The 60,948-nt window shown below is 45.7% G+C and overlaps 2 protein-coding genes across 3 annotated transcripts in view; one reads left to right on the plus strand and one right to left on the minus strand.

Annotated features, from left to right (window-relative positions):
• The window catches only part of hmgcra (3-hydroxy-3-methylglutaryl-CoA reductase a), a 34,749-nt gene extending 28,931 nt beyond the window's left edge, over positions 1 to 5,818 (minus strand). Inside the window, exon 1 of the mRNA XM_067982704.1 lies at positions 5,694 to 5,818. The gene's annotated coding sequence lies outside the window, so the exon portion shown is untranslated. The remainder of the gene's footprint in view (positions 1 to 5,693) is intronic.
• Positions 5,819 to 24,033: 18,215 nt separating this feature from the next.
• LOC137320458 (ankyrin repeat domain-containing protein 31-like) lies at positions 24,034 to 58,564 on the plus strand. 2 transcript variants are annotated; one of them, XM_067982159.1, is made up of 4 exons: positions 24,034 to 24,168; positions 29,786 to 29,868; positions 37,337 to 37,425; positions 57,542 to 58,564. In XM_067982159.1, the coding sequence occupies exons 1-4, from the start codon at positions 24,068 to 24,070 to the stop codon at positions 57,554 to 57,556; spliced, it is 288 nt and encodes a 95-aa protein (XP_067838260.1). In that variant the 5' UTR covers positions 24,034 to 24,067; the 3' UTR covers positions 57,557 to 58,564. The 2 variants fall into 2 exon arrangements, with proteins under 2 accessions (XP_067838260.1, XP_067838259.1); XM_067982158.1 differs by lacking the exon at positions 57,542 to 58,564 and adding an exon at positions 40,092 to 40,316.
• The last annotated feature ends 2,384 nt before the right edge of the window (positions 58,565 to 60,948 follow it).

Genomic DNA, 60,948 nt, shown 5'->3' on the forward strand with positions numbered 1-60,948 from the left:
AAACTGTATGCAGTATTCCAGGTGCGGTCTCATCAATACCTTATATAACTGCAGCAATACCTCCCTGTTTTTATATTCTATCCCCCTAGCAATAAAAGCCAACATTCCGTTGGCCTTCTTGATCACCTGCAAACTAACTTTTTGATTTTCTTGCACTAGGACCCCTAGATCCCTTTGTACTGCAGTACTTTCCAGTTTCTCGCCATTAAGATAATGGTAAATCAATACATGCCAGAACCAGCCCTTTATTGGCACATCACAGTAAGTCTGAGTGACAACCTAAGATTTAAAGACTATTTCTTCATCAGAAAGCACTTCATGTTCCAGACTAAATGCTGCATAAAGAACTCTGGCGTTACTTGTTTACATGCAACATAACTCACATTTATGCTCAAATATGGGCAGTGTACATTAAAAGCAAGATGTCAGGCTTGCTTAGTGGCTCCAGGAAATTCTCAACATTGCACCACAATAGCACTGTCATACAATAATGAAATGTTAAAATGTATTATAATTAGCAAATCTCTGTGGCATTACTCAGTGGCTTTGAGGTTATGCTGTTTGGGGGGTGGGGAAAGAGGATGGACAACTGCAATGAAAGATGATAGAAAGAAGTTTGTAAGAGGGCGCCTTAGAGACAAAAGTTTTATCATTGTCTTTGGTCCCCACCACAAACTCCGTTCCCTAGCCACTGACTCCATCCCTCTCCCTGGCCACAGTCTGAGGCTGAATCAGACCGTTCACAACCTTGGCATCCTATTTGACCGAGATGGGCTTCCGACTACATATCCACTCCATCACCAAGACCGCCTACTTCCACCCCCGTAACATTGCCTGTCTCCACCCCTGCCTCAGCTCATCTACTGCTGAAACCCTCATCCATATCTTTGTTACCTCTAGACTTGACTATTCCAATGCTCTCCTGGCCAGCCTCCAATCTTCCACCCTTCAAAACTTGAGCTCATCCAAAACTCTGCTGCCCGTATCCTAACTTACACAAAGTCCCGTGTAAAATGTATCAATACCATAACCAAAAATAATGTTCTTCTGTGATAGGAAACGAGTTAGGATATTATCTAACTCACACCAAGTTCCGTTCTCCCATCACCCTTCTGTTCACTGACCCACATTGGCTCCTGGTCCGGCAACACCTCAATTTTAAAATTCTCATCCTTGTTTTCAAATCCCTCCATGGCCTCACTCCTCCCTATCTCTGTAACCTCCTCCAGCCCTCCAAGATCTCTGGGCTTCTCCAATTCATGCCTCTTGCACGCCCCAATTTTAATCGCTCCATCATTGGGGGCTGTGTCTTCAGCTGCGTAGGCTCTAGAATTCCCTCCTTAAACCTCTCCACCTCTCTCCTCCTTTAAGACGTTCCTAAAACCTAACTCTTTGACCAAGTTTTTGGTCATCTGTCCTAATATCTCCTTATGTGGCTCGGTGTCAAATTTTGTTTGATAACGCTAAGAAGGGCTTGGGACGTTTTACTACGTTAAAGGCACTATATAAATGCATGTTGTTGTTGTCGATCATTTCTTCGACACGAGTGTTTTGCTTATGCATTGCAGCTCTACAAACAAATGTTTGTATTCTGTCCTTCGTGGTTGGTTTAATAAATATAACTACAAACTGCATAAACAAACAACCCTAGTAGAAACAGCAGCCATGGGAGGAAGAGAAAAAAAGCTGATGTTAAACTCGTGTACAGTGTATTAAAAGCTTAAAATATTGAAAAAAAATTTGGCTGCTTATGCCGTTGGTTATTTATAAAGTTTGTGGCTGGGTAACACTACATGCTGGGTATAGGTAACATCTGCATAATTAAATCTTTTTGTAAACAATAATTGTTTTTGAATTCTCAATATAAACAAAAATAAGCTGCTATAATCATCTGCCTTTGTGTTTCTCGCTCTGAGCTACACTCAATGAAGCAAAAATAATATGTAGTTCATAATACTTTTAATGTGAAACTTGTACTCAAAGATTATTTAGTTCTTGTTTTAGCTTGTTTCTGTTCATTTGGAAAAACATATGGAAGAAAGACGATTTGACTTCCATGCAGAAAAATTATTTTATGTAAACCAATTATTTTGTTTATATTGAGAAGTCAAAATTGAAGTACGTGTTCAGATTGTCATTAAGCAGGTAATATATTAAATGTGAAACTTTGCTTTATAAAAGCTTAAGTTTCACCAGCATGTTTTGAAATTTGGTAAAATCTCAGAAATCTTGTTACAGCATAAGTAAAAGCACACTTCCACTTGCAGAAAGAGAAATCATACTGATGCATGCTGGAAAATTGTCCACACTGCAGCTTCCTGGAAATTGCAGGCACAGGTGTACTTTGTAACTCCCGATAGACCTGGGTAAAATATCAATGGCAACCCAAGGCTTGAGAGTCTGAGGCTTCCAAGTAAAAATATTAAGACAAAGAATAATTTTTATGCAAATTCAATCAGGTTATTGTGAAGTGTATTATTAATATTTTTGCTGGAAACCTTATTGAGTTTACAGTTGGCAAGCTTAGGGGGAAAGTGCAGATTTTCTTTGTCGAGCAATTTGAGTCAGAAGAATCTACCGAAAGGGGAACCATTCAGGATTAGTTACTTTCTTAAATCCTTAGTTTCTTGTTCATTGTTTCCTAGCCACTTCCCTCACTTTTGATTCACATGCTCCCCTTCTCCTCCATTCTAGACCATTACAGAAAGGATATTAGGGTATGGAAAAGGTGCAGCACAGATTCATCAGGATATTATCACAGATAACAAGGCTACAGTTATGAAGTCAGAGCTTTTTCCACTGAAGCAAGGTTGAAGTTTTCAAAATTATAAACAAAGAGTGATAGGTTGTTTTCACTGGTTCATGAGACAGTATCTGAAATTTGTGCCCTTGCTAATCACTAAAGAATTAGGGAGGTTGGAAAAAAACCTCTTTACACAAAGGGTGATTGAAATGTGAAATTCTCTGCCATGACCGTTGCTGAACCAGAATTCTTACATTCTTTTAAAAAGGAAAATAGATAATTAGTTGAAAAAGAGGAATACCAAAGGGTATAGGAATCAGAGGATAATGGAAGCTCATGGAGAAATCCATCAGCAGACCTCATGTACCAAATGCCCTGCTTCTATGGATAAACCACCGCCACAGTAATTTGAAATTTGTTAAAAGAAAATAAGCAACCAATTCACTATGAATTTAACAGTAAATTATATAGAGTATTTTTGAAAGGAATGGAAGAGGTTACAAAATCCATTTTGACACAAAGCTTGGCCATGGTACTATAGAGATATAATAGACACACTTCAGGCAGTATTTCCTATCACCCAAGAATACAATCCGGTTACAGCTAGTTATTATACCAACAGCACAGAGAAATATGGAATTTCATTTACTCTTAGGAGACACCAAGATTTATCACGTACTTGAGCTGTAGTTCAGGAACTGAAACGGAAATAAATTTGACAAACTTTTTGTATAAAATGAATGACTTAATTCAGTCCATGTAGTGACTGTACAGAAACAGCACATTTTAAGGATAAATCATCACTATTTGTTTACCTTAGCTGTAGGCAGCTACAAAGATATTTTGCTAGATTCATAATCAGGACCCATTTTAAAAGACTAAATGTACATGACAAATTAGTTTATCTCCTTTGGGTTTTTAAAAACCCAAACTCCTCACCTAAAACCACCAGTTTGATTTACTTCTTTCCTACTCTTTTCAAACTTGCACTATGAGCTAGGCCCCTCACCTACGTTTAATTTAAAAGATTACTGAAAATTGCAAATAAGGAATGTCTAGTGTTAAAATTTATTTTAAATTATGCACATTGTACAAAATACACTACATCTTTCATCCACTTTTTTATTGGCAGTATTGCAGGGAAACACACAACCACACCTTTTTGCACCAGCCAACAGAAGTAGAAATTCCAAACTTCCTTTTTGGCAATCCCCAAGAGATATGTTTGATACCCTACTAACATGCATGAGGTCACTTAAATAATTGGAGAAAGGAGTCTGAATGCAAATGAAAAAAAACAAGAATTTTATTTACAACTGCAATAATGAAACAGTATAGTACTAGTTCTTTGATTGGGCAGTTTATCCATATGCATGTGGCAATAATGAGACAGGGACAGATAAAGCAAGCAAAAAAAAGAGAAAAGCAAAAAATAAGAAAGAGAAAAGCAAAAGGGAACCAAAGCAAGTTTTCTTGATATTCTGGATAGTATTCTGCTGAAATCTTAGTACCAATCATATACTTGATGCAGTATCACTTAGAAATCAGTGGGAAGGAGGCTGCCAAGAGACAACTGCATTGAAGGAAATTACACAGAAATCTTTTTGCTAATCACAGGCCAGTATTAATACAAGGCATGAGAATTTAATGAAGTCATGCAAGTTATTCCAATTACTAATGGGGTCAATATTTTTTTCATAGCCTATATTGATCATCAAAGCTTATATAGATCAAGCCCATTATTCTTTACACAGCAAACTCCCAGTTATAATGCAAATATAGATACAGATTAACAGTTCTTTTCTCATGGTGTAGCAAAGGAACGACATGATCAATTACAGAATGGTGTTGAAAGAGGACTGAAGAGGTCTCAACTGCCTACTCATTTTGGTTGGGGGGGGGGGGGGGGGGGGGAGTTGTCAAGAAAGAAAGATGATTTAGTCACAGCAGATATATCCTTAGGTTATATCTTTGAACCAGTTTCAAGAACAGCTTTGTTCAAATCATGTTAAAAAGCAGACTCATTTATAGTGCCATTTTATTGAAAGCTACAATATCCAGAATTTGGTTTTGTTTGGCAGTAATTTAGTTTTACCCACCCGATAGAATTATTCTTTTAAAAAAAATTTAAGAACGTAAAACAAATCAAGAAAACAAATAGACATCTTGACACCCATGAGATAATATCTAGCTTGGATGGTAGATTCACACCAGGTTTAAAATCATTAAAAACAAATGTTTTTTTAAAAAGTAATTGCATTTTGCCTCTGGGTGACTCACATTAAATACGCAATCACCATACGTGTTAAAAATAACACTGGTCGCCGTTCAGAGCAGCAGCCAACATATATTTCTGCATCGTAGCTGCGGTGAAAAAGATGCAGCACAGTCACCAATACAGGCTTTCAAAGCACTTAATATTTATTACAAACAAGGGGAATAAACTCGCTTTAAAATTAAATACAAAGCCGATACACAAATTAAAAACAGGACGACGACTAGCAAAAAACATCAGCATCAAAGCTGCAGGCGTATATCGGAAAGAAGCCGCCCCGCGGCCACTCCTTCCTGACCGGGAAGCGAATCGTGCAGGCGATTCACCTGCACGGTTGCTACGGGCGATGGGTGACCTTCAAGAGAGATTGGGTCCACGCTTGTGTGTGTGTGTGTGTGTGTGTGTGTGTGAGAGAGAGAGAGAGAGAGAGAACAACTGGAGCTTCAACCGGGACCATCATACTGAAGAGATGAATGTTTCCCCCCCCGGGCGGGGAACCAGTAAATTCACCGAAAAAGTGGGACCAATTATACCACAGTCATCGGCTCAACACTCTTCCATTCGGGCCCGGCCCCGGCCCCGGCCCCCGGGCCTGGCTACAGCGGCGCCTTAAAACAAAAACTGATCCATCAAAATATATATTTTCTTTAAAAAAAAATCAAACACTTTACTCACCTGGGCTTAAAATAAACCACCGAAAACGATTTAAAACAATCAAATTAAAAACGTTTGGAGCCTTCCGCCGACCAGCTCCACCCGTCCCTGACTGACAGCCACACTCTCCCCACCGACACACAACCCGATCGGCTAAAATGGCGAGCGCCCATCGGCCGATCTTTCCTTCCGTCTAATTGGCTGAGGGAGCCGAACGGCGACGTCACGCTCGTCCCAATTGGAAGTCCATCCCATATTCGGGATCTTGCGAGCCCCAGCGAACCAATAGGACCGGAGGTTTAGGTCTGCGCTTGCCCTGATTGGCCTACGCAGGCAGACGCAAGGGAACTGGCCACCCCGTCTGAATATATTATCATAAGCAGCAGCGTCTCTGAATAATTAAGTGATGTCACACAGTCTTGCAAGGTCTGACTGCTCAAGTGATACCGCTCCCGCTGTTGATCCCTCCTCCTCACGCTTTGTATTTATTAATACAATGTATTAAATGTATAATACTTGCATGTCGAATCTAGATACCACCTGTAAAAGTTCTTGTGGATGGTTTGCACTTCCTGTCCACAGGCAGGTGATTGGAGACTTGCAAATGAACAGGCTCTGAGTGCTTCCTTTATTAGATAAAAACCCTAAAAAAAGAGTTTTAAACACGCAATAATAGGGAAAAATAACCCAACATTGGATTTTAAAAACCGGAATACTGAGCGGACCAGGGCAACGCTTGCCATATCATCACCACTTATGGGAGGTTCTTATTCAAAAGCAAAATATTGCGGATGCTGGGAATCTGAATTAAAAACAGAAAATGCTGGAAACTCTCAGCAGGTCAGGCAGCAGGTGTGGAGAGAGAAATAGAGTTAACCTTTCTCCACAGATGCTGCCCAACCCGCTGAGTGTTTCCAGCATTTTCTGTTTTTATTGCCTGAGTTCTTATTGTCGGGATTGTCTCTCACTCATTTTATAATGAAAAACCCTTATTTCCACACGTCAACATTTTACAATGGTAAAAAGGTATCTCAAGCCTGTCTACCCGTCACACTGTAGCTGTGGGCCTCCCATAAGTGGTGGTGATATGGCAAGAGTTGCCCTGGTCCGCTCACTATTCTGGTTTTTAAAATCCAATTTTGAGGCATTTTTCCCGTTTGTCGGGTGTTTAAAATCCATTTTTTAGGGTTTTCATCCAAAAAGGAAGCACTCAAAGCCTGCTCATTTGCAAGCCTCCATCCACCTGCTTGAACCATTTGTAGTCTCTGAATTTTCCTACCTTAGCATAGCTGTCCCGACCTGCATGGGAAAAGTCAGTTACTGCGTGTGCAGGAGGCAGCAATGGGAAAGGGGGGGTTAATTTACTGATGCCTCCCAGGCTATTAATTTAATAATTTATTGGTGTGCCTACTCTCTATGAATTTATTAATTTACATGCTCACATGTCCATTACTTTATCATTTCATTGGTGGCCTCATTTCACTCATTTATTAATTTGCTGGTACCTGCTGATTCATTAATTTATTGACTTGTTGGTGTACTTGCTACTCTACAAATTTATTAATTAATTGGTGCTCACTTCCCATTAATTAGGGTTTTGGCCATGGCTCTCACCCATGAGTCAGAGGTTGTGGGTTCAAGTACCACTCCAGAGACTTGAGCACAAAATCTAGGCTAACACTCCAGTGCAATACTGAGGGAGCATTGCACTGTCGGAGGTGCCATCTTTTGGATGAGACTTTAAACCGAGGCCCTGTCTGCCCTCTCGGGTGGATGTAAAAGATCCTATGGCACTATTTCGAAGAAGAGCAGAGGAGTTCTCCAGGTCAATATGTATCCCTCAACCAACATCACTAAAACAGATTATCTGGCCATTAGCACATTGCTGTTGCTGTTTGTGGGACCTTGCTGTGTGCAAATTGGCTGCTGCGTTACCTAATTACAACAGTGACTACACTTCAAAAGTACTTCATTGGCTATAAAGCATTTGGGATATCCTGAGGTCGTGAAAGGCGCTATATAAATGCAAGTCTTTTTCTTTTTATTTATTAACTTGCTGGTGCCCACTGCTCCATTAATTTATTGATTAGCTGGTGTGCCCGTTGCTCCATTTATATATCAGTAATTTCCTGTTGCCCGCTGCTGTCAATTTATTAATTTGTTAGTGTGTCTGCTGCTCTATGAATTTATTAATGCACTGGCATGACTACTCCATGAATTCACTGCTCTACTAATTTATTTGTTTGCCCACTGCCCCAATCATTTATTAACTCACTGCTGTCTGTTGCTCCATTAATTTATTGCTTTATTAGTGCGCCTGGTGCTCTATGAATTTATTAATTACATTAATTCACTGGTGCCTGCTGTAACAACACTGGAATCAGTACCCTAACAAGAATATTATCAAATGCACCAGACAAATCCTTAATCCTTCACCATAATACAATATGAAGTAACCATCACAATTTATCCCCCCCACCCCAGTTTATGCTTACAAGTTAATGATGCCTAAATTTGTCTCAACTGACTTGTCTTATATCAGCCAATTCAGGTTATACAAGCTAGTGGGTGAATGAAGTAATCTTTTCTTGCCAATTATCAAAGAAGAAGTCAGACATTAAAGTCACGAATTAACAATTGTTTATTAACCTTAAAATCATAGATAGCAGCACTTAAACTTAAGTGTTGAATATGCAAATAATTAGTAGATAGGGTTAATTGACAAAATAAATAACAGGTAGAAAGGCAATTCCATAATTCAGCATTAACTGCTTACTGATTGAAAATTTACAGTTGTGATCAGTGTCTGAGATTGATATAAATTGGTGAGATTAATTTAGGATTAGACTTATAAAACGGATGACAAGTTAACAACATTAGATAGCCACTCTCTTGAACAGGTTAAAGTCTATGTGCTGAAAATTCCGCCCCCTTCCACCCCGCGTAGAGTAACTACCTTGAGGTAATCCAAGACATCCTACTTCCACCTCCATAACATCGCCCATTTCCCCCGCTGCCTCAGCTCATCTGATGCTGAAACCCTCATCCATGCCTTTATCTCTGGGGTTGACAATTGTAAACAATTTTACAACACCAAGTTATAGTCCAGCAATTTTATTTTAAATTCACAAGCTTTCGGAGGCTTCCTCCTTCGTCAGGTGAACGATGTGAAAATGAAATCCTCGAAATGAAATCGCATTTATAATTCACAGAACAATGCTTGGTGAGTACAGACAGTTTTTTCAACTGCCCGTTGCCAAGGCAATCAGTGTGCAGACAGACAGGTGTTACCTGCCAGGTCTCACAGAATATACAAATCACCAAAAAAAAAACAAACAAAAAAAAACAGAGATAGAGAGGTAGAAACATAGAAAAGACAGCAACTGACCCGTTATATTAAAAACAGATAACATTTGTTCGCTGGTGGGGTAACGTGTAGCGTGACATGAACCCAAGATCCCGGTTGAGGCCGTCCTCATGGGTGCGGAACTTGGCTATCAATTTCTGCTCGACGATTTTGCGTTGTCGTGTGTCTCGAAGGCCGCCTTGGAGAACGCTTACCCGAAGGTCGGTGGATGAATGTCCATGACTGCTGAAGTGTTCCCCGACTGGGAGGGAACCCTCCTGTTTGGCGATTGTTGCGCGGTGTCCGTTCATCCGTTGTCGCAGCGTCTGCATGGTCTCGCCAATGTACCATGCTCTGGGGCATCCTTTCCTGCAACGTATGAGGTAGACAACGTTGGCCGAGTCACAGGAGTATGAACCATGCACCTGGTGGGTGGTGTCCTCTCGTGTGATGGTGGTATCTGTGTTGATGATCTGGCATGTCTTGCAGAGGTTACCGTGGCAGGGTTGTGTGGTGCCGTGGACGCTGTTCTCTTGAAAGCTAGGTAATTTGCTGCGAACGATGGTCTGTTTGAGGTTGGGTGGCTGTTTAAAGGCGAGTAGTGGAGGTGTGGGGATGGCCATAGTGAGGTGTTTGTCATCAATGATGACATGTTGAAGGCTGCGGAGAACATGGCGTAGTTTCTCCGCTCCGGGGAAGTACTGGACGACAAAGGGTACTCTGTTGGTTGTGTCCCGTGTTAGTCTCCTGAGGAGGTCTATGCGATTTTTTGCTGTGGCCCGTCGGAACTGTCGATCGATGAGTCGAGCGTCATATCCCGTTCTTACTAGGGCGTCTTTCAGCGTCTGTAGGTGTCCATCGCGTTCCTCCTCGTCTGAGCAGACCCTGTGTATTCGCAGGGCCTGTCCATAGGGGATGGCCTCTTTGACGTGGTTAGGGTGGAAGCTGGAAAAGTGGAGCATCGTGAGGTTGTCCGTGGGCTTGCGGTAGAGTGAGGTGCTGAGGTGCCCGTCTTTGATGGAGATTCGAATCTCCATCAAAGACGGGCACCTCAGCACCTCACTCTACCGCAAGCCCACGGACAACCTCACGATGCTCCACTTTTCCAGCTTCCACCCTAACCACGTCAAAGAGGCCATCCCCTATGGACAGGCCCTGCGAATACACAGGGTCTGCTCGAACGAGGAGGAACGCGATGGACACCTACAGACGCTGAAAGACGCCCTAGTAAGAACGGGATATGATGCTCGACTCATCGATCGACAGTTCCGACGGGCCACAGCAAAAAATCGCATAGACCTCCTCAGGAGACTAACACGGGACGCAACCAACAGAGTACCCTTTGTCGTCCAGTACTTCCCCGGAGCGGAGAAACTACGCCATGTTCTCCGCAGCCTTCAACATGTCATCAATGAGGACAAACACCTCGCTATGGCCATCCCCACACCTCCACTACTCGCCTTTAAACAGCCACCCAACCTCAAACAGACCATCGTTCGCAGCAAATTACCTAGCTTTCAAGAGAACAGCGTCCACGACACCACACAACCCTGCCACGGTAACCTCTGCAAGACATGCCAGATCATCAACACAGATACCACCATCACACGAGAGGACACCACCCACCAGGTGCATGGTTCATACTCCTGTGACTCGGCCAACGTTGTCTACCTCATACGTTGCAGGAAAGGATGCCCCAGAGCATGGTACATTGGCGAGACCATGCAGACGCTGCGACAACGGATGAACGGACACCGCGCAACAATCGCCAAACAGGAGGGTTCCCTCCCAGTCGGGGAACACTTCAGCAGTCATGGACATTCATCCACCGACCTTCGGGTAAGCGTTCTCCAAGGCGGCCTTCGAGACACACGACAACGCAAAATCGTCGAGCAGAAATTGATAGCCAAGTTCCGCACCCATGAGGACGGCCTCAACCGGGATCTTGGGTTCATGTCACGCTACACGTTACCCCACCAGCGAACAAATGTTATCTGTTTTTAATATAACGGGTCAGTTGCTGTCTTTTCTATGTTTCTATCTCTCTATCTCTGTTTTTTTTTTGTTTGTTGTTTTTTTTTTGGTGATTTGTATATTCTGTGAGACCTGGCAGGTAACACCTGTCTGTCTGCACACTGATTGCCTTGGCAACGGGCAGTTGAAAAAACTGTCTGTACTCACCAAGCATTGTTCTGTGAATTATAAATGCGATTTCATTTCGAGGATTTCATTTTCACATCGTTCACCTGACGAAGGAGGAAGCCTCCGAAAGCTTGTGAATTTAAAATAAAATTGCTGGACTATAACTTGGTGTTGTAAAATTGTTTACAATTGTTATCTCTAGACTGGACTGTTCCAATGCTTTCCGGGCTGGCCTCCCATCTACCACCCTCCATAAACTTGAGCTCATCCAAAACTCTGCTGCCCGTATCCTAACTTGCGCCAAGTCCTGTTCTCCCATCGCCCCTCTGCTTGCTGATCTACATTGGCTCCCGGTCCGGGAATGCCTCGATTTAAAAATTCTCATCCTTGTTTTCAAATCCCTCCATGGCCTTGTTCCCCCCCATCTCTGTAACCCCCTCCAGCCCTACAACCCTTCGCGATCTCTGCGCTCCTCCAATTCTTGCCTCTTGTGCACCCCGATTTTAATCGCTCCACCATTGGCGGCTGTGCCTTCAGCTGCCTAGGCCCTAAGTTCTGGAATTCCCTCCCTAAACCTCTCCGCCTCTCTCTCTCCTCCTTTCAGACCAAGCTTTTGGTAACCTGTTCTAATACCTTCTTATGTGGCTCGGTATCAAATTTTGCTTGATAACGCTCCTGTGAAGCGCCTTGGGACGTTTTGGGGGAGGGAGATCAGGGGCCAGATGAAGGGAGCTCAGGGGTTTGAGGCCTGGAGATCGGGGATCTCGGGCTGGCAGCGTTTGAGATGATGGCTGTGGTAAGTAACTTCCCTATTTTTTATGTAGGCGATCTTTAGGGTTGGTTTCCGTGAGTGAAGCCAGCGCTGGCGGGTGGCGCACTTCTGCTCGGAAGTGTGTAAGTGCTTCTCGCCTGCTGTTTTGGGGCCTTGAGAGGGGGCCTCAGAAGGCCATATAGTGCCTGAAAAAACGGCGTTACATGGCCCAATTTAATCTCCTAAATGCTTGTAAGTAGCAATGTTTCCAGAATTTGCACAACATTGCCCTTATGAGTTGGCGTGGGTAAACTGGCTGCCTCGGCTTCCTCTGGGAAGATGATTTTAGTCTTTTGAGATGTAAAAGTGATGAACCTCCGTATATGGAGGTGTTATCCATTTCCCTGGATCTTCTGCTCCTGGATAAATTCTTCTTCTGTGCTGGTAGCTTTATCTGGACTAACAGTCTTAAATCTCACCTTTTATCTCAGGGAAACATACATCTAAATGGCACACATATCTGCCTCTATCTGGCTACTACAGCTGTACAATTTTAACTTAAGTACCATTTCTCTCTCCCTGTCAGAGATGCACTTCTTCATTTTACAGAGATACCCTTCTATATATATCAGACAAAAACTACTATGCCTTCTAAGACTACTACTAGAACTAAACTAAAGACTGAGGATGGCAGACTGAGAACTGAAGACTTAAGTTTAGTGTCAAAAACACAATCTTTTATATCATTAATTTCCAAAGAAACAGCCTCAATTTTATTGAGCAATCTAAGTGACACGTGTTAGAAGAGTTCAGCCCTTCCGATGTAAATCGCCCCACACAGTCCTGCTGCTACCCTTGGACGTGGTGACTCCAAATCAATGAAGCACCAGCACCTAGTCTTGCCAGGACATTCATTTACTCCCTAGCTTCTCAGGACTTCACTAACAAAGGGGTCATACACATGTCCAGATAAGGTAGGACATCTTTGTGTCCCCCTTAATGAGCCTTATGTCGGCTTGTGGTGTTGGTGGCTTGTTTTCTATCCCTGATAAGGAATGTTTTGTTTGTATAAGCCTTCATGGTTTAATTAGCATTAGCCTTTTCCTTTCCTAGCATTCAGTCTGACTACTGACTACATTTTGAGGACATATTTAAGGCAATTGTTAGGGCACTCCTTCAACATTGCTACTCCATTAATTTATTGATTTGTTAGCTGATCTATGAATTTATTAATTGACGGCTGATTATTTCTCCTTTAATTCGCTGGTGCCCCTTACTGTATTAAGTTCTCTAAGTTACTCTATTAATTTGTAATTTCCATTTTATTATTGTGGCAACTTTTGTTGTACATTTTTTTAGGTGTACTCTCATCACGGGCTTTGGCAACATCGAGATAAAATTTTCCAACACTGTACAAGTGCAACACCACAACTAATAATATATTAAAATTCCCGCATATGTGCACACTTCCTATCAGTATTTACTGTAATATTTCATGCATCCTGATTGTTCTGTCATTTTGTTATCGTCACCTTATTGTTGTCACGGTTGAATTGGCCTATTTATTTCAATGGTGCTAAAAGAGTGCTCATTTAGTCGTCTTCGCTAGATGGCACTGTAGCATTATTTTTCGCTGAGTCAGGTCATGAGTTCAAGCCCCACTTCAGGACCGGAGCACATAATCTATTGCTGACACTTCAGTGCAGTACTGATGAAATGTTGTTTTGTCAGAGGTGCTGTCTTTCGGATAAGCAGAGGCTCTACCTGCTCAAGTGGACATAAATCCCATGGCACTATTTGAAGAAGGGTAAGGGAGATCATCCCAGTATCCTGGCCAACACTTACCTCATTGCTGTTTGTGGGACCTTGCCGAGCGTAAATTGGCTGCTGCGTTTATCTACATACCAACAGTGACTACACTTCAAAAATAATTGATTGGCTGTAAAGCACTTTGGGAATCCTGAGGACTTGAAAGATGCTATATAAATGCAAGTTCTTCTTTCTTTTACTTACCTCAAATTGGTTGCAAAGGATCACACAACATGGTGCTCCTAGTGGGAATTCCCAGGTGTGCAAGGGCTGTAGTTTCTACTGGAAACATGGGTATCCTCACTCCTCCTCCCCACCCCTATTTCATTCATAGAATGCTACAGGACAGAAGGAGGCCATTTGGGTCATCGTGCCTGTGCCGGCTCTTTGAAAGAGCGATCCATTTAGTCCCAATCCCCTGCTCTTCCCCCATAACCCTGCAATTTTTTCTGCTTCAAGTATTTATCCAATTCACTTTTGAAAGTTATTATTGAATCTGCTTCCACCACCCCTTCAGGCAGTGCATTCCAGATCATAACAACCATGCCCTGATAAGTTCCCTGGTCTTCAGCCTGTCTCCTCGGGCCACCCACCCCGTTTCCCAGAAAAACCTGTGAACCCGCCCATGAATAAATAGCAACCTCGGGCCTTCTGCCTTGAGATGCCCCTGACATAGTGACTTTCTCCCGCCCCTCACCTCCCACCAACCTTGGCCATCGGACTTCTTGGTGGAAGTATCCTCTTTTTGTGTTGGTTTTCCAGCAATGAGGTGAGAAATGGCATTACCTTTTTTCATTCTTAAAGTGATTATGCTGTAGGGCAATGAGTACAAAGGGGTTAGTCTTGGAATTTGGTAGCACTGGGATGTGGTTCTGGGATTTTGCAGGGAGTCTTGGAATTTGGGAGTCCTAGTGTTTAGTAGCACGGGAGGGATTCCTGAGGGTTGGCAGCAGTAATTGGATTTGTCCTGGGGCTTGGCAGTGTAATTTAAAAAAATAGCAAAACTTAGAGAACCCTATCCTCTGCAGCCATGGCTGATGACATCTGTGTGGTTTCCCAGGACACAAGCTGAGCATTGGTATAATGAGGTCCATTCATACACTGGAGTAATAACTGAGCTTACCATTGACATGATGAAGCTGTGCTTCAGATATATGGATTAAGCTGGGGCAATCTTGCAATATAGTCCTGCTATGATATCAAGGATCACGATTCTGTACATGTTGCACAACTTCGCCTTATCAAGAGGCTTCAGCATGGAGGCCCTAGGCGAGATAGCCCCCATGGGCAGCAATGGCATCAGCAAGAGAACCAGTAGCAATCCGATGAGGATGCCAGGGACAACCTGTTGCCAGCTGCAATATTTGTGACACTCTTCTCATAACAGATGTCTTCTTCTGACTGCCTTCTTTGTCTAAATATGCCTCTGTGAAGCACCATGGGACATTTTCTATACTAAAAGTCCTATATAAGTATGAGTTATTGTGGAGTGCTTGGCCAATATATTAACAATCCTGTGTACATCTTCCCCCTTCCCTCCTTAAAGATGCCATCATCTACAGACCTTTCTCTACGCACAAGTCACAAAGTTCCCATTCATGCCAGCACTTGCACTTTCCAAGAACGAGTCTGCACGCACAACTTTAATACGAAACCATATTTTTTGTATGTATCCACGGTGTCTTTCCCTTGGTTACAGTATGTGATGTATGTATTCTTAAGATTAGTCTTGTGCTTCTCCTAGCAGAGAGGTAAGGGAATTTGCAGATTGGGCGGTAGTTTGCAAGGTCAAAGGGGTCCAGAGTTAGTTTTTATGGATGGGAATGAGGACAGCAGTTTTGGAAGGGAGAGGGACAGTACCTGAGAAGTGGGAACCATTTACGACATCTGCTAGCATAGGGGGCAGGAAGGGAAGTGGGTAGTCAGCAGTTTAGTGGGAATGGGGTCAAGGGAGCAGGAAGCAGATCTCAGATGAGATGAGCTCAGAGAGGGTTTGGGGGGAAATGTGAGAGAGACACAGGTCCAGGGCTAGGACAGGGGAGAGTCTGGGGGGGTGGACTAGCTTGGTGATCATGGACAAGGGGGAGAAGCAGCAGAGGGAGCTGAACAGATGGTCTAAATCTTAGTGACAAAAATGTTCATGAGCTTCTCGCACTTGTTGTTGGAGGTGAGAGTGAAGTGGTCAGGGGAAATGGATTTGAGGAGAAGGTTGGTAGTGAAGAAAAGAAGCCAGCGGTCACCTTTGCTTTCCAGAATGATCCTGGAGTAATGGTGGTTTTGACAGAGGAGAGTGAGGTCCAATAGCGCTTGATGTGGTCCAACCAGATCTGGTGATGGGTGGCTAAACCAGTTGTATGCAAGACACACTCAAGTATGTGGCCCTTGAACTTGAAGGGGCGAAGATGGGCATCATACCAGGAGGAAAGAGTAAAGGTTTTATTGGGGATAAAGGTATCAAATAAAGGACATTTTACATAAAATTACAGGTTGGGAGTCAAAATAAAAGGTCGACTTCCTGAATTGTGTGGTGGCTGAATTAATGAGGCAAATTAGGGATAATTCTTTAACTTTGTGTTACCAATGAGAGCCTCACCTGCCAAAAATGCATATTGGAAAATCAGTTTTCTCTCTTGGTGGGTGGCGCTCCACACCAGTAGCAGAGTCAGAAAATTACCACTAATGTGTGTGTGTAATGTTGATTTAAAAAAGACTTTAAGCATTCGACTTATTGGAGTGGCCATGTAAAAATGATGGTCAACTTGCGAGCGTCTACTGTTCCACAGGACCCAAATTAAAAATTATGAGTAAGAATGGGAGTCAGATGGTTAACAACGGTACTCTTGCCATTACTGTAGCAGTAGAATCTTTTGTGTTGCCCGAGGGGATACTACAAACAGAAACTAACAAGCAATTTTTTATTGCTCTCAATTAGTTGAAAGCCTGCTCATATCATCTTTCTGTCCGCATCCTGCATGATCCTGCCTGCTGACTTCAGTGCAAACTTGCCAGTAATTTCAGCCTCAAAAAATTACCAGTAGAGCTGCCTCTTAGTCTGCTAGCCAGTACATGTTTGACTGATTACATGAGGTTTTATATAATGTCAGGACTTTCCAGTACATAATCACATATACAAACATCGGAGAAGCATATAACAGTATTTAGCCACTTGGAGAAACACCAATCTAACACAAACTACAGATTCCCTCATTGACCTGAACTATTAGATTTCACTCTGTAATTAACCAAATACTAATGGAAATCACTAAGAAGCTTTTACTAAGTCAGGTATTAATATTTACACCAACCACAGTAAACCACACCCTAGAACACATTATTTATTACTGTTTTTTAAGCTTAGCTATAAACATAATGTTTGAAAGTGGCCAAATTTACCAAAATGAGTGCAGTGTAGTTTGGTCAGGGTTCAAAACCAGTTGTATAAAGCTGAGCCTGCAATTTTTAGTAAGTCATGTAAACATATTACAATTACAATTACAAAGCTGCAATGTCTCGTGCTCTTGCAAGTGATAGCAAAGTTTAATTGTCGGGCCTTTTTGGTTAGTTTCTGCTATTTTATACAGGTTTAGCTGATTTTTTTAAGCCATTATGCACTTTGCTGCTAATTTTTCCTTTTTTTAAAAGAAAAACCCAGCACCTACAATTCAGGGGAGTTGTTCTCTGACTGGAAACCACCCCTGCTGCATAGGATGGATATTCCGTTGGAAATTCCTCTTGCCCTCAAGGAGCATTCTTGACAGTTAACATTTTAGAATAGTTGTTAGATTTTCTTGTTTGCACTTTTCCAATGTTAACAGTTTTGAATAATTGTTTAAATTTTATCTTTGCACTCTTAATGTTGAATAATTTGAGAATTGTGTACATTTTTGAATAAATCTTCCCACTCTTGATTATAAAATGTTACAAACTTTTAATACAGTATTATGGGGGGAAAAAAAATCAATGTTTGCTGTTGCAAATGGGAACAAGAAACAAATTTAGTTACATTTTTGAATCGCAAAAAAAAAATTATCTTTCTATTCTAACATTAACAGTTAACAGTTGGAGATTTCAATTATTGTACTAAATTTCTTTTGTTTTTGAAATGATCAGTGTCCGAGTCTTCTGCTCTCAGCCCGAGGGAGGGGGGCATGAGGCGGAGGGGGGCTCATTGCACGAAAATCTACTCCACAAACTGTGCTCGGACAGCCCTGCTCGGTCGGACGTTTGCCTCCTGTGCAGGTTCAGCACCCCTCGACTCCAGTTCCCATGGCACAACATTCATCTCTCCCGGGATGTCCAGGTCGAGGCCTTGTTCCAAAAGCAAAATTGTGCAGGCGCAGCATACCACAACAATTCTGGCCACTGTTTCTGGGGAATGCTGCAGTACACCCCCAGATCTGTCCCAACGCCTGAAATGGCTCTTCAGCAGCCCAATAGCTCTCTCCACGACCTGCCAGGTGGAGACATGTGCCTCATTATACCTGACTTCTGCCTCAGTCTGTGGCGCCTGAAATGGTGTCATGAGCCATGGGAGCAGGGGATATGCCTTGTCTCCATATTAGCCAACCATCAGGCCAAACGCCCTTCCCAAGCATGCAGGCTGTGATGGAGTTCTTCACAATGAAGGCATCGTGGGTTGATCCTGCGAGTGTGGCATTAACATGCAGGATTTGCAGACAGGCGTCACGCAGTACCTGAACATTAAGAGAGTGGAAACCTTTCCTGTTCAGGAAGCTCTGCGTGTCTTCACAGGTAACCTTCAGTGCCACCTGAGTTCCATCAATTGCACCTTGGAGAAGCCAGCTAAATGGTAGAAATGAAGTGACCTCTGACTTTGGTCCTCCAGAGTAGGGCATCAGTCACCTGCCAGATGCTGGCCTTCACTGCCCTTATCTGATATGGCACAGGTCCCTTGTCGATGCTTAGAACACGATGCACCCATAAAAATTCAAAGCTGTTGTCACCTTTATCTCCACCGTGATGGTCGTGCTAGTTGTCGATCGAAGCCTCAGATCCTCCCGCGGTAAATCATAGAGCTGCCCAATTGCACACTCGGTGAGGCATAGACTGCACACAACCATCTCCTCTAACATCTTCTCATAGCTCACGTGGGGCCTATACACTCAAGTTGGGTATCTGCGAGTGGGGTGAACTCTCTTTGTGTGTCACCACACTCATTGCACTGAGTCTGTGGGCTTCGAGTCTCCGGAGCTCTCTCTCCTCCTCCTCCTTTTCCTTCTCCTCCAGCATCACAGAGAGAGGTCAAATTCCCAGAAAGTGCACCACTTTGTTTATTGCAGGTCTGAATTTAAACTAGTTTTAAACACAGAAAATGGCCAAAGTGGAAACTCCAGGCACTAAATGCAAGTAGTTGTTATTGTTGCTCCACAGTGAAGTTATAATGGCTTCATTTAACTATTTTCTAAAAGTATTTGCTGCAGGCCTGTAAGTTGCTTGAAATGATGGCTGGTCACTGCAGGAAGGCTGGAATCACACGACTACGGGTGTCTACTGGTGCCTGCGCGCCGAAAAAAACAAGCGCAATTTGACGACCTCTCTTGAACGAGCACAAATGGCGGAAACTCTCCATCCCCGCTATTTCAAATAGGGGGCATGGTCACGTTTGTGGGCGGGGCCTGGTTTGGACGAAGTGGTTTTTGAACCAGCGTAACAGAACGCAGAAAACACGAGCGTAAGTGGTTTTGGGCGTAACTCACTAAATTCAACTATTTTTTGCGCTGATTCGGCCGATTCTGCCCGGATTACGCTGATGAAACTAGCAAAACTCGACCCCCTTGTTTATGACTGAACCACCTCTGTTTGTCGCAGTAAAATCAATACTGCCTTGACTATTGTAAACAATTTTACAACACCAAGTTATAGTCCAACGATTTTATTTGAAATTTACAAGCTTTCGGAGGCTTCCTCCTTCCTCAGGTAAATGTCAGGAACTCCTCGAAGCCTACGCATTTATAAATCACAGAACAATACATGGTGATTACAGATAGTCTTTGCAACTGCCCGTTGCCAAGGCAATCACCGTGTTCAGACAGAGAGGTGTTACCTACAGAGCCCCCGAATATACATTCAACAAAAAAAAACAAACAAACAGGAAAAAAAAACAGAGAGAGAGGCAGAAACATCCGGAAGGCAGAGAAAGCCAGCAAATGACCCGTTATATTAAAAACAGATAGCTTTTGTTCGCTGGTGGGCTTACGTGTAGCGTGACATGAACCCAAGATCCCGGTTGAGGCCGTCCTCATGGGTGCGGAACTTGGCTATCAATTTCTGCTCGACGATTTTGCGTTGTCGTGTGTCTCGAAGGCCGCCTTGGAGTACGCTTACCCGAAGGTCGGTGGCTGAATGTCCCTGACTGCTGAAGTGGTCCCCAACTGGGAGGAACCCTCCACTTCAGCAGTAAATGTAAATTTCAAATAAAATCGTTGGACTATAACTTGGTGTTGTAAAATTGTTTACAATTGTCAACCCCAGTCCATTACCGGCATCTCCACATCTTGAATTTCTATGTAGTTGTTTCTTTTCAAGTTGCTTCAGGTGTTATCTCTCAGATCAGCCAGTCTGCACTTCTGCATATGTCAGGTCACTGATGCATTGTTTGTTAGGATGAAGGACTCCATCACTTTTTCAACCAGCAGCAGCAAGACAGGACTTTTCACTTTTTCCAGAGTGGCTAGATACCCAAAAGTGCAGAACTAATTGATAGAATCTCTATGTCCACATGGGCTCCTTTCAGCAGTGCTTTGATATTTATTAACAGGAAGGGGTTCCATTCCACTAACACACAGGTTGTACGTGATCATCAAAACTACAACATGCAGGTGGATGCTAGATATCCTGGATGCATCAATGTTGCACCGCTCCACGGTCCCACTATTATTTTTGATGAAAAGATTCTGGGCGTCCATGGATACCCTCTCAAGTCATCGTTGATGACACCAATGTAGATACATAAACTGTAGCAGAAAAAATATAATCAGGCACACACACTTCTGGCCAAATTTCCAGGGATGAAGAACTTCATCACTTTTTGATGAAGGACTCCATCACTTTTTCAACCAGCAACAGCAAGACAGGACTTCTCACTTTTTCCAAAGTGGCTGGATACCCAAAAGTGCAGGGCTAATTGATAGAATCTCCATGTCCACATGGGCTCCTTTCAGCAGTGCTTTGATATCCCTGGATGGAGAAGCTGGGGTTGTTCTCCTTAGAGCAGAGAAGGTTGAGAGGAGATTTGATAGAGGCATTCAAAAGCATGAAGGATCTAGACAGAGTAGATAGAGAGAAACTGTTCCCATTGGTGGAAGGGTCAAGAACCAGAGGACATAGATTTAAGTGATTGGCAAAAGAACCAAAGATGACATGAGGAAACACTTTTTTTACACAGCGAGTGGTTATGATCTAGAATGCACTGCCAGAGGGAGTGGCGGAGGCGGATTCAATCGTGACTTTCAAAAGGGAATTGGATAAGTACTTGAAGGGAAAAAATTTGCAGGGCTACGGGGATAGAGCGGGGGATTGGGACAAGCTGGATTGCTCTTGCAGAGAGCTGGCATGGACTCGATGGGCCGAATGGCCTCCTTCCGTGCTATAACCATTCTATATGATTCTCGTTGAAAATTCCAACTAAAGCCCCAGGCTCTGGGAGTAGGAATTTATAATGCAAAAGGTTGACACAGAAAGTACAACAAAAGCATAACAGGAGGTCAAGTTACGAAGACATGAAATGCACACAGACGAAAAAATTTTGAAACTGTTTTAACTGGAGAAATGTGGAAGGTTTAATTATTTTTATATATCATTAAAAACCTTGGAGGTCAATGGAAAAGAAAATCAGGCAGAATGTAAAACCCGCTGCCCATTCACTATCGCCTGTCTTGCGCTACCGCACAAAGACAAATTTCACCCCCTTTGTGTATGGGGCAAACGTCCTGTCTACAAACCTTACTTCCTGCAACATTTTTATGCTAACATTTATAATGGAAACATTTATGTTTATAAAATGTTTACAATGGATAATATAAACCATATGTACATATTTTCATATTACAGCTTACTTAGGAACAGGAGTAGGCCATTCAGCCCTTCGAGCCTGAATTAAATTATGGCTGATTTGTACCTCAACTTCATTTACCCATCTTTGTTCCTTATCTCTCGATACCCATACCTAACAAAATCTATCACTATCAGTCTTCAAAATTTTGATTCAACCAGCATCCACAGCCTTTTGGGTGAGGGAGTTCCAGATTTCAGCTACCTTTTGTGTGAAAAAATGCTTCTCGATTTCATTACTAAATGGCCTAACTCTAATATTAAGATAATGCCCCCTTGTCCTGGGTTCCCCCACCAGAGGAAAGAGTTTCTCTGTATCTACCTTATCGAATCCCTTAATCATTTAAAATACCTAGATTGGATCACTGCTCAACCATCTAAACTTAAGGGAACACAAGCCAAATTTACATAACCTATCCTCATAATTTTAAGTCCTGGTATCATTCTGGTGAATCTGCACTCTATCCCTTCCAAGGCTAATATATCTTTCCTGAGGTTCGGTGCCCAAAATCGAATGCAGTACTCCAGATGGGTCTGACCAAGACTGAAGCATCACTTTTGAATTCCAACCCCTTTGAGATAAGGCCAACATTCCATTAACCTATTTCATTACTCTTTGTACTTGAACACTAGCTTATAGTGATTTCTGTACATGGGCACCTAAATCCATTTGCTCCTCCACATCTCTTAGTCTCTCACCATTAAGAAAATATCCTGATTTGTCTTTCTCAGATCCACTCACTCCGTCTATGTCCCTTTGTAATATCCTGCTCCCATCCACACAACTTACTGTGCCTCCTAACTTAGTGTCATCTGCAAACTTGGATATACAACTCTCTATTCCTTCATCCAACTTATTAATATATATGGTAAAAAGCTGACACCCCAATACAGATCCCAGGGGAACACTTGTCACAGCCCAGCAATCAGAGATCAAACTCTTTATCTGTACTCACTTTTTCCTACCTCCCAACCAATTACCAAACCATGTCACAAGATTACCGTGCACTTTCATTTTTGCTAATAATCTCTTGCGTGGATCCTTATCAAATGCCTCTGGGAGTCCATATGGACAACATCGATAAGCACTCCCTTATTCACCACGTTAGTGACCTCCTCAAAAAATTCAACTAGATTAGTGGATGTTGACTCTCTTTGATCAACTTGTCCAAGTGCTCAGTCACTCTGTCTCTGATGATAGATTCCAGTAATTGATATTAAACTGGCAGAACTGTAGTTACCTGGTTTCTCTCTCCCTCCCTTCTTAAATAATGCAGTTACATTTGCATTTTTCCAATCCAAAGGCACAGTTCCTGTATCTAGAGAGCATTGGCAAATTATGACTAATGCATCTTCAATTTCCTTTTAATACCCTGGGATGCAAACCATCAGATCCTGGCAATTTATCTATCTTTAAGTCCCATTGTTTCCTCCATTACCATTTTTTAACTTATTAAATCCACTGACTTATTTTAGGTTCCTTTGTATCTTGTCCTCTTTCTCCACTGTGAAGACACTGAAATGTACTCGTGCGAGAGTCTGCCATTTTCTTATCCCTTACATGGCATATACACCCCTAATGTTTTAGAACGGCGAATAGCCGGACTCACTGTGAGCAACACCACAGAAGATCTGCTAGTGTAATACAAACATTATTTATTTTATTCAGTCATGATAAATCAATGGTCCTGATAATACATTATAAACAAATTAACAACCTTACTGTTAATAGCATACCGTTGCACGAGCACATTGCACGAGCATGGGAATCTACTAGCGCATTTTTTTAAAAAAAACTGACATCCAAAATAAATTTACAGAAAATCAAAAAAGTAACACTCACAAAAAATATTTTCCCATTGAAGAACCTGGAGTTTGGAAATAGGAGGGCATGGCTTCTTCCAGATTCTGCCAATCCCTGTAATTTTCTCCTCCCCTCTTCTCATCGAGTTAAACCTAAACCCGAACATTCAATGTCCACAGACTCCATGTACAGGTTGTACTATTTACTCGGCCTCCAGCACACACCTCAACCATTTGCCCGGCGCGCGTGCGGTGCGCATGCTGATCCAGTAATTGGACAGTACGCATGCGCGGTTGCTGTGGACTGCTTTGCCGGGATGGGTGGCCGCTGGTTTTATCGGGTACGCAGGCGCATAGGTTGCCGAGTGATTGGCTCGTACGCGGGTCTGGTGGGGCGGCCCATCGGTTGGCTCGGCACGCACGCGCGGGTGGAGGCTGCGCTCTCGCGGAAACAGCAGAGGAAGCGCGAGGGAAATGGAGAGCGAACCGACGTCGGACTGTGAAAGCGAAGAGACCATCGTGGCGGGGTCGGTCCAGGAGAGTGACGTCGAGGAGGACGAGCTGCGCGTGGAGAGGTATCCGAATTATAACGGCTACTGGAGCCCGAGACGGTAACACCCTGTCACTGGCGGCAAAAGAGCGGCGTCCGCGTTACATACAGCGCGAGTCCAGGGCCCCGCCTCTCGCACCGGGGCCGCGGGCCCCGCCTCACCTATCAAAATTTTAATTTGAGGCTTTGGGCGAGTGGCAGCCAGTGTACACAGGGTGAGAGGGACTTGGTACCAGTTAGAATACAGGCAGCAGTGTTTTGGATGCGATGAAGTTTGTGTTGGATGGGAGGCTGGCTGGGGGACTATTGGAACAGTTGAGTTTGAGGTGACAAGAGGCACGGGTGAGGGTTTCAGCAGCAGATGGGCTGAGGGAAGAACGAGGTGGAAGTAAGTGGCCTTTGCGTTGGAGTGGATATGGGACCGGATGATCAGCTCAGGGTCAAACAGGATACCAAGTTTGCGAACAGTACATTTCAACCTATGACAGTGGCTGTAGAGGGGAATGGATTGGTGGCGAGTGTACAGAATTTGTAGTGGGGACCATGTTTAGAATCATAGAATAGTTACAGTCCTTACCCGGTCTGGCCGATATGTGACTCCAGACCCACAGCAATGTGGTTGATTCTTAATTGCCTCTGAAATGGCCTAGCAAGCCACTCAGTTGTACAATCTCGCTTAAAAAAAGTCATAATAAGAATAAAACCGGACAGACCACCCGGCATCGGACCACTAGGCACCGGACACGACAAAGGCAAACCAAGCCCAGTCGACCCTTCAAAGTCCTCCTCACTAACATCTGGGGACTTGTGCCAAAATTGGGAGAGGTGTCCCGCAAACACTTCAAGCAACAGCCTGACCTAGCCATACTCACAGAATCATACCTTTCAGCCAACGTCCTAGACTCTTCCATCACCATCCCTGCGTATGTCCTGTCCCACCGGCAGGACAGACCAACCAGTGGTGGCAGTACAGTGATATACAGTCAGGAGGGAGTGGCCCTGGGAGTCCTCAACATTGACTCTGGACCCCATGAAATCTCTTGGCATCAGGTCAAACATGGGCAAGGCAACCTCCTGCTGATTACCACCTACCACCCTCCCTCAGCTGATGAATCAGTCTTCCTCCATGTTGAACACCACTTGGAGGAAGCACTGAAGGGAGCAAGGGCACAGAATGTACTCTGGGTGGGGGACTTCAATGTCCATCACCAAGAGTGGCTCGGTAGCACCACTACTGACCAAGCTGGCCGAGTCCTGAAGCACATAGCTGCCAGACTGGGCCTGTGGCAAGTGGTGAGCGAACCAACACGAGGGAAAAACCTACTTGACCTCGTCCTCACCAATCTACCTGTCGCAAATGCATCTGTCCATGACAGTATTGGTAGGAGTGACCACCGCACAGTCCTTGTGGAGACGAAGTCCCGTCTTCGCACTGAGGACACCATCCAACGTGTTGTGTGGCTCTATCACCGTGCTAAATGGGATAGATTCAGAACAGATCTAGCAGCTCAAAACTGGGCATCCATGAGGCGCTGTGGGCCATCAGCAGCAGCAGGATTGTATTCCAGCACAATCTGTAACCCCAAGGCCCAGCATATTCCTCACTCTACTGTTACCAACAAGCTAGGGGATCAACCCTGGTTCAATGAGGAGTGTAGAAGAGCATGCCAGGAGCAGCACCAGGCGTACCTAAAAATGAGGTGCCAACCTGGTGAAGCTACAACTCAGGACTACATGCATGCTAAACAGCGGAAGCAATATGCTATAGACAGAGCTAAGCGATTCCACAACCAACGGATCAGATCAAAGCTCTGCAGTCCTGCCACATTCTGTCGTGAATGGTGGTGGACAATTAAACAACTAACAGGAGGAGGAGGAGGCTCTGTAAACATCCCTATCCTCAATGATGGCGGAGTCCAGGATGTGAGTGCAAAAGACAAGGCTGAAGCGTTTGCAACCATATTCAGCCAGAAGTGCCGAGTGGATGATCCATCTCGGCCTCCTCCCGATATCCCCACCATCACAGAAGCCAGTCTTCAGCCAATTCGATTCACTCCACATGGTATCAAGAAACGGCTGAGTGCACTGGATACAGCAAAGGCTATGGGCCCTGACAACATCCTGGCTGTAGTACTGAAGACTTGTGCTCCAGAACTAGCTGCGCCTCTAGCCAAGCTGTTCCAGTACAGCCAAAACACTGGCATCTACCCGACAATGTGGAAAATTGCCCAGGTATGTCCTGTCCACAAGAAGCAGGACAAATCCAATCCGGCCAATTACCGCCCCATCAGTCTACTCTCAATCATCAGCAAAGTGATGGAAGCTGTCATCGACAGTGCTATCAAACGGCACTTACTCACCAATAACCTGCTCACCGATGCTCGGTTTGGGTTCCGCCAGGACCACTTGGCTCCAGACTTCAGTACAGCCTTGGTCCAAACATGGACAGGTGAGGTGAGAGTGACTGCCCTTGACATCAAAGCAGCATTTGACCGAGTGTGGCACCAAGGAGCTCTAGTAAAATTGAAGTCAATGGGAATCGGGGAAAACTCTCCAGTGGCTGGAGTCATACCTAGCACAAAGGAAGATGGTAGTGGTTGTTGGAGGCCAATCATCTCAGCCCCAGGACATTGCTGCAGGAGTTCCTCAGGGCAGTGTCCTAGGCCCAACCATCTTCAGCTGCTTCATCAATGACCTTCCCTCCATCATAAGGTCAGAAATGGGGATATTTGCTGATGATTGCAGTGTTCAGTTCCATTTGCAACCCCTCAAATAATGAAGCAGTCCGAGCCCGCATGCAGCAAGATCTGGACAACATCCAGGCTTGGGCTCGTAAGTGGCAAGTAACATTCGCGCCAGACAAGTGCCAGGCAATGACCATCTCCAACAAGAGAGATTCTAACCACCTCCCCTTGACATTCAACGGCATTACCATCGCCGAATCCCCTACCATCAACATCCTGGGGGTCACCATTGACCAGAAACTTAACTGGACCAGCCATATAAATACTGTGGCTACAAGAGCAGGTCAGAGGCTGGGTATTCTGCAACGAGTGACTCACCTCCTGACTCCCCAAAGCCTTTCCACCATCTACAAGGCACAAGTCAGGAGTGTGATGGAATACTCTCCACTTGCCTGGATGAGTGCAGCTCCAACAACACTCAAGAAGCTCAACACCATCCAGGACAAAGCAGCCCGCTTGATTGGCACCCCATCCACCACCCTAAACATTCACTCTCTTCACCACCAGCGCACAGTGGCTGCAGTGTGTACTATCCACAGGATGCACTGCAGCAACTCGCCACGGCTTCTTCGACAGCACCTCCCAAACCCGCGACATTAACCACCTAGAAGGACAAGAGTAGCAGGCACATGGGAACAACACCACCTGCACATTCCCCCCCCCCCCCAAGTCTCTCACCGTCCCAACTTGGAAATATATCGTCGTTCCTTCATCGTCGCTGGAACTCCCTTCCTAACAGCACTGTGGGAGAACCTTCACCACATGGACTGCAGCGGTTCAAGAAGGCGGCTCACCACCACCATCTCAAGGGCAATTAGGGATGAGCAATGAATGCCGGCCTCGCCAACAACGCCCACATCCCATGAACGAATAAAAAAAAGCATGGAAGGAGGCTATTCAATCCATTGAGTCTGTGCTGGCTCTATGCAAGAACAATCCAGCTAGTCCCACTTCCCCACCCTTTCCCTGTAGCCCTGCAAATTTTTTCCTTTCAAGTACTTACTCAGTTCCCTTTTGAAAGCAAAAATTGAATCTGCCTCTACCACCCCCTCAGGCAGTACACTTCAGATCCTAACCACTTGCTGTGTGAAAAAGTTTTTCCTCACGTCACTTTTGGTTCTTTTGCCAATCACATTAAATCTATGTCCTCTGGTTCTTGACCCTTCTGCCACTGGGAACAGTTTCTCTCTATCCACTCTGTCTTGACCCTTCATGATTTTGAATCCCTCTATCAAATCTCCTCTCAACCTTCTCTATTCCAAGGAGAACAACCTCAGCTTCTCCCGTCTATCCACGCAACTCAATTCCCTCATCCCTGGAATCATTCTAGTAAATCTCTTCTGCACCCTCTCTAAGGCCTTCACACCTTTCCTAAAATGTGGTGCCCAGAACTGGACACAATACTCCAGTTATGGCCAAACCAGTATTTTATAAAGGTGGTTCATGAGTTCCTTGCTTTTGTACTCTATGCCTCCTATTTATAAAGCCCAGGATCCCGTATGCTTTTTTAACTGCTTTCTCAACCTGCCCTACCAGCATCAACGATTTGTGCACATATACCACCAGATCTCTCTGTTCCTGTAGCCCTTTTAGAATTGTGCCCTTTAGTTTATATTGCTTTGCCTCATCCTTTCTACCGAAATGTATCACTTCGCATTTTTCTGCGTTAAATTTCACCTGCCACGTGTCCGCCCTTGCCAACAGCCTGTCTATATCCTCTTGAAGTCTATCACTATCCTCCTCACTGTTCACTATACTTCCAAGTTTTGTGTCATCTGCAAATTTTGAAATTGTGCCTTGGACACCCAAGTTCAAGTCATTAATGTATATCAAGAAAAGCAGTGGTCTTAGTACCGACCCCTGGGGAACAACACTGTACACTAACCTCCAGTCTGAAAAACAGCCGTTCACCACCACTCTCTTTCCTGTTTAACTGGAGGAAATGGTGGCTTATCTAGGACTGGATGTTTAACAATCAGTCTGACAACACAGAGGCATTGGAAAGATTCAGAGAAGTGGTGGAGAGGGGTAGAGTTTCATGTCGTCTGCTCATATGCCTGTTGGGATGGACTTAAAAGATCCCTTGGAGCATGGAAGTTCTCCTGGTATTCTGGCCAACATTTATCCCTTAACCAACACTACAAAATAGATTAATTGGTCATTTATCTCACTGCTACGTACAAATTGGTTGCTACGTTTGGTTACATAATAACAGTGACTACATTTAAAAGTAATTCCTTGGCTCTGAAGTGCTTTGGGATGTTCTGAGGACATGAAAGGTGCTTCATAAATGCAAGTTAGTTCTTTCTTTGCTCCTATCTGGTGCTGGTCTTCTGGAATAATGTTCCATGCATGAAGCTTGAGTAGACAGGCAGGCATCTCCAAGCCAAGTCTTAAGAAATGACTGAGAATAGCCCAGATATTAATGTTGCTTCCCTGTGTAGGGAAATGCTTGGCTCCATCCAGGACCTCACCAAAGCTGCAGGGCAAGATTTGTAACTGGCATTATGGAGTCTGTGGCCTACCCCTCTGTAACATCATGTTTCATTGCTCCCTCAACTGCACGCTTTATGTTTTACACTTGAAAATTTTAAAACATTTAAAAATATTTTCTATACATATATAGGTTTTAGTGATTAAAGAACTAGTGCCTTGTACAGATTTGTTAGGAGTGGAATCTGTTTTCTCCCAACTCCCCATGCCTCCTCAGACAGCCACATTTTCTGTGGTTTTGTGGAAGAGGTAATTGGTTAATGCTATCCATAGCAATGGGGCTGAGATTGGGAATTCAATAGCTTGATGTGTGAATTCTAGACTCACATGGCTATTGTATCTTGCCAAATTAGAGTTTTCAATATTGCTGTTATAAATACATGTTTCTGTGCTTATTTCATATAGGTTGCTGTTTATTCATAAAAATGCTTTTCAACTGTACCATACAATGAGTGATTTTACTTCAGGCAGAGAAGCAACATTAGGAGGTAATATTTATTTGATTTTACACATCCAATTTTATCAAGAAGTGCATATATGCTCATCTTTTCCCCATTAACTTTTTTCTTTTCTTCTGTCCAGTTTCTTCCTTCCGATCTTAAAGGCACTGATTTTTCTTAAAGGTATGATTCACTGGGTATCAGCAGTCTTCTGGTACCTCGCCCATGAGGTAATTTTTTGTGTAAGCCTAGACAGTGTCAGTCAACTGGCTGTTGGCACACCGGTTTACATCCTAGCATATCAGCTAGCTCAGCATAAACCAGGAATTAGACCTGAGACTTTATGGTGTGTGTTGCTTAATATTGTACCTAGTGACACTTTAATGCACTAGGCCATTGGGAGAGCTCTTGCCTCATTTTTGCCACTCATTTAATTTTCTGCTTGCAATTTCCCTCATGTGTGTCCCCAAACAGTTTTCCTATGTCTTGCATCTTCCCAGTCCAGAGAGCTTACCCAGGGTTCCTTTTAAAACTAGTGCTCAGAAGTATACCAGAATACCCAGGTGTGACTGGCATCACATAAGTAAACATGATGTTTGGATTATTGTACATTGTATTTTATATAATTTGCATTGAGTAATATGCTTTGTTAATTTTGTTATTTAAATACTTATCTACTTAACTAGGATCAGTTGTGGTCTCACAGGGTCTCAGTGACTCCTTTGTAAAATGCTTACCTACTCTTTTCTTGGCAGGTTTCAGTGCTCCTGTAATGGGTGGCCCTCCTCTGGGGCCTCCATGACCTGGTACTTAAAAGTGAGTTTTTCCTCGGAAGGTTGACATAATTGAATCTTTCAGACATCCTACCAGGTTCTTTCATTGCATTGAGTAACTCAGCAATTTATTCCTTTTGGCTTGGGAGTTGGAGAGTTCATGGTCATCACAGACTCTTCAACACCTCAGCCTTGATCAAAGAGTTCAGCAAACTCCAGCTCTTGAATGTTTTCAGTAAAGATGCCAATTTTCTTCATTAGCAACATATCGGTATTATTTTGTTGCAAATTACAGGAATCGGGATAATTCCCAGCTCTTTTTTTCTCTGTCACCAGTTTTCCCACTCCTCTCCTCTCCTGATGTCCTTGCTGGGTTGTGATTATCTTGACCAGGTGGCCATTATGTTAGCCTTGAGACTAAGTGTTGATAGTCTGTGCAGGGGAATTACAGCCAAGCTGGATCCTGTCCTTGCTTGACATCCACACTTATGTGGTTCCAACAGGAGTCACTGGATAACAACCAGGAATGGAAGCCACCTCCAATTTACCCCTCCCTAAACCAAGGCCACTGAGGTGAATAATAGTAATCCTACAGCTGCTCTGGCTGAGACTCAATGGGCATGATTTTAGCATGGAAGTGGGAACTCAGCGGATGGGTAAATAATCGTGTGGGAAACCCGGAAGTAACTTGGGCACGTCGGATTGTCTGATCGCAATTCCATTGAAGACACTTAATACTAGTTTTGGGTTTCGCGTCTCCATACTGCACAGCGGGCGTACTGCACACCGCATGATGCAATTTAAAGCCCACTATTTAAGGGGCCAATACAAAAATGGATTTTGAAGGAGAAAGGAGTAAAAAGCAAAATGGAAGGACATAGATAGAAGTCAGCACCCAGGTTCTCAGATACCCCATTTGAGATACTACTGGCTGCTGTGAAGCAAGAGGGAGGTGTTATACAGATAGGAGGAAGAAACCTGCTTCTGCCACCAAGAAGGTGTGGCAGAAGAGGTCAGCAGCAGGAGCATCTGCCCAGGTCTTGGCTGCAGTGCAGGAAGTGTTTTAATGACCTAACCAAGTCAGGAAAAGTGAGTACATTTGCTGATTCACCCACACCCTGTGTTGTGCAACCCCCCCCCCCCAAACTCTGTGAGCCTACACCATCACATAACTCCTCACACCCGGTTAAGTTTCAGCAGCAACCATCCTTCACTTTTTATGTACTTCCTCAACTCCCCATTTATGCACCCACCATTGCTATCAACCCCAATCCTGATGCAATGTCATGAGTCTGACTGATAGTCACCCTCTGACGCATCTGTTTCATTGTCAGCCTCACCTAAAGCAATGCATCCATGGGGTGAAGACCTCATCTTCAGTCACTCACAGGTCTGCTCTTTCTCCTCCTGTAAAAGAGAGCGCAAAACGCAAGGGAAAGGACCAGAACTGGAGGTGGTCCACTGCATATAGTGGAGCTGACAGATGTGGAGGAGGAGGCCATGGAAATAATCAGAAAAGTGGCAATCTTACCAATGACCGCTGAGGTCTGGAACAGTACAGTCATTGATAAAATCAATTCATCATGTCTGTGAAAGATGTTAAAGTTCTGTCATCAGCCATCTGCAGGTTCCCAGTCTCTCAATCTCCAATGGATAGGCATGCATCTTTGCAAGGTAATGGAAAATGTACCACGCACACTTTCCACAATAGCGGAGACCATGGAGGTGTTCAACTCCATCACTAGTTTGATTTGTTGTCGCAGGTAAGTGCGAGAATGTCTGCAACGGAGGGAGTGGCAGCCTTCGTTGAGCTTCATGCATGGCTCTCAAGTGAGTCTACGCAGGCCATGACAACGGCCTTGCAGATTTTGGATGCCAATATGTCTGCTGCCTTAAACAGGTGACAGCTACCTTATCTGTGGCCTTACAACGTGGCACATCTGTTCACCAACCTGCTGTCCAGCAGAGTGGTGGGTGTGATGTTGCGCTCGCTCGGGAGAGGGATGAAGGCAAAAGGAGACAAGGAAGTGGAGACTCCACTCAAAGCGCTCCCATGACTCACCCGTTGCCCCGCCTCCCTCCCCCAACCAGTACCCGCAATGCAGCCTCCTCTCCTGAAGGCCGAGCCTACCCCTGCACAGGTACAGTCATTGGCGGGGCCTCCAGGGACTCCAAAACCCAGAAAGCGCAGCAGTCAGGGCAGATATCTGAGCAACCTTCCACTACCTCCATGGAAGCCACAGGGAATGCACCAAGTAGAAGCTGCAGAAAGTGAAAGGTTAAGCAAGGGTATGCACAAGGGTGTTTGACAAAATGCCATGTTCACTTATATTTTTTTTATTATGCCACATTAAATTTAATCATTATCACCACTACCATGTCTTGGCCATTATTGCGTCCCGTCTGTGAAGTCACCCTTTCATTTGCTTCATCATGAATGCCAAGACATGACTACACCCATTGGGCGGGTGTGCAATGGGTGTATACGTGGTTGAAGGAATGTTTAGTGCAAAGCGAAGCGGGGGGGGGGTTGGCGGTGTTAATTGTATCCATGTGATTTATATCAATTAGTTTTAATTGTATTCCGGTGGTGTGTATCAATTGGGGCTCTTGTATCCATATATGAGAGCTTAACTAGGGTGTGGTGTGTGCAATGTGGAGCTCTGTGTATAAAAACTTGGAAGCAACTGAAGTCTAGGCTCTAGTAGCCTATCCTTCACTGGGCTGTCCAGTTTAGAACAGGCAGTGGTTGTTCCAGATGGCCTGAGTATGCTCAGTTTGGGTTCTGTCAGGACCACTCGGCTCTAGACCTTATTACAGCCTTGGTCCAAACAGGAACAAAAGAGCTGAATTCCAGAGGTGAGGTGAGAGTGACTGCCCTTGACATCAAGGCAGCATTTGACCGAGTGTGGCACCAAGGAGCCCTAGTAAAATTGAAGTCAATGGGAATCAGGGGGAAAACTCTCCAGTGGCTGGAGTCATACCTAGCGCAAAGGAAGATGGTAGTGGTTGTTGGAGGCCAATCATCTCAGCCCCAGGACATTGCTGCTGGAGTTCCTCAGGGCAGTGTCCTCGGCCCAACCATTTTCAGCTGCTTCATCAATAATCTTCCCTCCATCATAAGGTCAGAAATGGGGATGGTCGCTAACGATTGCACAGTGTTCAGTTCCATTCGCAACCCCTCAAATAATGAAGCAGTCCGAGCCCGCATGCAGCACGACCTGGACAACATCCAGGCTTGGACTGATATGTGGCAAGTAGCTTGCGCGAGACAAGTGCCAGGCAATGACCATCTCCAACAAGAGAGAGTCTAACCACCTCCCCTTGACATTCAACGGCATTACCATCGCCAAATCCCCCACCATCAACATCCTGGGTGTCACCATTGACCAGAAACATAACTGGACCAGCCATATAAATACTGTGGTTACAAGAGCAGGTCAGAGGCTGGGTATTCTGCGACGAGTGACTCACCTCCTGACTCCCCAAAGCTTTTCCACCATCTACAAGGCACAAGTCAGGAGTGTGATGGAATACTCTCCACTTGCCTGGATAAGTGCAGCTCCAACAACACTCAAGAAGCTCAACACCATCCAGGACAAAGCAGCCCGCTTGATTAGCACCCCATCCACCACCCTAAACATTCACTCCCTTCACCACCGGCGCACTGTGGCTGCAGTGTGTACCATCCACAGGATGCACTGCAGCAACTCGCCACGGCTTCTTCGACAGCACCTCCCAAACCCGCGACCTCTACCACCTAGAAGGACAAGAGCAGCAGGCACATGGGAACAACACCACCTGCATGTTCCCCTCCAAGTCACGCACCATCCCGACTTGGAAATATATCGCCCTTCATCGTCGCTGGGTCAAAATCCTGGAATTCCCTTCCTAACAGCACTGTGGGAGAACCTTCACCACACGGACTGCAGCGGTTCAAGAAGGCGGCTCACCACCACCTTCTCAAGGGCAATTAGGGATGGGCAATAAACGCTGGCCTCGCCAGCGATGCCCACATCCCATGAACAAATAAAAAAAATGTTAAATTCTTCACATTGCACAGCTCATTGAGCATTTGTTAGAGATTAGGGCCTCATGAGCAGCAATGTGCTTGGCTGCCCTGGTGATGGATACCCCATCTTCATTTTCCTCATCTTCTATGTTGGCGCCCTTGGGAGACACATTCAGGAGTAGTTAAATCCGTTTCTGTTGCAGAATCTACAACAAGCTAAATACCGCAAGTGCTAAGTACCTAAAACGCCCCCGTAGCTATTGGCCCACCGGCTTTAAGTGGGGACGAGAATTCCGGGTTTCTGTTCGCGCGCAACCTGTTGCCCACCCGCCAACCAACCCACCCATTCTTGGGATTTAAAATTACCCCCAATAACTTAAGCAGGGATCAGGGATTTGACCTAGTTGCTTCCTGATCTATTTAATTCATATACCCAGTAAAGTGTTGAGCTTTTGGACAAGCCATTTTCAGGGATTTAAAGTGGTTGTTTTCCATCATTGGTTCATAGTTTGACTTTGTACCTAAAGTTATCACTTGTAAATTACTTCTTAAGAATGCAGTGAGGTTTTTATAGGTTAGTTGCAATTATTCATAATTAGTATATAGTACAGAAAATAGAAATTTCATATCTGTGCACAGGATGATTCAACTCCATGATTATGTAATTTTTAGTGAAAACTATATCGTGGCTTACAGGATGGGAAGATCATGGCCTTGATATTATCCCCCCCACGACGGCCCGGAGAGCGTCGGGGATGGGGTTAAAGAGTTAAATACGGGAAACATGTCCCCAACCTGCTGCGCATGTGTCTGCTGCCTTTTTTTTGGTGGCAGATATCGGGGCATCCGAGTGTACCGCCATGGAGAGGCAGGAAACTTCATTAACATATTTAAATCGGACTCCCACAGTGCAATTAGGAGCCCAATTTAAAATTGACTGTTGCTGCACGAGTTTCCCAGGGGCTGGAAAACCTGGCAGGGAGGATTGATGAGGGTAGTGCTGTGGATGTTGTCTACATGGATTTTAGTAAGGCGTTTCACAAGGTCCCACATGGCAGACTGGTCAGAAAGGTAAAAGCCCGTAGGATGCAGGGAAATGTGGCGAATTGGATCCAAAATTGGCTCAGTAACAGGAAGCAAAGGGTAAAAGTCGATGGATGTCTTTGCGAATGGAAATCCATTTCCAGTGGTGTGCCACAGGGCTCAGTGTTGGGTCCCTTGCTGTTTGTGGTATATATTAATGATTTGGACTTGAATGTAGAGGGAATGAATGGCAAATTTGCAGACGACACAAAAATTGTCCCTGTAGTTGATAGTGAAGAGGATAGCTTTAGACTCCAAGAAGATATCAATGGATTGGTGGAGTGGGTGGAAAAGTGGCAAATGGGGTTAAACCGGAGAAGTGTGAGGTAATGCACTTAGGGAGGGCAAACAGTAAACGGGAATATATTGAGAGGGGTAGAGGAAGTGAGAGACCTTGGAGTGCATGTGCACAGGTCCCTGAAGGTGGCAGTACAGGTAGATAAGGTTGTGAAGAAGGCATACGGAATGCTCTCCGTTATTAGCCGAGGTATAGAATACAAAAGCAGGGATGTAATGATGGAACTGTATAAAACGCTGGTAAGGCCACAGCTGGAGTATTGTGCGCAGTTCTGGTCACCACATTACAGGAAGGACGTAATTGCTGTGGAGAGAGTGCAGAGAAGATTTACAAGAATGTTGCCAGGGCTTGAAAATTGAAGCTACGAGGAGATATTGGATAGGCTGGGGTTGTTTTCCTTGGAGCAGAGGAGGCTGAAGGGAGACTTGATTGAGGTGTACAAAATTATGAGGGGCCCAGATAGAGTAGACAGGAAGTACCTGTTTCCCCTAGCGGAGAGTTCAAGAACTAGAGAACATAGATTTAAGCTGATTGGCGGAAGGATTAGAGGGGACATGAGGAAAACCTTTTTTACCCAGAGGGTGTTGGGTGTATGGAATTCGCTGCCCGAATTGGTGGTAGAGGCAGGGACCCTCAACTCTTTTTAAAAAGTACCTGGACCTGCACCTAAAGTGCTGTAAGCTGCAGGGCTACGGACTGGGTGCTGGAAGGTGGGATTGGAATGGGCACCTGGTTGTTCTTTGAGCCGGCGTGGACACGATGGGCCGAATGGCCCCCTTCTGTGCTGTATATTTTCTATGGTTCTATGGAGGTGGGAGCTGCAGGCTCGACAAGGTGGTAAGTGCCTTTTCCAGCACTCCTTGTGAGCCAGCAGGAGCAGGAGTGCTCCCCAGCCCTACAAGGAGGCCTTCAGTCTCCACTGCTCCCCCACCCCCCACAGCCTTTCCGATTGCCAGCCTCTGTCCCCCTTCCCGATCGCTTGACGACCTCTCTTTCCCCCTTCCCGATTGACGGAAACCGTTCTCAAGGGTCCCCGGCTGCGGCCTCCTGCCACCGGTGTTCTCTCCCAGCCACCAGCTGGATTGTCCTTTTGGCCGGCTGCCGGGCAGGAAATGGAACTAAAAGTTCGGCAGGACTTTCACGTTCCCGGTCTTGCCAGGTTCTTCGGCTGTACTTGGCCTCCCCGTAAATACCGGGGCCCATGTCTGTATTCCCTTCCTACCAATAATGTTAAATGGACAATTCCTTCTAAATTTTCCTGATTAGCTCAGTTCACGGAATGCACCTTAATTTGACCAGTGATGAGCACTGCACCCAAAAGTGAATAATCACCTTTTCTACTTGTTTTAGGAAGTTCCTCACCTGTCATACAACTGATTCCTAAATCCAAATGTTTTCGATTACATGCGGAAAATCATCAACAGCAAGTGAATACTCAGGTATGAAGTGTGATACCAAAGTTAGAAATTGGCTTGTGGAATGAAGGATGAGTGGTAATAAATACCATGAGTATTTGAAAGTCGATAAATCCCAAGGACCCGATGATCTACATCCCAGGGTTTTGAAAGAGGTGGCTATAGAGATAGTGGATGCATTGGTTGCATTGGAATCTATAGATTCTGGAACGGTTCCTGCAGATTGGAGGGTAGCAAATGTAACCACACTATTTAAGAAAGGAGGGAGAGAGAAAACAGGGAATTACAGACCTGTTCGCCTGACATCAGTAGTTGGGAAAATGCTAGAATCTATTCTAAAGGATGTGATAACAGGACATTTAGAAAATAATAGGATTTGGCAGTGTCAACATGGATTTATGAAAGGGAAATCATGTTTGACAAACCCTATTGGAGTTCTTTGAGGATGTAACTAGTAGAATAGATAAGGAGAAACCTGATTTTCAGAAGGCTTTCGATAAGGTCCCACACAGGAGGTTGGTGAACGAAGTAAGAGCACATGGAATTGGGGGTAATATACTGGCATGGATTGACAACTGGGCAACAGAGAGTAGGAATAAACGGGTCTTTTTCAGGTTGGCAGTCTGTGACTAGTGGGGTACCGAAGGGATCAGCACTTGGGCCCCAGCTATTCACAATCTATATCAATGATATGGATGAGGGGACCAAATGTAATATTTCCAAGTTTGCTGATGACACAAAACTGGGTGGGAATGTGAGTTTTGAGGAGGATGCTAAGAGGCTGTACAGGAGTAAAGATGTCTTACTGAAATTACATAGGGCCTTGGTGAGACCACACCTGGAGTATTATGTACAATTTTGGTCTCCTTACCTAAGAAAGGATATACTTGCCATAGAGGGAGTGCAATGAAGGTTCACCAGACTGATTCCTGGGATGGCGGGATTGTCGTCTGAGGAGAGATTGAATAGACTAGGCCTGTATTCTCTAGAGTTTAGAATAATGAGAGGTGATCTCATTGAAACATACAAAATTCTTACAGGACTCGACTGGGTAGAAGCAGGGAGGATGTTTCCCCTGGCTCGGGAGTCTAGAACCAGGGGTCACAGTCTCAGAATAAGGGGTAGGCCATTTAGGACTGAGATGAGGAGAAATTTCTTCACTCAGAGGGTGGTGAATCTTTGAGCCTGGGGTAGAGAATTCCAATCATTGAGTACATTCAAAACAGAGATCGATATATTTCTAGATATTAAAGGCATCAAGGGATATGGGGATGGTGCAGGAAAATGGCATTGAGGTAGAAGATCAGCCATGATCTTGTTGAATGGCGGAGCAGGCTCAAGGGGCCAGATGGCCTACTCCTGCTCCTATTTCTTATGTTCTTATTAGATTTTTGAGCCCTGAAATTTCTCATTACTAGGTTGGAATAGTGGGCTGGTGGGGGAGGAATTTGGGCTGCTACCTAGTTGTGTTGAGTCTTCTACCCCATTTTTTTTGTAAAATAACAAATCCCAGTGGAAGTCAGGACAAACACTTCTTGCATTTTTGCTCTTCTGTGCAGATGTCATAAAAAGTGATTGGACTGGTAGGAATCTATCATCTGTCAGAATTCCTGCCAGTTCCTCCTCAGTTGCCCCCAATGCTATTTATGCTTGGACCCGGTAGAAGTGGGGACACTTATTTCTTTTAAGAATCCAGTTTCCGCATAACCGTCAATGCAGAGCCAGATGCCACAGAGAAATCTCTTTCTCTCCCGCCACCCCCCCACCCCCTGCCAAATCCTGGCTGAGGCATATGTCCCAGTAGTGCTAATGATTCTGACCCCGGGATTTGGGACAGGGTCAGTGGCGCATCTATGGACGAGTTCCACTCCATTCCCGATCCACCCCTACAGGAGGCCAGATGACGAATTTCTAGCCCTTTATGTTGGTTTTTATACTTAATATATATTTTTAGTATTTTCTTTATTTCCCCTGTCCATATTTATTGCTGGTTGCTCACTACCATTATGCTGTGACTGTACATGGCCATCATCTGTGGCACTCTGATCACAACCTGCCAAATAATAATTTTTCTTCAAGTCAAACAGGTGTCCCTTGTGCTCAGCATTGCTAAAGATACACATGTTGGGAATTATGTCGTATGATGTACTTCTTGACATTTGCATGTAATTCTAATATGCTCACCCCTATTTGAATGGCATCACTTATGGTAGAAAATGTCAGAAGTATAGGAAGCAGGGAGTTGGTAAAACAGCTCCCAAATAATTTTCTATCAAATTCCTGCCTATGGTGTTGGAGGGAAGCTTTAATTTTCTTAGGGCCATTTCTGTGGCAGCAGTGAGCTGTTTTGATGGGACGATATGCCTTGAACAGAGGTGGGACCATATCCTTGCAGGCAAGTTAACGAGAGCTGTAAGGGAGTGGGATGGGAAAAGCGAGAAAGTCTTTTCTCCTACAATCTTCAGGCTTTTAGAACACCTAATCACTAATTCCTGATTTATTTCTTTTTTATTATTTTCAATCTTGGTGTCCCGCATTGAGCCTTTTTGATTTCTGAATATAAAAGGAGACTGATCACTCTCTGAGTGACAAGTTAGCCAATGGCTTGTTTAGTGCACAATATAAATAGTTAATTCATGTCATTTACACTTTGTCAACATTTCCTTCCCCATGATCTCTACCACCGACAGGACAAGAGCTGCAATCTTGTGGGAACACCATCACTGCCAAGTCGCACACTATCCTGACTTGGATATATGTCGTTGTTCCTTTGTTGCTGGGTAAATATTCTGAAATTCTCTACCTAACATCATTGTAGGAGCCCCATCACCACAAGGACTGCAGGTCCACCTGAAGGAGAAGGTTCACCACCAACTTCTTGGGCAACTAAGATGGGCAATAAATGCGGCCGTGCTAGCGTCATCCACATCTCAAGAACAAATAATAAAAAACATCTCAAAAAAATACTCGCACTTAAAATTTCATCACCCATATATGTCAATCCTCCATATTAAGATTGCTGCACCTGTCAGCTGTAAGTTCAATCAATTGATTGTGTGAGCTGCCATTGAAAGTTGGATTGGGTGAGAAGGTTGAAACTGGTAGTTAGGTTAATAAGGGGAATGTGGATAAGAAGTATGAGAATGTTTTTCAACATGTTGTTCAGTATCAATGAAAACAGAAAATGCTGGAAATTCTCAGCAAGTCAGGCAGCATCTGTGTAGAAAGAAACAGAGTTAACATTTCACATCGATGACTCTTCGTCAAACTGGAAAAAAATGAAGATTAAACAGTTTTTAAGCAAGAGCCAGGGAAAGGGTGGGGGAGGAAGGGGAGTGGAGGAAAGAACAAAAGGGAAGGTCTCTGATAGGGTGGAGGGCAGGAGTGATTAAATGACAAAAGGGATGATGGTGCAAGGCAAGGAGGGTGGTAATGGGACAGGTTAAGAAAGAAAAGACGGGTCTAGAGGAGCTGTAAAATGGCAACATCAGAACCATTAGCAGCACTCACTGTCCGAAAAAAAGGGGAGCAGTGGTTATGATCTGAAGTTATTGAAATCAATAGCAAAATACTGTGGATGCTGGAAATCTGAAATAAAAGCAGAAAATGCTGGAAAAGCTCAGCAAGTCAGGCAGCATCTGTGGAGTTAACGTTTCAGGTCAAAGACCTTTCGTCAGAACTGGAAGATTTTAAAGAGTTAAAGTTTTCAAGCAAGTACAGAGCCAGGGAAAGGGAAGGGAAGGGAGGGGAGGGGAGGACAGAACAAAAGGGAAGGTCTGTGATAGGGTAGAGAATAAGAGTAATTAAATGACAAAAGGGATGATAGTGCAAGGCAAGGAGGGTGGTAATGAGACAGGTTAAGGAACAAAAGATGGGCCTGGAGTAGTTATGAATGGCAACAGCAGAACCATTACCAGCACTTGCTGTCTGAAAAAATGGGAGCAGTGGTTATGCTCTGAAGTTATTGAAATCAATGTTGAGTCCAGAGGGTTGTAAAGTGCCGAAACAAAAGATGAGATGCTGTTCTTCGAGCTTCTGTTGAGCTTCATTGGAACAGTGTAAGAGGCTGAGGTCAGAGTGGGAGTGGAACGGGGAATTAAAATGGCAAGTGACCGGCAGGTCAGGGTCACGCTTGTGGACAGACAACAAAGCGATCACCCAATCTGCGTTTGGTCTCCCCAACGTAGAGGAGACCAGTATACAGTATACTAAATTGAAAGAAGTACAAGTAAACCGCTGTTTCACCTGGAAGGAGCGTTTGGGGCCCTGGATGGTGGGAAGGGAGGAGGTGAAGGGGCAGTTGTTGCATCTCCTGCGCTCGCACGAGAAGGTGCTGTGGGGAGGAGAGCGGTGTTGGGGATGCTGGAAGAGTGGACCAGGGTGTTGCAGATGGAGCGGTCCCTTCGGAATGCTGGGAGGGGAGGAGAAGATGTTTTTGGTGGTGGCGGAAATGGTGGAGGATGATCCATTGAATGTGGAGGCTGGTGGAGTGGAAGGTGAGGACGAAGGGGACCCTATCATAGTTCTGGGAGGGGAAGTGGGGTGAGGGCAGAATTGTGGGAAATAGGATGAACACGGTCGAGAGGCTACAGTGGAGTGGAATCCTCAGGAGGAAAAAGGAAGACATATCGGAAGCACTGGTGTGGAAGGTGGTATCGTCAGAACAGATGCGATGGAGTTCGAGAAACTGGGAGAAGGGAATAGAGTCCTTACAGGAAGCAGGCTGGGAGGAAATGTAATCAAGATAGCTGTGGAAGTTGGTGGGCTTTTTTTTATTCGTTCATGGGATGTGGGCGTCGCTGGCGAGGCCGGCATTTATTGCCCATCCCTAATTGCCCTTGAGAAGGTGGCGGTGAGCCACCTTCTTGAACCGCTGCAGTCCGTGTGGTGAAGGTTCTCCCACAGTGCTGTTAGGAAGGGAGTTCCAGGATTTTGACCCAGCGACGATGAAGGAACGGCAATATATTTCCAAGTCGGGATGGTGTGTGACTTGGAGGGGAACGTGCAGGTGGTGTTGTTCCCATGTGCCTGCTGCCCTTGTCCTTCTAGGTGGTAGAGGTCGTGGGTTTGGGAGGTGCTGTCGAAGAAGCCTTGGCGAGCTGCTGCAGTGCATCCTGTGGATGGTGCACACTGCAGCCACTGTGCGCCGGTGGTGAAGGGAGTGAATGTTTAGGGTGGTGGATGGGGTGCCAATTAAGCGGGCTGCTTTGTCCTGGATGGTGTTGAGCTTCTTGAGTGTTGTTGGAGCTGCACTCATCCAAGCAAGTGGAGAGTATTCCATCACACTCCTGACTTGTGCCTTGTAGATGGTGGAAAGGCTTTGGGGAGTCAGGAGGTGAGTCACTCGTCGCAGAATACCCAGCCTCTGACCTGCTCTTGTAGCCACAGTATTTATATGGCTGGTCCAATTAAGTTTCTGGTCAATGGTAAAACCCAGGATGTTGATGTTGGGGGATTCGGCGATGGTAATGCTGTTGAATGTCAAGGGGAGGTGGTTAGAATCTCTCTTGTTGGAGATGGTCATTGCCTGGCACTTGTCTGGCGCGAATGTTACTTGCCACTTATGAGCCCAAGCCTGGATGTTGTCCAGGTCTTGCTGCATGCGGGCTCGGACTGCTTCATTATTTGAGGGGTTGCAAATGGAACTGAACACTGTGCAATCATCAGTGAACGTCCCCATTTTGGACCTTGTGATGGAGGGAAGATCATTGATGAAGCAGCTGAAAGATGGTTGGGCCTAGGACACTGCCCTGAGGAACTCCTGCAGCAATGTCCTGGGGCTGAGATGATTGGCCTCCAAAAACCACTACCATCTCTCTTTGTGCTAGGTATGACTCCAGCCACTGGAGGGTTTTCCCCCTAATTCCCATTGACTTCAATTTTACTAGGGCTCCTTGGTGCCACATTCGGTCAAATGCTGCCTTGATGTCAAGGGCAGTCACTCTCACCTCACCTCTGGAACTCAGCTCTTTTGTCCATGTTTGGACCAAGACTGTAATGAGGTCTGGAACCGAGTGGTCCTGGCGGAACCCAAACTGAGCATCGGTGAGCAGGTTATTGGTAAGTGCCGCTTGATAGCACTGTCGATGACACCTTCCATCACTTTGCTGATGATTGAGAGTAGACTGATGGGACGATAATTGGCCGGATTGGATTTGTCCTGCTTTTTGTGGACAGGACATACCTGGGCAATTTTCCACATTGTCTGGTAGATGCCAGTGTTGTAGCTGTACTGGAACAGCTTGGCTAGAGGCGCAGCTAGTTCTGGAGCACAAGTCTTCAGCACAACAGCCGGGATGTTGTCGGGGCGCATAGCCTTTGCATTATCTAGTGCACTCAGCTGTTTCTTGATATCATGTGGAGTGAATCAAATTGGGTGAAGACTGGCTTCTGTGATGGTGGGGATATCGGGAGGAGGCCGAGATGGTTCATCCACTCGGCACTTCTGGCTGAAGATGGTTGCAAACGCTTCAGCCTTGTCTTTTGCACTCACGTGCTGGACTCCGCCATCATTGAGGATGGGGATGTTTACAGAGCCTCCTCCTCCCGTTAGTTGTTTAATTGTCCACCACCATTCACGACAGAATGTGGCAGGACTGCAGAGCTTTGATCTGATCCGTTGGTTGCTTATAATAGATATTGGTGGACAGCCTAGCCCCAGAAATGGAGATGAAGAAGTCGAGGAAGGGAAGAGTTGAAGATGGACCACGTGAAGGCGAGGGAAGGGTGGAAATTGGAAGCAAAGTTGAAGAAATTTTCAGTTCGGGGCGAGGGCAAGAAGCAGCACCGATACAGTCAAAGTACCGGAAAAAGAGGTGAGGGAGGGGACTTGTGTAGGACTGGAACAAGGAATGTTCCATATATCCCTCAAACGGCACGCGTAGCTGGGACCCATATGGGTTCCCATAGCGACACCTTTTATTTGGAGGAAGTGAATGGAGTTAAAGGAGAAGTTATTCAATGTAAGATCAAGTTCAGCTAGGCGGAGGGGGGTGGTGGTGGATGGGGACTGGTTGGACCTCCGTTCAAGGAAGAAGCAGAGGGCGTCCTGGTGGGTGATGGAGGTGTAGAGGGACTGGACGTTCATGGTGAAAAGGAGATGGTTAGGGCCGGGGAACTGGAAACTGCAAATGGCGGAGGGCATCAGAAGAGTTGCGGATAGGTCGGAAGAGACTGGACAAGGGGAGAAAAAATAGTTGAGATATGAAGAAATAAGTTCCGTGGGGCAAGAACAGGCTGAAACGGTGGGTCTCCCATGGCAGTCCTGTTTGTGGATCTTGGGAAGGAGGTAGAAGCGGGCTGCACAGGGTTGGAAAACTATGAAGTTGGAGGCCGTTGGGGAGAAGATGTCCGGAGGAGATGAGGTCAGTGATGATCTGGGAAACTATGACCTGATGTTTGGCGATGAGGTCCTGGTCCAGGGTGAGGCAGGAGGAGGTGTCAGAGAGTTGGTGTTCGGTCTTCGCAAGGTAGAGGGTAGAGGTCTGTTTGCCACACAACAGCTTTGCCCTTGTCAGCAGGTTTAATGACAATATCTGGGTTGGACCTGAAAGAATGGAGTGCTGCAAGTTCAGAGGGAAGGAGGTTAGAGTGAGTGAGGAGAGCAGAGAAATTGAGACTGCTCAATTTGCTTTGGTCTCCCCAATGTAGAGGAGACCGCATTGTGAGCACCGAATACAGTATACTAAATTGAAAGAAGTAAATCGCTGTTTCACCTGACGGTCGCTTGCCATTTTAATTCCCTGTCTCACTCCCACTCTGACCTCTCTGTCCTCGGCCTCTTGCACTGTTCCAATGAAGCTCAACAGAAGCTCGAGGAACAGCATTTCATATTTTGATTAGGCACTTTACAACCTTCTGGACTCAACATTGATTTCAATAACTTCAGATCATAACCACTGCTCTTTTTTTCGGACAGGGAGTACTGCTAATGGTTCTGATGTTGCCATTTATAGCTCCTCATAGACCCATCTTTTGTTTCTTTACTTGTCCCATTACCACCCTCCTTGACTTGCACTATCACCCCTTTTGTCATTTAATCACTCCTGCCTTCCACCCTATCAGAGACCTTCCCTTTTGTTCTTTCTCCCCTCCTCTTCTTCCCCCGGCTCTGTACATGTTGAAAATTAAACAGTTTCTAAGCTTTTTCTATTTCTGACGAAGGGTCATCGACCTGAAATGTTAACTGTTTCTTTCTCCACAGATGCTGCCTGATTTGCCAGAACTGGAAGGTGTTAAAAGAGTTAAAGCTTTTGAACAAGCACAGAGCCAGGGAAAGGCGGGGGGTGGGGGGGGGGGTGGGGGGGGGGTGGGGGGGAGGGGAGGGGAGGAAAGAACAAAAGGGAAGGTCTGTGATAGGGTAGAGGGCACGAGTGATTAAATGACAAAAGGGATGACGGTGCAAGGCAAGGAAGATGGCAGTGGGACAGGTTAAGAAACAAAAGATTGATCAGGAGTGGCTGTAAATGGCAGCAGCAGAACCATTACCAGCACTAGCTGACTGAAAAAATGGGAGCAGTGGTTATTATCTGAAATTATTGAAATCAATGTTGAATCCGAAAGGTTGTAAAGTAGTTGTAAGGTTCCAATAATTAGAATACATGACTAGAGGGGAAAGAGACCACTTAGGCAAGAAGATCATGCTGGGAAAAATATAAGACTTAAGGATCAAGGAAAATATGGTTGGATGATATAAGGAACTAGACAGGAATGTCAATTAGACTTACAGTAGGACTAACAGTTGATAGACACCATTGGCGTAGCATTGTGAATATAGCTGTACAACCTCAGACATAAGAGTGACACTTGAGAAAGAAGAGGTTGATGTTGAAGTGCAGAAACTGATGAAGAATGCTGATATTGTATGTAAATTTTGTGTGGACTGAATTATTCTTGCCAAGAGGTGAATTCCTTCTATTCATAAGGTACTGAGATGTAAATGGCATTCAGGGGGATTTGGACATCTTTGTACACAAATCACAAAGTTAATATGCAGGTACAGCAAGCAATTAGGAAGGCAAATGGTATGTTGGCCTTTATTGCAAGGGGGTTGGAGTACAAGAGAAAGGAAGTCTTGCTGAAATTGTACACGGCTTTGGTGAGACCACACCTGAAGTACTGTGTGCAGTTTTGGTCTCCTTACCTAAGGAAGGACATACTTGCCTTAGAGGTGGTGCAACAAAGGTTTACTAAATTGATTCCTGGGATGAGAGGGTTGTCCTATGAGGAGAGATTGAGTAGAATGGGCCTATACTCTCTGGAGTTTAGAAGAATGAGAAGTGATCTCATTGAAACATATGATTCTAAGAGGGCTTGACAGGGTAGATGCTGAGAGGGTGTTTTCTTTGGCTGGAGAGTCTAGAACTAGGAGACATAGGGCCCAATTTTAGCACCCGGTCTCGGGTGCGTTCTCGGCGGGGGGGGGCCTCTAAAATCCCGAAATCGAGGAGCGGGACCGGATCGCGCCTCGATCCCGCCCACTTCCGGGTTCCGCGCTGGCGTGCGGGGGTGCGTGCGCAGCCCCCGCTGGTGGGAATCCCGCAGGCAATTAAAGCCAGCAGGGTTCCACTTGAGTGTATTTATCTAGCTATTTCAGGTCATTAAATGACCTGATTGAGCTTTTTTTAACAAGTGTGGGATTTTACGGTGAAATGAGACTGTTTCCCATACTGGGGGAAACACTCACACTCCCAACGGACGTGTTGCAGCCAGCAGCCCGTGGCAGCTGCCAAGGTGCATTCCACAGGTGGGGTGGGGAGAGCCTTCACCAACGCAGGAGGACACTCCGTAACATTGGGCAACGCCTGCCCTCCACCACCCTCCTCCAAGCAAGAAGATTCACCGGCGTGGAAGGGCAACCCCTGTGCGAGGACACACTTTTCTACCGTGCACAACCCCGCAGACCTACACCTGCCAGATGGGTGCTGCGTTGACATCCTCGGAGGACGAACAGCATGACCAGCCTCGCAGTCCACGCCGTCCGCCTCAGAGACGTGCATCCCCACAACACGATGCTGTGGCACATCTACCTGCACAGCAGGATGGAGGGCAACCGCAGAGAGAGATGCGTCGCAGGAGGCACTACCCTCCGCACAGGGTCTACAGACAGAGGCTCAGCTTCATGGACCTCTCTGAGCAGCAGTGCATACGTAGGCTCAGAGTCACTCGCCAGGTTGTCGCCGACATCTGCAGCCTCCTTAATGACGAGCTGCTCCCGGATGGACCAAGCAGCATCTTCTTACCCGTCACTGTCAAAGTCACCACTGCCCTCAACTTCTTCGCCTCCGGATCCTGCCACGGGGGACATCACCGGGGTGTCTCAGTCGTCTGCACACAAGTGCATAAGGCAGGTCACCGATGGGTTGTTCCGCAGGGCCTCGACCTACATCAACTTCGCCATGGATGAGCGCAGCCAGACGGAGAGGGCGGTTGGATTCCATGATGTGGCTGGCTTCCCACGGGTGCAGGGTGTAATCGATTGCACCCACATAGCAATACGGGCACCTCCACATGAGCCAGGGCTGTTCATCAACAGGAAAGGGTATCACTCCATGAATGCCCAGCTCATTTGTGACCACCGCCAGAGATTCCTACACGTGTGCGCCAGATACCCTGGCAGCTGCCACGATGCCTTCGTCCTCAGGGAGTCCACCGTCCCGCCCCTCTTCCACGCACCCAACATCGGCAACGGCTGGCTCCTCGGCGACCAGGGATATCCCCTGTACACGTGGCTTATGACACCTGAGGAACCCCATTACCGAGCCGCAGCGTCGATATAATGACAGCCACATTGCTACCAGGTCTACAATTGAGCAGGCTATAGGGCTGCTCAAGATGCGCTTCAGGTGCCTTGATCATTCCAGGGGAGCGCTCCAATACATGCCACTCCGAGTGGGACGAATTATAGTTGTTTGCTGTGCCCTGCACAACATGGCACTATAGAGAGGGGTGCCGCTGGAGGAGGCCCCATGCACCCCCGCCACCCACATTGAGGACGACAATGAGGAGGAGGAGGAGGAGGAGGAGGAGGAGGAAGAGGAGGAGTACGAGCGAGAGGAGGAGGAACGACCCATGGCCCGAACACCGGCTCACCTGCGTGCTCGTCAGGCCAGGGAGGCACTCATATGCCAACGGTTCTCCTAACATCACACTGTGTGAGGCGTTCACATGTCATAACGTGCACAGACGAGGGTCCATACAGGCTCCCTCCACAGAAGAGTGGTGCCTGTACACCTGCACCCACTGTATTATGCCCAATGGGTGGGACGGGGTGGTCGTCGTCATGATGAGGCGCATGGAAGGGACATATTGCACAAGCCGGAGAATTATGGACAAGAGGTGGCAGCATTGGTGAGAAAAAGTGACTTTATTTCGTGTTGCCATTCAAAGACTGGAAATAAAAAGATAACAAATAGACAAACACCCTGGTGCAATCCCTGTGTGCTCACGGAACTTTGGGTTTTCGTTTCCTGGTACCCCTATGTGGTGCTACCCCTGTGGCTCCAGCAGAGGTGGTGGCAGGTTGCTCCTGTTCATGCCCTGACCTGGTAGATGCTTTGGGCCGACGCCCCCTGGGTTTCGTTCCCCGGTGTCTCTCAGTCGTCTGCGCAGATGAGCCCTGCAAATACACCTACACCCACTCTGCAGTGACACACTGGGTGGCATCAGTGGTGGGTCCTCATAGGGATACCCAGGAGCGGGCATTATTGCACAAACCGGACAGGATTCGCGAAGACATGGCAGTAGTGGAGCCAATATAATGTGTGATGTGAGTTGTTCTTTAATTCAATAGAAGTAAGAACCATGACAAACCCTCAAACACCCTTGTGCATCCCCTTCATGCTCACGACACGTTTGCCTTACGCTGCCTACTGCACATATGTGATGCATGCCCTGTGGCTGCAGCACAGGTGGTGGCAGGTTGAGTGAGGCTGGCCGTGAGAGATGCACGAGAGGGTGAGTATGGGATAGAGCCATGAGATTGTATGAGGATTGGGTTGCGTGGTAGTGGCGGGGTGAGTACTCGCGAGGTGAGTAGGTGCAGGTAAGATGAGGATGAGGTTTGAGTGGGTATGAGGGGTCATGTGACAGAGTAGTGTTGGCAGTGCCGAAGGAGATGTGGGGTGGGGGCAGTGTTGTGGCAGACGGAGTGTAGGGGAAAGACTACGTGTTCTCACTGTGGCTGACCTACTGAGGCCATTGGTGCGCCTCCTGCACTGTATGCAGGTGGGCGATATGTTGGTGGCGCAGATGACCCCCTCTGCCACCTCGAGCCAGGCCTTCTTGGTGGCAGAGGCAGGCTGCTTCCTCCCGCCCGTCGGGGGGAAGATCTCTGTCCTCGCCCTCCTCCTCACCCCATCTAATGATACCTGGGGTGAGGCATCATTAAACTGGGAGCAGCCTTCCCCCTGGGCTGCTCCATGCTGTAATTTTTTCTGTTTGTGGCAGCATCTGTCAGCGGAGGACTGCCCCTTTAAATAGAGCACCTCCAGCTGACAGATCTTACTGCGCATGCGCAGCCCGCTCGACACGCAGATCAGCAGCGGGGAGCCCGGGGAGCAGGTAAGTGGCTCCAATTAGTGTGTTGCCTGCTACGATCGCGCGGGCAACCCACTAATTTCACCGGGCGCGTTTTCAACGCGCTCGCTGGCCTACCCGCCGGGAACCCGCACCCCTGGTAAAATCGGGCCCATAGTCTCAGGATAAAAGGTCGGACATTTAGAACTGAGATGAGGAGGAATATTTGGAATTCTTTACCCCAGAGGGCTGTGGATGCTCAGTCGTTGAGTATATTTAAGAGTGAGACTGATGGATTTTTGGTGTCTAAGGGAATCAAGGGATCTGGGGATCGGGTGGGAAAGTGGAGTTGAGGTCGAAGATCAGCCATGATCTTATTGAATGACGGAGCAGACCCGAGGGGTCATATGGCCTACTCCTGCTCCTATTTCTTATGTTTTTAAATAACAAAACTCTTCACTACCTTCAGCTAATCGAGAACTTTGTAGCCCAAAGTCTTTTCCACACAAAGTACTGCACACTTGTGGCCTGTCCTGGCTAAGCACTATTGGCTGTCTGTGCCACAGTGAATTGATTTCAGAAATCCTTGTTCTCATCCAAAAGCCTGCATGGCCTCACTAAATATTCTGCAGTCATCCACCTCAACGTATATCATCTGGTCTTTAGTCCTTATTTTCCAGTCTATCTACCCCACCGGTGGAGGCGGATCTTTCAGCCATTACCTATTTGCCCATTACATTTCTCTCCCAAAAACACTTTGCTTTGCTTCTCTCTCCAAAAGGCTCCTAAAAATACTATTTTGGTCACCGCACATAAATTTCTTCTGTTTCTGTTTGTCCATTAATCTTTTTAAAGTGTTCTGAGACATTTGTCTATGCAAGGAGTATTATTTTGATTAGATTTAGGCTGAGCAAAAAAGCAGACCTTGTGCTGCTTGGTTTGAGAATGATCTGTAGCCAAGAGCAGCAAGAACACCACTGTGGGTGCAAGTCAAGATGATAGCTCTTCTGACCTCTGACGCTGGTACTTTACAGGCACAAGAGCCTTGAGTGAAATTAACCGCTGTGCAGTGAACTTCTGCATTCAGGCCATGAAGAGGTCTTCTACTGGAAGGAACACCAGGTCATACAGCTCAGCGTGGACCACCAGTAGGAAAAACAAATCCTGTTTCGCTTTTTATCAGGTGGTCTACTCTCCCATAGTGCAGGACACAATCAACTGAAGACACACAAACACTCGTGCGTTTGTTTGAAATCCTGAGCCTTGCATGTTCTACTCATTCAAATTCCAGTGTACAGCTGTCATCTCAAAATCATGCCTATCAATGCACACTTCCCAGGGAATACGCATGTTGCTTTCATATTGAGGTAATCCAATGTGACCACATTGGTTGATGGGAAAGGTTGAATGGAATGCTTTCACCGAGGAAGCGAGGAATACACAATGTGCCCTAGGTGATGACAGAGCTGCTCAATCTCTGTACTCAATCTCGGTGCACATATAACAATGCCCACACCATAATCACTAGCAATTGGGGTGGTCCAGCATTGCATGGATTGCACAGAAGGGCCTTGCCATATTCTGCTTTGAAAGTTGGCAAAATTGTTACAATGTCCTGCGTGTTCCTCAACATGGCCAGCAGGAGGCCTTAATAACAGAGGATGTGATGCTGAAGAGACACGGCAGGAGACCAGGCACTGCGGGCTGGCACGGTGAAGTGCAGTATGGGTCCCTTCCCAATTTGTTTGGAGGGCTGGTATCCAAGTGATTGACAGGACAATACATCATGGAACCAACCAGAGAACAGACTATTTTAGATCTTGTACTGTGTAATGAGACAGAGTTAATTAGTAATCTCACATTAAAGGATCCCTTGGGGAAGAGTGATCATAATATGGTAGAATTTCACATTAAGTTTGAGAGTAACGTACTTAAGTCGGAAACTAGAGTCTTAAACTTAAATAAGGCCTAGATTCTAGAACGGCCCCAGTGGATTGGAAGGTAGCAAACGTAACTCCACTATTCAAGAGAGGAGGGAGAGAAGAAAGCTGGGAACTATAGACCAGTTAGCCCGACATCAATCGTTGGGAAAATGCTGGAATCCATTATTAAGGAAGTGGTAACAGGGCACTTAGAACATCATAATATGATTAGGCAGAGTCAACATGGTTTTATGAAAGGGAAATCGTATTGGACAAATCTATTAGAGTTTTTTGAGGCTGTAATTAGCAGGGTAGATAAAGGGGAACCAGTGGATGTAGTATATTTGGATTGTCAAAAGGCATTCGATAAGGTGCCACATAAAAGGTTGTGACTCAAGATAAGGGTTCATGGGGTTGGGGATAACATTTTAGCATGGATAGAGAACAGAGAGTAGGGATAATCAGGTTATTTTCAGGATGGCAGGCTGTAACTAGTGGGGTGCCGCAAGAATTGGTGCTTGGACCTCAGCTATTTACAATCTATATTAATGACTTAGATGAACGGACCGAGTGTAATGTATCCAAGTTTGCTGATGATACAAAGCTAGGTGGGAAAGTAAGCTATGAGGAGGACACAGAGTCTGCAAAGGTTAAGTGAGTGGGCAAGAAGGTGGCAGATAGAATATAATGTAGGGAAATGTGAGGTTACTCACTTTGGTAGGAAGAATAGAAAAACAGAATATTTTTTTAAATGATGAGAAACTATTAAATGTTGGTGTTCAGAGAGATTTGGATGTCCTCGTACAAGAAACACAAAAAGTTAGCATGCAGGAAGGCAAATGGCATGTTGGCCTTTATTGCAAGGGGGTTGGAGTACAAGAGTAAGGAAGTTTTACTACAATTGTGCAGGGTTTTGGTGAGACCTCACCTGCATACAGTTTTGGTCTCCTTATCTAAGGAACAATAAAGTTGCCTTGGAGGCAGTGCAATGAAGGTTTAGTAGCTTGATTGCTGGGATGAGAGGGTTGTCCTATGAGGAGAGATTGAGTAGAATGGGCCTATACTCTGTGGAGTTTAGAAGAATGAGAGGTGATTTAATTTGAAACATATAAGATTCTGAGGGGGCTTGACAGGGTAGATACTGAGATGTTGTTTCCCCTGGCTGCAGAGTCTAGAAATAGGGGGCCTAGTCTCAGGATAAGCGGTCGGCCATTTAAAACAGAGATGAGGAGGAATTTCTTCACTCAGAGGGTTGCGAATCTTTGGAATTCTCTACCCCAGAGGGCTGTGGATGTTGAGTATATTTGTGGCTGAGCTAGATAGATTTTTGGACTTTAGGGGAATCAAGGGATATGGGGACTGGGCAGGAAAGTGGAGTTGAGATCAAAGATCAGCCATGATCTTATTGAATGGCAGAACCTGCTAAAGGGGCCGTATGGCCTACTCCTGCTCCTATTTCTTATGTTGTTATGTTCTTAGAACTGTTCTAGTTCCATTTGCTAGAGCAGACATTTTTTCTTTTCCATTGTTTTAAGTGTTTTTCCCTTTATAAATAGTAAAGTTAGAATTAATTTTCTACAATCAAGTGATATAAGGAAGTTTACTGAAAGTGATGCTTTTTTGTTGATCTTTTCTGTGCATGAATGTATTTGAGTAAATTCTCTGCATTTTCTAATGTCAGAAATGGGGATGTTCGCTGATGATTGCACAGTGTTCAGTTCCATTCGCAACCCCTCAAATAATGAAGCAGTCCGAGCCCGCATGCAGCAAGACCTGGACAATATCCAGGCTTGGGCTCATAAGTGGCAAGTAACATTCGCGCCAGACAAAAAATCATGAGTTAGGGCACCCATTATGACGGCTCTCCGCCCTGAACCTGCTAGCCTCTGATAATTTTTTAACACTTCTGTCCCTTCCTGTGCTTTTTTTTTATTCGTTCATGGGATGTGGGCGTCGCTGGCGAGGCCAGCATTTATTGCCCATCCCTAATTGCCCTTGAGAAGGTGGTGGTGAGCCGCCTTCTTGAACCGCTGCAGTCCATGTGGTGAAGGTTCTCCCACAGTGCTGTTGGGAAGGGAGTTCCAGGATTTTGACCCAGCGACGATGAAGGAACAGCGATATATTTCCAAATCGGGATGGTGTGTGACTTGGAGGGGAACGTGCAGGTGGTGCTGTTCCCATGTGCCTGCTGCTCTTGTCCTTCTAGAATCATAGAATCATAGAAGTTACAACATGGAAACAGGCCCTTCGGCCCAACATGTCCATGTCGCCCAGTTTATACCACTAAGCTAGTCCCAATTGCCTGCACTTGGCCCATATCCCTCGATACCCATCTTCCCCATGTAACTGTCCAAATGCTTTTTAAAAGACAAAATTGTACCCGCCTCTACTACTGCCTCTGGCAGCTCGTTCCAGACACTCACCACCCTTTGAGTGAAAAAATTGCCCCTCTGGATCCTTTTGTATCTCTCCCCTCTCACCTTAAATCTGTGCCCCCTCGTTATAGACTCCCCTACCTTTGGGAAAAGATTTTGACTATCGACCTTATCTATGCCCCTCATTATTTTATAGACTTCTATAAGATCACCCCTTAACCTCCTACTCTCCAGGGAATAAAGTCCCAGTCTGTCTAACCTCTCCCTGTAAGTCAAACCATCAAGTCCCGGTAGCATCCTAGTAAATCTTTTCTGCACTCTTTCTAGTTTAATAATATCCTTTCTATAATAGGGTGACCAGAACTGTACACAGTACTCCAAGTGTGGCCTCACCAATGCCCTGTACAACTTCAACAAGACATCCCAACTCCTGCATTCAATGTTCTGACCAATGAAACCAAGCATGCTGAATGCCTTCTTCACCACCCTATCCACCTGTGACTCCACTTTCAAGGAGCTATGAATCTGTACTCCTAGATCTCTTTGTTCTATAACTCTCCCCAACGCCCTACCATTAACGGAGTAGGTCCTGGCCCGATTCGATCTACCAAAATGCATCACCTCACATTTATCTAAATTAAACTCCATCTGCCATTCATCGGCCCACTGGCCCAATTTATCAAGATCCCGTTGCAATCCTAGATAACCTTCTTCACTGTCCACAATGCCACCAATCTTGGTGTCATCTGCAAACTTACTAACCATGCCTCCTAAATTCTCATCCAAATCATTAATATAAATAACAAATAACAGCGGACCCAGCACCGATCCCTGAGGCACACCGCTGGACACAGGCATCCAGTTTGAAAAACAACCCTCGACAACCACCCTCTGTCTTCTGTCGTCAAGCCAATTTTGTATCCAATTGGCTACCTCACCTTGGATCCCATGAGATTTAACCTTATGTAACAACCTACCATGCGGTACCTTGTCAAATGCTTTGCTGAAGTCCATGTAGACCACGTCTACTGCACAGCCCTCATCTATCTTCTTGGTTACCCCTTCAAAAAACTCAATCAAATTCGTGAGACATGATTTTCCTCTCACAAAACCATGCTGACTGTTCCTAATTAGTCCCTGCCTCTCCAAATGCCTGTAGATTCTGTCCCTCAGAATAACCTCTAACAACTTACCCACTACAGATGTCAGGCTCACTGGTCTGTAGTTCCCAGGCTTTTCCCTGCCGCCCTTCTTAAACAAAGGCACAACATTTGCTACCCTCCAATCTTCAGGCACCTCACCTGTAGCGGTGGATGATTCAAATATCTCTGCTAGGGGACCCGCAATTTCCTCCCTAACCTCCCATAACGTCCTGGGATACATTTCATCAGGTCCCGGAGATTTATCTACCTTGATGCGCGTTAAGACTTCCAGCACCTCCCTCTCTGTAATATGTACACTCCTCAAGACATCACTATTTATTTCCCCAAGTTCCCTAACATCCATGCCTTTCTCAACCGTAAATACCGATGTGAAATATTCATTCAGGATCTCACCCATCTCTTGTGGTTCCGCACATAGATGACCTTGTTGATCCTTAAGAGGCCCTACTCTCTCCCTAGTTACCCTTTTGCCCATTATGTATTTGTAGAAGCTCTTTGGATTCACCTTTGCCTGATCTGCCAAAGCAATCTCATATCCCCTTTTTGCCCTCCTGATTTCTCTCTTAACTCTACTCCGGCAATCTCTATACTCTTCAAGGGATCCACTTGATCCCAGCTGCCTATGCATGTCATATGCCTCCTTCTTATTTTTGACTAGTGCCTCAATCTCCCGAGTCATCCAAGGTTCCCTACTTCTACCAGCCTTGCCCTTCACTTTATAAGGAATGTGCTTACACTGAACCCTGGTTAACACACTTTTGAAAGCCTCCCACTTACCAGACGTCCCTTTGCCTGCCAACAGACTCTCCCAATCAACTTCTGAAAGTTCCTGTCTAATACCATCAAAATTGGCCTTACCCCAATTTAGAATTTTAACTTTTGGGCCAGACCTATCCTTCTCCATAGCTATCTTAAAACTAATGGAATTATGATCACTGGTCCCAAAGTGATCCCTCACTAACACTTCTGTTAGGTGGTAGAGGTCGCGGGTTTGGGAGGTGCTGTCAAAGAAGCCTTGGCGAGTTGCTGCAGTGCATCCTGTGGATGGTAGAACACTGCAGCCGCTGTGCGCCGGTGGTGAAGGGAGTGAATGTTTAGGGTGGTGGATGGGGTGCTTTGTCCTGGATGGTATCGAGCTTCTTGAGTGTTGTTGGAGCTGCACTCATCCAGGCAAGTGGAGAGTATTCCATCACACTCCTGACTTGTGCCTTGTAGATGGTAGAAAGGTTTTGGGGAGGCAGGAGGTGAGTCACTTGTCGCAGAATACCCAGCCTCTGACCTGCTGTTGTAGCCACAGTATTTATATGGCTGGTCGAGTTAAGTTTCTGGTCAATGGTGACCCCCAGGATGTTGATGGTGGGGGATTTGGCGATGGTAATGCCATTGAATGTTAAGGGGAGGTGGTTAGACTCTAGGAAGAAAAAGAACTCCCTGGCATAACTGGGACACTTACTCTTTTAAGTTGGTGAAGTTAAGTTAGCTACAGAGTATTAGGGCAAATTTGTGACTGTAATTCCTCAAATGGTAAGTTGCCAATCTTATTTTTGTTGTTAGAAATTGAGTAAACACATGGCTCTCCAAAAAGAGGGAGGAAAAATTGGAGGTTATCACTTTGATCACTCATTTGCAACTCATATAATGCAGAAACAGAACATCATACCATTCTTTCCCAAAAGACTCTAAGAAATAAGTGGCCAGTAATTTTCCTGGTTGGTTTAAGGAGCTTACGTATAATATGTGCCTTCATTCGAAGAATGATTATTATTACACCAAAGGCAAGTAATGAACCTTTTTCAGATCTTTGTGGGGCATTTGTGTCTACACTTACCTTACAGTCACTCATAGGTCTGATGTTTCCCCTTTGCAGGGAAAATGAGCACAAAACATGAGGGAGAAGACAGGAGGTGGCCCACCACAGATAGTGCAGTTGACATCATCTGAGAAAGAGACAATGGAAATCAGTGGCATCTCTGCATCCCTGACCATCAAAGATGGAGAGACTAGTACTTCCTAGCTGCTTGGTGACAGAATTAAATCTCTCTGACACACAAGTCATGTTGACTTGATTTCAGCAATGAAGGAAATTTGATAAGCATAATTATGCTGAGTGGTAACATTTTTACATTCCCAGTACTAATTCATATCCATTTCTTCTCTCCTCCAGGGCCTTCAAGTGTAGAACAGCAGTCCGTTGACTTTCCTGATGACGATTCCTCAGAGGACCTGATTCCTTCTGAGGGTGCACCGTTCCAGGACATATTACCAATGCAAATATTTGCACTTCGATGGGTCCTGTTAGACAGCTAGTTGGGTTTTCACTTGATGAGTCACTGTTCACAAGTGAGCACGAGCAGAGATTGGTGGCAGGGACAGCTGTGGAGAGTCCGTGTCGGAGGGTGCACTTTTCTACAAGCTCTGCTCAGCTGGACACAGATGCTGAACCTCGGGGGCCACGGCTGAAAAGGAGAATGATGGAGGGACAGCAGCAAATTTGTGAAGTATTGGCAGATATGCCACGCACACTGTCCACAATAGCAGAGAGGATGGAGGAGTGCAACTCGAGCATTTGTGGATTAATGTCGCAGGCCATTGCGAGAATGTCTGCCATGGAGAGGGTGGTCGCCTCTGTGGGACTTCAATCGTGACGGTCAAACCAGTCCATTCACATCATGACCATAGTTGTGCAGACTTTGGATGCCAGCATGTCTGCTGCCTTAAACAGCATGATAGATAACTTATCCGTGGCCTTATAAGGCATCAAGCTGCTCCCCAGCAGAGAGGTAGGAGTGATGTGCCGCTGGCCCAGGAGAGGGATGATGACGAAAGGGAACATGGAAGTGGGAACTCCACTCAAAGTGCTCACACGTCTCACCCGTTGGCCCCCCCCCCCACCCCCAGCCTTAGCCAGTACCGACATGCTGCCTCATCTCCCGGTGGCCGAGTGTGCCCCTGCACAGGTGCAGGTGGAGCAGTGTTTGGCGGGGCTCTCATGGGCGCCAACACCCAGGGGTCGTCTGCCAAGAGCATCTCAGCAGTCAGAGCAGGGATCTGAGCAACCTGCCATTGCCTCTAATGAAGCCACAGAAGTTGCATCACGTAGGAGTGGTAGGCAAAGGAAGAGAAAAACATTGTAATTCACCATGGGTGTTTGTGAAAATGTTATGTTGTTAAGTTTCCTTTTGTTATAAACTCACATAAAATTTATTAATTTGCACCACTTCCTTTTCAACTCATCTTTTCAGTTGGTCGGTGATGAATGTGAGGACATGAATTGACGGGACCAATTGGGGGATGTGCAATGGGTGGATGGTTGGTCACAGGACTGCTTTGTTTAAATGGGGTGGTGGGTGGGACCGGAGGATATGATAGTTATTTTGGTCCAGTGTCAGTGACTAACTGAACCTTCAAGCTAGTAGGGCATCCCTGGCATTCTGAGCAGTATTGTGAGTGGCTGGTCTGGCGTTGAGAGCCCCATCTTTATCTTCCTCCTGTTCATTGGAATCGTCATCAGATGATGAGTGATGACTGCCTTGTTCCTCCTCCACCTCTAATCCTCGCTGTTGTGCAGAACCCACCACACCACGATCATTATAGAGACCCTTGCTGGTGAGTACTGAAGGGCACCTCCAGACCTGTCCAGGCACCTGAAGCGCATCTTGAGCATGCCGATGGCTTGCTCGATGACACATCTGCTGGTCGTATGGCTGTCGTTGTACCACTCTTGGGGTTTGTTGGTGGGGTTCCTCAGAGTTGTCATCAGCCAAGTTTGAAGGGGATATCCTTTGTCTCCTAGCAGCCACCCCTTACGTCTGCTTCCAGGCATGAAGAGGTTGGGTAAGTTGGACTGCTGCAGGGTGAAAGCATCATGGCAGCTCCCAGGGAATCTGGCACACACCTGCATGAACTTTTTCTTGTCGTTGCACACCAGCTGCACATTGATGGAATAACATCCCTTGCAGTTGAGGAATACTCCTGGTTGATCTTGTGATGCTCGGATTGCCATGTGTGTGCAATCAGTGGCACCCTGTACCTGTGGGAAGCCAGCCAGAGATTCTAATCCAAGTGCCTGTTCATTCTGGATCTTGTCGTCACAGGGGAAGTTAACATAAATGGCAGCCCTGGCAAACAACCTGCCGTATGCATTTATGTGCAGCTGACTGGGAGACCCTCGATATGTCTTCAGTGGCGCCCTGGAAGGAGCCAGAGGCAAAAAAATTAAGGGCAGTGGTGACTTTCACAGTGACTGATAATGCGTGGCCACCAGGTCCAGCAGGGAGCAGCTCTTCTTCTAGGAGGCTGCAGATGTCTGCGATCACCTGATGTGTCAACCTGAGCCTCTGGAAGCACTGCTGTTCAGAGAGGTCAAGGAAGTTGAGCCCCTGTACACCCTTTTAGGTGAGTAGTACTTCCTGCGAATTCGGCCCCTGTGTTGGTCTCCTCCTGTGTTGTCCACCTGCAGCTCTCACCACAACACGACCTTGCTGCTGTGGCTGGTGATTGTCTTCCTCGTCCAAGGTCCAATCTAAAGCAGCCATCCATCCTGATGTTCTGTGTGAATATCTCCAAACTATATTAGTATGTGTGTCACCGCAAGAACTCTTAGCAAACCGTTTACCAGAGGGAACTGAGAAAGCAACTGTGAGCACTGAGCCTTTATTCATAGCGGCACACCTGATCTTTAACCATCCCATGAAGTGCTGCTCAATCTCGCCTCCGTTTTACAGCCGACTTTCCCAAGTCCCGTTAATTTCAATTCGCTGCCAAAATCTTATGGAAGAACCCTGATTAACATATTATAATGACGGACCTGCCTCTCGCGAGCAGGTTACTCGGCTGCACCTAAACCCGCCTCCGTTAAAACTGTTGGAGGTGGGTTGGTATCGGGTTTCCCATCTTTGAAATTTTAACCTGCCACTAATCTGCCTGTCGTGGAGGGGTTAAAATTCCTCCCTTTGATTCGGGTCTCAGTAACCTTTTTATGTACTCTGTCTTTCTGTAGGCTTATGATGAGACAACACAATCAGAGTCTTTACTGAGGTAGGATTATATATGATACTTAAGAGGTCAAATTTATTTTCAAAATAGTCACTGGTTGTATGTTGTTGTGTTTTGTTAAACAATAACTAAGTTTGAATTATTTTAAATTTTGCGTTGCAGAATATCCATCTGATGACCTTGTCAGCAATTCTGAGAGCTTTATGGGGATCAGACACAATTAGGCACCAGAAAGGTGCAGCGTACCAAATTACACTATGACTCAAAAGATTGGGATCGCCCCAATTTATTGCCTGGGGCTGTTAACATAGCCTGGGTATCCCCCACCCAACTCCTGCACAGGTCTGCCCCCTGGCAGAGCCTTGCTGTGGGAATGGAGGGTGGAAACAGGAGCACAGCTGCATTCCTGGCTGCCAGCTTTAGGACATTCTGGCTGCTGCTGGAGAGCTAGATGGCCCAAAATCATGCTAGGGTCGATAAAGGAAATCCTACCTGCAGTCTGTCTCCATCTTTGGGTTGCCTCAGCCCCCCCGCCCCCCTCCCCAGACCCACACAAGCCAAACATAGTTGCTATTA

This window comes from Heptranchias perlo, chromosome 4 (assembly GCF_035084215.1).
Source record: "Heptranchias perlo isolate sHepPer1 chromosome 4, sHepPer1.hap1, whole genome shotgun sequence".
In the NCBI taxonomy this organism is placed as follows: Eukaryota; Metazoa; Chordata; class Chondrichthyes; order Hexanchiformes; family Hexanchidae; genus Heptranchias; species Heptranchias perlo.

What these genes read in the sequence shown, in the direction of transcription:
- LOC137320458 (XM_067982158.1), top strand. Translation starts at nt 24,068, where the DNA reads ATGGAGAGCGAACCGACGTCGGACTGTGAAAGCGAAGAGACCATCGTG. An exon ending in CAGAGAAGCAACATTAGGAG is followed by an intron (nt 29,869 to 37,336) that starts GTAATATTTATT and finishes TACTTGTTTTAG; the next exon opens with GAAGTTCCTCACCTGTCATA. An exon ending in AACAGCAAGTGAATACTCAG is followed by an intron (nt 37,426 to 40,091) that starts GTATGAAGTGTG and finishes TACCACCGACAG; the next exon opens with GACAAGAGCTGCAATCTTGT.